Below are 64,044 nucleotides of genomic sequence, written 5' to 3' on the forward strand. Positions count from 1 at the left end.
GAGAGTAGGGCTGCTTCTCTCCCCTCAGTCCCATGCTACAGGGAGTCTGTTGCCAGCAGATCTCCCTGAAAATAAAAAAAAACTAACAAAATACTTTCTTATAGCAAGCTCAGGAGAGCTCACTAAACAGCACCCAGCTCGTCCGGGCACAGGTTCAAACTGAGGTCTGGAGGAGGGACATAGAGGGAGGAGCCAGAGCACACCAGTATCCAAATTCTTTCTTAAAGTGCCCTGTCTCCTGCGGAGCCCGTCTATTCCCCATGGTCCTTACGGAGTCCCCAGCATCCACTAGGACGTTAGAGAAATTGGTAATGACAATCCTGTACCGCAAATCTCAGGTACGCCTGATGAGGTGGATATATGAGAACATGAAGGTGAGCATCCTTTATGTCCAGAGATACCATAAAATCCCCCCCTTCCAGGCTGGCGATGACCGCTCTGAGCGATTCCATCTTGAACTTCAACCTTTTCAAGTATAGGTTCAGGGATTTTAAATTTAAAATGGGTCTGACCGAACCGTCTGGTTTCAGGACTACAAACAGGGTTGAGTAATATCCACTCCCTTGTTGAAGCAGGGGAACCTTGACCACCACCCGTTGAAGATACAATTTGTGAATTGCATTTAACACTATCTCCCTTTCTGGGGGAGAAACCGGTAGGGCCGATTTGAAAAACCGGCGAGGAGGCACCTCTTCGAATTTCAGCTTGTAACCCTGAGAAACAATATCTATTGCCCAGGGATCCACCTGTGAGTGAACCCAGATGTGGCTAAAAATTCGAAGACGTGCCCCCACTGGGGCGGACTCCCTTAGCGGAGCCCCAGCGTCATGCGGTGGATTTTGTAGAGGCCGGGGAGGACTTCTGTTCCTGGGAACTAGCTGTGTTGTGCAGCTTTTTTCCCTCTGCCCTTACCTGTGGCAAGAAAGGACGCACCTCGTACTCTCTTGTTTCTCTGTGACCGAAAGGACTGCATTTGATAATGTGGCGCTTTCTTAGGCTGTGAGGGAATATAAGGCAAAAAATTTGATTTACCAGCTGTAGCTGTGGAGACCAGGTCCGAGAGACCTTCCCCAAACAATTCCTCACACCTGTAAGGTAAAACCTCCATATGCCTCTTTGAGTCGCCATCACCTGTCCATTGCCGGGTCCATAGGACTCGTCTAGCAGAAATCGACATAGCGTTGACTCTAGAACCCAGTAGACCAATGTCTCTTTGAGCATCTCTCATACATAAGACAGCATCTTTTATATGTCTTAGGGTCAATAAAATGGTATCCTTATCCAGTGTCTCAATCTCCGCTGATAAGGTATCTGCCCACGCTGCTACAGCGCAACAAACCCAAGCCGACGCAATCGCCGGTCTGAGTAAGGTACCAGAATGTGTATAAATGGACTTCAAAGTAACCTCCTGCTTGCGATCAGCAGGATCCCTGAGGGTAGCCGTATCTTGGGATGGCAGCGCTACCTTTTTGGATAAGCGTGTCAACGCCTTGTCCACCCTGGGGGAGGATTCCCACCGTATCCTGTCCTTTGCCGGGAAAGGATACGCCATAAGAATCCTTTTGGGAATCTGCAGTTTCTTGTCTGAAGATCCCACGCTTTTTCACACAACTCGTTCAGCTCATAAGAGGGGGGAAAGGTTACCTCAGGCTTCTTTCCCTTATACATGTGTACCCTCGTGTCAGGGACAGGGGGTTCCTCTGTGATATGCAAAACATCTTTTATTGCAATAATCATATATCGAATAGTTTTAGCCAATTTTGGCTGTAACTTTGCATCATCGTAGTCGACACTGGAGTCAGAATCCGTGTCGGTATCAGTGTCTACTATTTGGGATAGTGGGCGCTTTTGAGACCCCGAAGGTCCCTGTGACATAGGGACAGACATTGGTTGACTCCCTGGCTGTTCCCTAGCTTCAGCTTTGTCTAATCTTTTGTGCAATAAATTCACATTAGCACTTAAAACATTCCACATATCCATCCAGTCAGGTGTCGGCGTTGTCGACGGAGACACCACACACATTTGCTCCACCTCCTCCCTGGGAGAGCCTTCTACCTCAGACATGTCGACACACGCGTACCGACACACCACACACTCAGGGAATCCTCTTATCTGAAGACAGTTCCCCCACAAGGCCCTTTGGAGAGACAGAGAGAGAGTATGCCAGCACACACCCAGCGCTAATAACCCAGGAAAAAACGCACACAATATGTTTACCCAGTAGCGCTGTAATCTGTATATTTGCACCAAATTATGTGCCCCCCCCCCCCTTCTTTAAAACCCTCTTTCACCGTGGATAAGCAGGGGAGAGTCCGGGGAGCTTCCTCTCAGCGCTGTGCTGTGGAGAAAATGGCGCTGGTGAGTGCTGAGGAAGAAGCCCCACCCCCTCAGCGGCGGGCTTCTGTCCCGCTAAAATATTTAAAAAACTGGCGGGGGCTCTTTATATATACAGTGCCCAGCCTGTGTATATATGTTTATTGCCAGAATTGAGGTTTATATTGCTGCCCAGGGCGCCCCCCCTGCGCCCTGCACCCTCACAGTGACTGCCGTTTGTGTGTGCTGTGTGGGAGCAATGGCGCACAGCTTTACTGCTGTGCGTTACCTCAGTGAAGATCTGAAGTCTTCTGCCGCCTCTGAAGTCTTCTTTCTTCTCATACTCACCCGGCTTCTATCTTCCGGCTCTGCGAGGAAGACGGCGGCGCGGCTCTGGGACGGACGGCGAGGGTGAGACCTGCGTACCGATCCCTCTGGAGCTAATGGTGTCCAGTAGCCTAAGAAACAGAGCCTAACATTAAAGTAGGTCTGAGTCTCTCCCCTCAGTCCCTCGATGCAGGGAGTCTGTTGCCAGCAGGCTCCCTGAAAATAAAAAACCTAACAAATATACTTTCTTTTCAGGAAACTCAGAGAGCTCCCTGTAATGCACCCAGTCTCCTCTGGGCACAGTAGTAAACTGAGGTCTGGAGGAGGGGCATAGAGGGAGGAGCCAGTGCACACCCATACCTAAAGTTCTTTCTTAAAGTGCCCATGTCTCCTGCGGAGCCCGTCTATCCCCATGGTCCTTACGGAGTCCCCAGCATCCTCTAGGACGTAAGAGAAAAGAATTTACTGTAGTATTTCTTCTATATCAAAAATTCTAATATTATTTTTCCTTTTGTTTCATATTTAATAATCTTAATATTATTATCCATAATAACGTTTAATATCTGATTCTTTGGCTGGGTTTCAATTCAGCATGATAGACACAATGTGCATGGCATGCCCGCACTCCACAGAGGTTTGGAGACAACTAGCGATTGTTGGTCCTTCCCCATAGGACCAATATGTGCGTACCGGTGCATGTCTGGTGCACATCGCATTGTATTGAATCCGCCCAGTTATACTATTATGGATTGTGAATTCTTTGGTTCTATACCCACTTTTCATCACCTGTTTTGGAATCATTGCAAAACGGTTTCTCCTCGCTGCTAGATACTTCCTACTACAAATGTGCATAAACGTGGAAACTGTCGCTGGCCACAGCCTCCGGACCAATCCAACATAGGACTTGGTAGTGCCAGAGTGGGACCTGGGTGAGCAAATGTTTCCCTTACATAACTGTTGGAACTGTGGGCCTACTTGGTGCATTCTTATGTAACTTCTGCTGCTGCCAGTGAGAGACAATTGGGTAGTGAAGCGAGCCCCTGGGTTGGGATCGTGTGACCGGTGGCCGGGATCCCGTCCGCCAGAATGCCGGCAGGGGGGGCAAGCGCAATGAAGCCCCTTGCGGGCTCGCTACGCTTGCCACACTGTGGGCTCGGACACCCACGAGTGGGAATAGTCCCTGTGTGTCGGCATTCTGACGGTCTGCATTTCAAGCATTCGGGATCCCGGCATTGGTATACTGACTGTCGGGATCCCGACCGCCGGTAACATGGCTACATCCCGGCTACTGTAAGATGTTAGCTGCGAATAGAGGAGGGTAACAAGTGTATATCTCATTAAGCCTGGTGACTGGCACAAGGAGAAAATAGGAAGGGGTAGCAAGAGTGGATCTCCTGTAGTGCAAAGAGAAATTGTCCCTCTGACACAAGCAGCAGAAAGAAAGCATATAAAATGACTCCCATTAGCGGGAATTTGGAGAGACACCAGCATCCAAAGTGTAAGTGGCACCTATTTTTTACGGGTGTGGTTCATCAAATCGACAGTGTCTAGGTCGACAATGTTTAGGTCGACCACTATAGGTCGACAGTCACTAGGTCGACATGGATGGAAGGTCGACAGGGTTTCTAGGTCGACATGTGCTAGGTCGACAGGTCTAAAGGTCGACATGAGGATTTATTTATTTTTTGTCGTTTTCTTCGTAGAGTGACCGGGATCCCAAATTAGTGCACCGCGTCCCCTCGCATGGCTCGCTTCGCTCGCCATGCTTCGGGCATGGTGCCTTCGCTCCGCTACCGCTTCGCTCGGCACACTTTACCGTTCCAATCGTAGTCCACGTGGATCGTTAAGTATGAAAAAATTCAAAAAAAGAAATAAAAATTTGAAAAACTCATGTTGACCTTTAGACCTGTCGACCTAGCACATGTCGACATAGAAACCCTGTCGACCTTCCATCCATGTCGACCTAGTGACTGTCGACCTAGACACTGTCGATCTTCAGACCGGATCCCATTTTTTACACTTTCCCACCCCTCAATTCGTAACCTGGCTACGCCACTGATAGTACTACATTTCTCATTAAAAATAGTTTAGTATCACTGCATCTCACAGTAATGCTATTTTCTCTATCGTCCTAGTGGATGCTGGGGTTCCTGAAAGGACCATGGGGAATAGCGGCTCCGCAGGAGACAGGGCACAAAAAGTAAAGCTTTAGGATCAGGTGGTGTGCACTGGCTCCTCCCCCTATGACCCTCCTCCAAGCCTCAGTTAGATTTTTGTGCCCGGCCGAGAAGGGTGCAATCTAGGTGGCTCTCCTAAAGAGCTGCTTAGAAAAGTTTAGTTTTAGGTTTTTTATTTTACAGTGAGTCCTGCTGGCAACAGGATCACTGCAACGAGGGACTTAGGGGAGAAGAAGTGAACTCACCTGCGTGCAGGATGGATTGGCTTCTTGGCTACTGGACATCAGCTCCAGAGGGACGATCACAGGTACAGCCTGGATGGTCACCGGAGCCTTGCCGCCGGCCCCCTTGCAGATGCTGAAGTAAGAAGAGGTCCAGAATCGGCGGCAGAAGACTCCTCAGTCTTCTTAAGGTAGCGCACAGCACTGCAGCTGTGCGCCATTTTCCTCTCAGCACACTTCACACGGCAGTCACTGAGGGTGCAGGGCGCTGGGAGGGGGGCGCCCTGGGAGGCAAATGAATACCTATTTTGGCTAAAAATACCTCACATATAGCCTCCGGGGGCTATATGGAGATATTTAACCCCTGCCAGAATCCGTTAAGAGCGGGAGACGAGGCCGCCGAAAAAAGGGGCGGGGCCTATCTCCTCAGCACACAGCGCCATTTTCCCTCACAGAAAGGCTGGAGGGAAGGCTCCCAGGCTCTCCCCTGCACTGCACTACAGAAACAGGGTTAAAACAGAGAGGGGGGGCACTAATTTGGCGTTAGAAATATATAAAAAAGATGCTATAAGGGAAAACACTTATATAAGGTTGTCCCTATATAATTATAGCGTTTTTGGTGTGTGCTGGCAAACTCTCCCTCTGTCTCTCCAAAGGGCTAGTAGGTCCTGTCCTCTATCAGAGCATTCCCTGTGTGTGTGCTGTGTGTCGGTACGTGTGTGTCGACATGTATGAGGACGATGTTGGTGAGGAGGCGGAGCAATTGCCTGTAATGGTGATGTCACTCTCTAGGGAGTCGACACCGGAATGGATGGCTTATTTAGGGAATTACGTGATAATGTCAACACGCGCCAAGGTCGGTTGACGACATGAGACGGCCGACAAACAATTAGTACCGGTCCAGACGTCTCAAAAACACCGTCAGGGGTTTTAAAACGCCCGTTTACTTTAGTCGGTCGACACAGACACAGACAGGGACACTGAATCCAGTGTCGACGGTGAATAAACAAACGTATTCCTTATTAGGGCCACACGTTAAGGGCAATGAAGGAGGTGTTACATATTTCTGATACTACAAGTACCACAAAAGAGGGTATTATGTGGGATGTGAAAAAACTACCGTAGTTTTTCCTGAATCAGATAAATTAAATGAAGTGTGTGATGATGCGTGGGTTCCCCCCGATAGAAAATATGGGCGGTATACCCTTTCCCGCCAGAAGTTAGGGCGCGTTGGGAAACACCCCTTAGGGTGGATAAGGCGCTCACACGCTTATCAGAACAAGTGGCGGTACCGTCTATAGATAGGGCCGTCCTCAAGGAGCCAGCTGACAGGAGGCTGGAAAAATATCATAAAAAGTATATACACACATACTGGTGTTATACTGCGACCAGCGATCGCCTCAGCCTGGATGTGCAGAGCTGGGGTGGCTTGGTCGGATTCCCTGACTAAAAATATTGATACCCTTGACAGGGACAGTATTTTATTGACTATAGAGCATTTAAAGGATGTATTTCTATATATGCGAGATGCACAGAGGGATATTTGCACTCTGGCATCAAGAGTAAGTGCGATGTCCATATCTGCCAGAAGATGTTTATGGACACGACAGTGGTCAGGTGATGCAGATTCCAAACGGCACAAAGGTGTATTGCCGTATAAAGGAAGAGGAGTTATTTGGGGTCGGTCCATCGGACCTGGTGGCCACGGCAACTGCTGGAAAATCCACCGTTTTTACCCTAAGTCACATCTCTGCAGAAAAAGACACCGTCTTTTCAGCTTCAGTCCTTTCGTCCCTATAAGAGTCATATCTGCCCAGGGATAGAGGAAAGGGAAGAAGACTGCAGCAGGCAGCCCATTCCCAGGAACAGAAGCGTTCCACCGCTTCTGACAAGCTCTCAGCATGACGCTGAGACCGTACAGGACCCCTGGATCCTACAAGTAGTATCCCAGGGGTACAGATTGGAATGTCGAGACGTTTCCCCTGCGCAGGCTCCTGAAGTCTGCTTTACCAAGGTCTCCCTCCGACAAGGAGGCAGTATGGGAAAAAATTCACGAGCTGTATTCCCAGCAGGTGATAATTAAATTACCACTCCTACAACAAGAAAAGGGGTATTATTCCACACTATATTGTGGTACTGAAGCCAGAAGGCTAGGTGAGACCTATTCTAAATCTAAAAAAATTTGAACACTTACAAAGGTTCAAATCAAGATGGAGTCACTCAGAGCAGTGATAACGAACCGGGAAGAAGGGGACTATCTGGTGTCCCGAGACATCAGGGATGCTTACCTCCATGTCCCAAATTTGCTCTTATCACTAAGGGTACCTCAGGTTCGTGGTACAGAACTGTCACTATCAGTTTCAGACGCTGCCGTTTGGATTGTCTACGGCACCCCGGGTCTTTACCAAGGTAATGGCCGAAATGATGGTTCTTCTTCGAAGAAAAGGCGTCTTAATTATCCCTTACTTGGACGATCTCCTGATAAGGGCATAGTCCAGGGAACAGTTGGAGGCCGGAGTAGCACTATCTCGGATACTGTTACAACAGCACGGGTGGATTCTAAATATTCCAAAATCGCAGCTGATCCCGACAACAAGTCTCCTGTGCTTAGGGATGATTCTGGACACAGTCCAGAAAAAGGTGTTTCTCCCGGAAGAGAAAGCCAGGGAGTTATCCGAGCTAGTCAGGAACCTCCTAAAATCAGTGCTTCATTGCACAAGGGCCATGGTAAAAAAATGGTGACTTCCTTCGAAGCAATTCCAGTCGGCAGATTTCATGCAAGAACTTTTCAGTGGGATCTGCTGGACAAATGGTCCGGATCGCATCTTCAGATGCATCAGCGGATAACCCTATATCCAAGGACAAGGGTGTCTCTCCTGTGGTGGTTACAGAGTGCTCATCTTCTAGAGGGCCGCAGATTCGGCATTCAGTTTTGGATGTTGGTGACCACGGAGGCCAGCCCGAGAGGCTGGGGAGCAGTCACACAAGGAAAAAATTTCCAGGGAGTGTGATCAAGTCTGGAGATTTTTCTCCACATAAATATAGCTAAGGGTAAAATTATAATGCTCTAAGCTTAGCAAGACCTCTGCTTCAAGGTCAGCCGGTATTGATCCAGTGGGATAAAACATCACGGCAGTCGCCCACGTAAATAGACAGGGCGGCACAAGAAGCAGGAGGGCAGTGGCAAAAACTGCAAGGACTTTTCGCTGGGCGGAAAATCATGTGATAGCACTGTCAGCAGTGTTTCATTCCGGGAATGGAAACTGGGAAGCAGACTTCCTCAGTAGGCACGACCTCCACCCGGCAGAGTGGGAACTTCATGGGGAAGTTTTCCACATAATTGTAAACCGTTGGGAATTACCAAAGGTGGATATGATGGCGTCCCGTCTGAACAAAAAACGGGACAGGTATTGCGCCAGGTTAAGAGACCCTCAGGCAATAGCTGTGGACGTTCTGGTAACACCGTGGGTGTACCAGTCGGTGTATGTGTTCCATCCTCTGCTTTTCATACCTAAGGTACTGAGAATTATAAGACGTAGAGGAGTAAGAACTATACTCATGGCTCCGGATTGGCCAAGAAGGACTTGGTACCCGGAACTTCAAGAGATGCTCACAGAGGACTTATGGCCTCTGCCGCTAAGAAGGGACTTGTTTCAGCAAGTACCATGTCTGTTCCAAGACTTACCGCAGCTGCGTTTGACGGCATGGCGGTGGAACGCCGGATCCTAAGGGAAAAGGCATTCAGGAAGAGGTCATTCCTACCCTGGTCAAAGCCAGAAAGGAGGTGACCGCACAACATTATCACCACATGTGGCGAAAATATGTTGCGTGGTGTGAGGCCAGGAAGGCCCCACGAAGAAATTTCAACTCGGTCGATTCCTGCATTTCTTGCAAACAGGAGTGTCTATGGGCCTCAAATTGGGGTCCATTAAGGTTCAAATTTCGGCCCTGTCGATTTTTCTTCCAGAAAGAATTGGCTTCAGTTCCTGAAGTCCAGAAGTTTGTCAAGGGAGTATTGCATATACAACCCCCTTTTGTGCCTCCAGTGGCACTGTGGGATCTCAACGTAGTTCTGGGATTCCTCAAAACACATTGGTTTAAAACCAGTCAAATCTGTGGATTTGAAGCATCTCACATGAAAAGTGAACATGCTCTTGGACCTGGCCTGGACCAGGCGAGTGTCAAATTGGTGGTTTTTTTTTTCTCAAAAAAGCCCATATCTGTTTGTCCATTCGGACAGGGCAGAGCTGCGGACTCGTCCCCAGTTCTCTCCCTAAGGTGGTGTCAGTGTTTCACCTGAACCAGCTTATTGGGGTGTCTTGCGCCTACTAGGGACTTGGAGGACTCCAAGTTGCTAGATGTGGTCAGGGCCCTGAAAATATAGGTTCCAGGACGGCTGGAGTCAGGAAAACTGACTTGCTGTTATCCTGTATGCACCCAACAAACTGGGTGCTCTTGCTTTTAAGCAGACTTTTGCTAGTTGGATGTGTAATACAATTCAGCTTGCACATTCTGTGGCAGGCCTGCCACAGCCAAAATATGTAAATGCCCATTCCACAAGGAAGGTGGGCTCATCTTGGGCGGCTGCCCGAGGGGTCTCGGCTTTACAACTTTGCCGAGCGGCTATTTAGTCAGGGGCAAACACGTTTGTAAAATCCTACAAATTTGATACCCTGGCTAAGGAGGACCTGGAGTTCTCTCATTCGGTGCTGCAGAGTCATCCGCACTCTCCCGCCCGTTTGGGAGCTTTGGTATAATCCCCATGGTCCTTTCAGGAACCCCAGCATCCACTAGGACGATAGAGAAAATAAGAATTTACTTACCGATAATTCTATTTCTCGTAGTCCGTAGTGGATGCTGGGCGCCCATCCCAAGTGCGGATTATCTGCATTACTTGTACATAGTTACAAAAATCGGGTTATTATTGTTGTGAGCCATCCTTTCAGAGGCTCCGCTGTTATCATACTGTTAACTGGGTTCAGATCACAGGTTGTACAGTGTGATTGGTGTGGCTGGTATGAGTCTTACCCGGGATTCATAAATCCTTCCTTATTGTGTACGCTCGTCCGGGCACAGTACCTAACTGAGGCTTGGAGGAGGGTCATAGGGGGAGGAGCCAGTGCACACCACCTGATCCTAAAGCTTTACTTTTTGTGCCCTGTCTCCTGCGGAGCCGCTATTCCCCATGGTCCTTTCAGGAACCCCAGCATCCACTACGGACTCCGAGAAATAGAATTATCGGTAAGTAAATTCTTATTATAATACTATTGTCCGGCACTTTATCACTCTTCAGCTATTCTCATGTGCAGATTGTTGACGGGAGCCGTAACCCATCGCCACCAGTGTTAAGCTATATGAGAATAGTTCTTCAACCTGGCAGGGATTTAGCAAAGATGATTTTATCTAAAACATCAGTAAGATGAGTTAGTTTACCTCTGTTTGTTTAATAGCAAATAGGTATCATTCAGCATATGTACGTATGAGGCTCTGAAAAGTAGTGTTAAGGAGGGAACATCATGAAAGATAACTCGTTTGGCGGTGGTAAAAACCCTGTCAAGTACCACAGATGTGATAACCGTATTTAGCATGGAAAAATCTGTTTGCCTAATAATTAAGCTCTTGTGGATGAGGCTGGTGATACTAGATAAGAGGACTCTTACCATTCTGCCTACAAGTCAAGGTCCCTGAAAGTAATAGGCAGTTTATTAACTCTCTCACATCCACAGTAGGACAAAGCCCTGAAAACAAAGACATTTGGGAGGTATGCCTCAATTATAAGCTAAATGAATTGAATTGCCCCCCTCTATAGTTGGCTAAAGAACCATAGTTAACTAAAGTAATATACCAGAGTAAAGCCAGAACCACAAAAACATAAATTGTGCCTGAATTGTAGAATCCGCATCACAGAAACATAGAATTTGACAACAGATAAGAACCACTTGGCCCATCCAGTATGCCCCCTTTTTATCCTTTAGGTCACAGGTTCTCAAACTCAGGACCCCACACAGTGCATGTCTTGCAGGTCTCCTTATAGAATCATAAGTGAAACAATTAGCTCCACCTGTAGACTTTTTAAAATGTGTCAGTGAGTAATTAATACACCTGTGCACTTGCTGGGTTACCTGCAAAACATGCACTGTGTGGAGGTCCTGAGGACCGAGTTTGAGAACCACTGCTTTAGGTAATCTCAACCCTTTTTGATCCTTAGGTCTTTGTATAGTTCGTTCTTAGTTCCATGTTGCTTTGCCAAAACACTCCTTTATCGTGGCATCTTCCCAAGCCTTGTCTAGAGGTATGCCTCTTTTTTTTTCTCTCTAATGTCCTAGTGGATGCTGGGGACTCCGTAAGGACCATGGGGAATAGACGGGCTCCGCAGGAGACTGGGCACTCTAAAGAAAGATTTAGAACTGTCTGGTGTGCACTGGCTCCTCCCTCTATGCCCCTCCTCCAGACCTCAGTTAGAATCTGTGCCCAGACAGAGCTGGGTGCTTTTAGTGAGCTCTCCTGAGCTTGCTAATAAGAAAGTATTTTAGTTAGGTTTTTTATTTTCAGAGAGCTTCTGCTGGCAACAGAATCTCTGCTACGTGGGACTGAGGGGAGAGAAGCAAACCTACTAACTGCGGCTAGGTTGCTGGACACCATTAGCTCCAGAGGGATCGAACACAGGACCTGAGCTTGTCGTCCGTTCCCGGAGCCGCGCCGCCGTCCCCCTCGCAGAGCCAGAAGACAGAAGCCGGCAGAAGCGGAGAAGACATCGAAATCGGCGGCAGAAGACTCCTGTCTTCACATGAGGTAGCGCACAGCACTGCAGCTGTGCGCCATTGCGCCCACACTAACCCACACACTCCGGTCACTGTAGGGTGCAGGGCGCAGGGGGGGGCGCCCTGGGCAGCAATTGATACCTCCTGGCGAAAGCTGCATATAGACAGTTGGACACTGTTATATGCATGAGCCCCCGCCATTTATTTTACACAAAATCGCGGGACAGAAGCCCGCCGCTGAGGGGGCGGGGCCTTCTTCCTCAGCACTCACCAGCGCCATTTTCCTTCCACAGCTCCGCTGAGAGGAAGCTCCCCCCTGCAGAATCACGGTAGAAGGGTAAAAAAGAGAGGGGGGGCACATAAATTTAGGCGCATTAATCATAATACAGCAGCTACTGGGTAAACACTAAGTTACTGTGTAATCCCTGGGTTATATAGCGCTGGGGTGTGTGCTGGCATACTCTCTCTCTGTCTCTCCAAAAGGCCTTGTGGGGGTCCTGTCCTCATTTAGAGCTTCCCCTGTGTGTGTGGTGTGTCGGTACGCGTGTGTCGACATGTTTGATGAACAGGGCTATGTGGAGGCAGAGCAAGTGCAGTTGACTGACGTGTCGCCGCCGACGGTGCCGACACCTGATTGGATGGATATGTGGAAGGTGTTAAATGATAATGTAAACTCCTTACATAAAAGGTTGGATAAAGCTGATACCTCGGGCCAGTCAGGGTCTCAACCCATGCCTGATCCTACAGCGCAGAGGCCCTCAGGGTCTCAAAAGCGCCCACTATCCAAAATGGTTGACACAGATGTCGACACGGATTCTGACTCCAGTGTCGACGACGATGATGCAAAATTGCAACCGAAAATGACAAAAGCTATACGCTACATGATTATAGCGATGAAGGATGTTTTACACATATCAGAGGTAAACCCTGTCCCTGACAAGAGGGTTTATATGTATGGGGAGAAAAAGCAAGAGGTGACTTTTCCCCCTTCACATGAGTTAAATGAGTTATGTGAAAGAGCGTGGGATTCCCCAGATAAGAAAGTCCTGATTTCCAAAAGGTTACTTATGGCGTACCCTTTCCCGCCAGAGGACAGGGTGCGCTGGGAATCCTCCCCTAGGGTAGATAAAGCTCTCACACGCTTATCTAAGAAGGTGGCCCTGCCGTCGCAGGATACGGCCACCCTGAAGGATCCTGCAGATAGAAAGCAGGAAAGTATCCTGAAATCTGTTTATACACATTCAGGGACTCTACTGAGGCCGGCAATTGGGTCGGCGTGGATGTGTAGTGCTGTAGCAGCCGTGGACAGATAATCTGTCTGAGGAAATGGATACCTTGGACAGGGATGCCATTATGCTGACCCTGGGGCATATAAAAGACACTGTCCTATATATGAGGGATGCCCAGAGGGACATTTGCCTACTGGGCTCTAGAATTAATGCAATGTCAATTTCTGCCAGGAGGGTCCTGTGGACTCGGCAGTGGACAGGTGATGCCGACTCCAAAAAACACATGGAGGTGTTACCTTACAAGGGTGAGGAATTGTTTGGGGACGGTCTCTCGGACCTGGTTTCCACAGCTACTACTGAGAAGTCAAACTTTTTGCCATATATTCCCTCACAACCTAAGAAAGCACCGTATTACCAAATGCAGTCGTTTCGCGCACAAAGAAGCAAGAAGGTCAGAGGTGCTTCCTTTCTTGCTAGAGGCAGGGGTAGAGGAAAAAAGCTGCACCTTACAGCTAGTTCCCAGGAACAGAAGTCCTCCCCGGCTTCCACTAAATCCACCGCATGACGCTGGGGCTCCACGGGTGGAGCCAGGAGCGGTGGGGGCGCGTCTCCGACATTTCAGCCACCAGTGGGTTAGCTCACAGGTGGATCCCTGGGCTATACAGATTGTGTCTCAGGGATACAAGCTGGAATTCGAGGTGATGCCCCCTCAACGTTACCTAAAATCGGCCCTGCCAGCTTCCCCCATAGAAAGGGAAGTAGTGGTAGCGGCAATTCACAAGCTATTTCTCCAGCAGGTGGTGGTAAAGGTTCCCCTTCTTCAACAGGGAAAGGGATACTATTCCACAATGTTTGTGGTACCGATACCTGACGGTTCGGTCAGACCTATATTAAATTTAAAGTCCCTGAACATTTATCTGAAAAGATTCAAGTTCAAAATGGAATCGCTCAGAGCGGTCATTGCAAGCCTGGAAGAGGGGGATTTTATGGTGTCTCTGGACATCAAGGATGCTTACTTGCATGTCCCCATTTATCCGCCTCATCAGGAGTACCTCAGATTTGTGGTACAGGACTGTCATTACCAATTCCAGACGTTGCCGTTTGGGCTCTCCACGGCAACGAGAATATTTACCAAGGTAATGGCAGAAATTATGGTGATCCTGAGAAAGCAAGGAGTCACAGTTATCCCATACTTGGACGATCTCCTCATAAAGGCGAGGTCAAGGGAGCAGTTGCAGATCAGCGTAGCGCACTCTCAGGAAGTGTTGCAACAGCATGGCTGGAGCTGATTCCTACGACGCGTCTGCCCTTTCTGGGCATGATTCTGGACACAGACCAGAAGAAGGTGTTTCTCCCGACGGAGAAGGCTCAAGAGCTTGTGACTCTAGTCAGAGACCTCTTAAAACCGAAACAGGTGTCGGTGCATCACTGCACACGAGTCCTGGGAAAGATGGTGGCATCGTAGGAAGCCATTCCCTTCGGCAGGTTCCATGCGAGGATCTTTCAATGGGATCTGTTGGACAAATGGTCCGGATCGCATCTTCAGATGCATCGGCTGATCACCCTGTCCCCCAGGGCCAGGGTGTCTCTTCTGTGGTGGCTACAGAGTGCCCACCTTCTCGAGGGCCGCAGGTTCGGCATACAGGATTGGGTCCTGGTGACCACGGATGCGAGCCTCCGAGGGTGGGGGGCAGTCACTCAGGGAAGAAACTTCCAAGGGTTGTGGTCAAGTCAGGAGGCTTGTCTGCACATAAATATCCTGGAACTAAGGGCCATATTCAACGCCCTGAGTCAAGCGGAGCCCCTGCTTCGCAACCAACCGGTGCTGATTCAGTCAGACAACATCACCGCGGTGGCTCATGTAAACCGCCAGGGCTGCACAAGAAGCAGAGTTGCGATGGCGGAAGCCACCAGGATTCTTCGGTGGGTGGAGAATCATGTGCAAGCACTGTCAGCAGTGTTCATTCCGGGGGTGGACAACTGGGAAGCAGACTGCCTCAGCAGGCACGACCTTCACCCGGGGGAGTGGGGACTTCATCACGAAGGCCAGGGCAAAGGAAAGTGGGTGCAGACAGGAAGGGTTGAAGTGCTCTGTGCTAAAGTGCCTTAGTGCAATGGTGGTCCGAATCCCCAGTGCATTTCCGGCACCCCTGTCCCTTCCAGTTCCAGGGGCACAAAACGCCTCGAGTTTCAGGCTGCTCCCGACCTCTCAGCCAGACCAAGCTTCATACCCACTCTGTGCCAGGGTCAACCCCCAGTACGAGAGTAGATACTAGACCAGGCCGTTCCTGCTCCACGTAAGGGGTCCTATTTCAACCCCTAAGAAGGCAGCAGATACTAAGCCCAGTTTCTCTGACGTCCTAGTGGATGCTGGGTACTCCGTAAGGACCATGGGGAATAGACGGGCTCCGCAGGAGACTGGGCACTCTAAAGAAAAGATTAGGTACTACATCTGGTGTGCACTGGCTCCTCCCTCTATGCCCCTCCTCCAGACCCCAGTTAGAATCTGTGCCCGGACAGAGCTGGATGCACTCTAGGGGCTCTCCTGAGCTTCCTAGAAAGAAAAGTATTTGTTAGGTTTTTTATTTTCAGTGAGATCTGCTGGCAACAGACTCACTGCTACGTGGGACTTAGGGGAGAGAAGCAAACCTACCTGCTTGCAGCTAGCTTGTGCTTCTAGGCTACTGGACACCATTAGCTCCAGAGGGATCGAACACAGGGCCCGACCTCGACCGTCCGTTCCCGGAGCCGCGCCGCCGTCCCCCTTGCAGAGCCAGAAGACGGAAGAAACCGGAGGAAATCGGCGGCTGAAGACTTCGCAGGGCCGCTCCCCGCCTCTCCGGCTTCCGCACACATGCCGCCCTCCTCACTCGGTTCACACAGCTCTGGAGTGGAGAGCAGGTGAGCTGGCCGTGGACAGCTACTGCCACGGCCCGCTCTTTCATCCGCTCCCCAGTCTCCGGCAAGCCGCTCCGGCCACAGCCGCTCAAGTTCCGCCGGTCCCTGCTTCCGCCGCTCCCCGGCTCCCATCCACTGAATAGTCGGAGCTCCAGGGGGGGAGCAGTGGGGGGAAGTCTACAGCTTCATGACCGCGGACAGCTCTCATAGCTGCCGCGGTCCAACGCTGCAGGACAGAGAGGGGGGGAGGAATGCCCGCAGGGAGGCCACAGTAACTAAGCTGCGTTTAGGCAGAAAACAGCTCAGGCTATATATATATATATATATATATATATATATATATATATAATATCGTGAAGATTGGTGTATCAGCTAACATTACAATCTATTCTTGCAATCAGCAAGCACATGCCGGACACCATTTTAACTTTACTTCCTGGTTCTTCCCAGGAAGTTGCTGCCATACATCACTCAGCCTCTGGAGGAACCGGGGTGGTGTTAGGAGTTTTAGTTGTTTTTGTACAGCACACATGCACTGTAATGCAGATTTAAACACACTTTACTTAAAGGGTACTAAGTCACGATACGGGTCTGTCCTTCTGTACTTACTGGTTGGTGTACATAAGCAGTAAGTCTAATGCAAAGTCAAACAAGCAGCTTCGCTGCAAAGTTGGTCAGACAGTGTGTCGGACAAATGCGACTGCACAGACGGACCCTCGCCGATCCTCTTTGGGATGCGAGCGCATGTACTGCCTGGGGGGACAAATTATGCTTATTGTCTTATAAATGACTGTTTCAGCTGGATTGTTTGCGGTCGATTCACCGCCAGCCCTCATATCAACAGGCCAGTCCGTCAGGTTCTCAACTGTTACTACGACGTTTAATTACCCGTCGGAGCGTACGCTACAGTACACGACAGTAGGGATGTTGCTTCGCCCTACTTTGGTGGGAGTTTGGGTTAACAAGGCTGGAGTGGCATGGCACTCCAGTTCACATTGCACTACAGGAAGAACACCTTACACTTCTCTCTGATTACAGCTTCTGTGGACGTCAGCCAGTTTTGTTCTCGCCTTTTAGCTTCACTAGTGGCGGCACAACGTCCACTTTGGCTACGTTCTTAACAGGCGATGTCGGATTTAGAACGAGAATAGAGGCATTACCTTGCGCTGGCTAGAGGTTTGGTCCTGTTTTGGACACCTGCTTTTCGCATACCACTAGGGGGAATATTTATTTCTCTGACGTCCTAGTGGATGCTGGGAACTCCGTAAGGACCATGAGGAATAGCGGCTCCGCAGGAGACTGGGCATAACTAAAGAAAGCTTTAGGACTACCTGGTGTGCACTGGCTCCTCCCTCTATGACCCTCCTCCAGACCTCAGTTAGAATTTTGTGCCCGGCCGAGCTGGATGCACACTAGGGGCTCACCTGAGCTCTTAGAAAAGAAAGTTATATTTAGGTTTTTTATTTTCAGTGAGATCTGCTGGCAACAGACTCACTGCTACGAGGGACTTAGGGGAGAGAAGCGGACCTACCTGCTTGCAGCTAGCTTGGGCTTCTTAGGCTACTGGACACCATTAGCTCCAGAGGGATCGAACACAGGCCCAGCCTCGGTCGTCCGGTCCTGGAGCCGCGCCGCCGTCCCCCTTGCAAAGCCAGAAGCAAGAAGATGTTCCTGAAAATCGGCGGCAGAAGACTTCGGTCTTCATTAAGGTAGCACACAGCACTGCAGCTGTGCGCCATTGCTCCCTATGCACACCACACACTCCGGTCACTGATGGGTGCAGGGCGCTGGGGGGGGGGGGCGCCCTGGGCAGCAATTAGAGTACCTTACATGGCTAATTGACACATAATACAGCTTTTAAGCTGTATATGTGCATAATCCCCCGCCATTATACAGATAAAAAAGCGGGAGAAGTCCGCCGAGAAGGGGGCGGGGCTATCTTCCTCAGCACACCGGCGCCATTTTCTCTTCACAGCTCCGCTGGAAGACAGCTCCCCAGGCTCTCCCCTGCAGTTTCCAGACATCAAGGGTAAAAAAGAGAGGGGGGGCACTAAATTTAGGCGCAAAACTATATATAAAAGCAGCTATAGGGAAAATCGCTTTTGTTAGTGTAAATCCCTGATTATATAGCGCTGTGGTGTGTGCTGGCATACTCTCTCTCTCTGTCTCCCCAAAGGACTTTGTGGGGTGCTGTCCTCAGTCAGAGCATTCCCTGTGTGTGTGTGCGGTGTGTCGGTACGGCTGTGTCGACATGTTTGATGAGGACGCTTACGTGGAGGCGGAGCAGGTGCCGATAAGTGTGATGTCGCCCCCTGCGGGGCCGACACCTGAGTGGATGGATATGTGGAAGGTATTAACCGACAGTGTCAACACCTTACATAAAAGGTTCGATGACGCAGCTTTGGGACAGCCGGCATCTCAGCCCGCGCCTGCCCAGGCATCTCAGAGGCCGTCAGGGGCTCAAAAACGCCCGCTACCTCAGATGGCAGACACAGAAGTCGACACGGAGTCTGACTCCAGTGTCGACGAGGATGAGACAAATATACAATCCACTAGGGCCATCCCTCTACCCCAGACCGTGGAGTTGAAATATCTCACGTAGAAAGTGGTCATGCTTTTGGCCTTGGCTTCGGCTAGGCGTGTGTCAGAATTGGCGGCTTTGTCATGCAAAAGCCCCTATCTCATCTTCCATATGGACAGGGCAGAATTGAGGACTCGTCCCCAATTTCTCCCTAAGGTGGTATCAGCGTTCCATTTGAACCAACCTATTGTGGTGCCTGCGGCTACTCGGGACTTGGAGGTTTCCAAGTTGCTGGATGTAGTCCGGGCCCTGAAAATCTATGTTTCCAGGACGGCTAGAGTCAGAAAAACTGACTCGCTGTTTATCCTGCATGCACCCAACAAGCTGGGTGCTCCTGCTTCAAAGCAGACTATTGCTCGCTGGATCTGTTGCACGATTCAACTTGCACATTCTGCGGCTGGACTGCCGCATCCTAAATCAGTCAAAGCCCATTCCACGAGGAAGGTGGGCTCTTCTTGGGCGGCTGCCCGAGGGGTCTCGGCTTTACAACTTTGCTGAGCTGCTACCTGGTCGGGATCAAACACCAGAACAAAAAACTGCAACAAACGAGCGCCTAATCATCAAATAACAATGAAAACCAATACGTGTTTCGTAGGATTAAATGATCACAATTTTATGTTCCTGATAGTCTGCGCTTGCCGGAATACTATGTGTAGTATAGAAAAAGAACAAGCGGCTGCGCTGAATATCAGGAACGGAACACAATGTACAGAGAGCCAACGTAAAAAATAACAATGTTTATTTGTAAAACATATAAAAAGATTAATTATCATAAATATCATAAATATCACAACAGACCACCAGTTCACGTCTAGTGAATGTTCTTTATATATACATTTTATATATACATATTATTCACCGGTCATATGATAATTAATCTTTTTATATGTTTTACAAATAAACCTTGTTATTTTTTACGTTGGCTCTCTGTACATTGTGTTCCGTTCCTGATATTCAGCGCAGCCGCTTGTTCTTTTTCGGGATCAAACATGTTTGCAAAATTCTACAAGTTTGATACCCTGGCTGAGGAGGACCTTGAGTTTGCTCATTCGGTGCTGCAGAGTCATCCGCACTCTCCCGCCCGTTTGGGAGCTTTGGTATAATCCCCATGGTCCTTACGGAGTACCCAGCATCCACTAGGACGTCAGAGAAAATAAGATTTTACTCACCGGTAAATCTATTTCTCGTAGTCCGTAGTGGATGCTGGGAGCCCGTCCCAAGTGCGGAATTCTGCAATACTTGTATATAGTTATTGCTTAACTATAGGGTTTTTTGTTCTGAGCCATCAGTTTAATGAGGCTCAGTTGTTGTTCATACTGTTAACTGGGTATAATTATCACAAGTTATACGGTGTGATTGGTGTGGCTAGTATGAGTCTTACCCTGGATTCCAAATCCTTTCCTAGTAATGTCAGCTCTTCCGGGCACAGTTTCCCTAACTGAGGTCTGGAGGAGGGGCATAGAGGGAGGAGCCAGTGCACACCAGATGTAGTACCTAATCTTTTCTTTAGAGTGCCCAGTCTCCTGCGGAGCCCGTCTATTCCCCATGGTCCTTACGGAGTACCCAGCATCCACTACGGACTACGAGAAATAGATTTACCTGTGAGTAAAATCTTATTTTTCTCTATCGTCCTAGTGGATGCTGGGGTTCCTGAAAGGACCATGGGGAATAGCGGCTCCGCAGGAGACAGGGCACAAAAAGTAAAGCTTTTCCAGATCAGGTGGTGTGCACTGGCTCCTCCCCCTATGACCCTCCTCCAGACTCCAGTTAGATTTTTGTGCCCGGCCGAGAAGGGTGCAATCTAGGTGGCTCTCCTAAAGAGCTGCTTAGAGAAAGTTTAGCTTAGGTTTTTTATTTTACAGTGAGTCCTGCTGGCAACAGGATCACTGCAACGAGGGACTGAGGGGAGAAGAAGTGAACTCACCTGCGTGCAGGATGGATTGGCTTCTTGGCTACTGGACATTAGCTCCAGAGGGACGATCACAGGTACAGCCTGGATGGTCACCGGAGCCGCGCCGCCGGCCCCCTTGCAGATGCTGAAGTTAGAAGAGGTCCAGAATCGGCGGCTGAAGACTCTGACAGTCTTCTAAAGGTAGCGCACAGCACTGCAGCTGTGCGCCATTTTCCTCTCAGCACACTTCACACGCTGTCACTGAGGGTGCAGGGCGCTGGGGGGGGGCGCCCTGGGAGGCAAATGTAAACCTATATACTGGCTAAAAATACCTCACATATAGCCCCCAGAGGCTATATGGAGATATTTAACCCCTGCCAAACTTCACTAAAGAGCGGGAGAAGAGCCCACCGTAAAAGGGGCGGGGCCTATCTCCTCAGCACACAGCGCCATTTTTTCTCTCACAGAAAGGCTGGAGAGAAGGCTCCCAGGCTCTCCCCTGCACTGCATTACAGAAACAGGGTTTAAACAGAGAGGGGGGGCACAAATTGGCGATATAAATATATATATAAAGATGCTATTAGGGAGAAACACTTATATAAGGTTGTCCCTATGTAATTATAGCGTTTTTTGGTGTGTGCTGGCAAACTCTCCCTCTGTCTCTCCAAAGGGCTAGTGGGGTCCTGTCCTCTGTCAGAGCATTCCAGGTGTGTGTGCTGTGTGTCGGTACGTGTGTGTCGACATGTATGAGGACGATGCTGGAGGAGGCGGAGAAATTGCCTGTAATGGTGATGTCACTCTCTAGGGAGTCGACACCGGAATGGATGGCTTATTTAGGGAATTACGTGAGAATGTCAACACGCTGCAAGGTCGGTTGACGACATGAGACGACCGACAAACAATTAGTAACGGTCCAGGCGTCTCAGAAACACCGTCAGGGTTTTTTTATAAAAAACGCCCATTTACCTCAGTCGGTCGACACAGACACAGACACGGACACTGAATCCAGTGTCGACGGTGAATAAACAAACGTATTCCTCATTAGGGCCACACGTTAAGGGCAATGAAGGAGCTGTTACATATTTCTGATACTACAAGTACCACAGAAAAGGGTATTATGTGGAAGTGAAAAAACTACCTGTAGTTTTTCCTGAATCAGATAAAATAAAATGAAGTGTGTGATGATACGTGGGTTTACCCCGATAGCAAATATTGGCGTTATACCTTTTCCCGCCAGAAGTTAGGGCGCGTTGGGAAGCACCCATTAGGGTGGATAAGGCGCTCACACACTTATCAAGTGGCGTTACCGTCTCCAAATACGGCCGCCCTCAAGGAGCCAGCTGATAGGCAGCTGGAAAAATATCCTAAAAAGTATATACACACAGACGGTGGTTATACTGCGACCAGCGATCGCCATCAGCCTGGAGATGCAGTGCTGGGTTGGCTTGGTCGAATTCCCTGACTAAAAATATTTTATTGATATAGAGCATTTAATAGGATGCATTCTATATATATGTATGCGAGATGCACAGAGGGATATTTGCACTCTGGCATCAAGATAAGTGCGTTGTCCATATCTCCCAGAAGATGTCATGGACACGACAGTGGTCAGGTGATACAGATCCCATACGGCACATGGAAGTATTGCCGTATAAAGGGAAGGAGTTATTTGGGGTCGGTCCGTCGGACCTGGGGGCCACGGCCACAGCTGGGAAATCCAACCTTTTTACCCCAAGTTACATCTCAGCAGAAAAAGACACTGTCTTTTCAGCCTCAATCCTTCCGTTCCCATGTGGGCAAGCGGGCAAAAGGCCAGTCATATCTGCCCAGACATAGAGGAAAGGGAAGTAGACTGCAGCAGGCAGCCCCTTCCCAGGAAAAGAAGCCCTCCACCAGTGGGGGGGTAGTCTCAAGAGTCTCAGCGCGCAGTGGGATCACTCGCAAGTTGACCCCTAGATCATACAAGTATTATCCCAGGGGTACAGATTGGAGAGTCGAGACATTTTTTCCTCGCAGGTTCCTGAAGCCTGCTGTACCAACGGCTCCCTCCGACAAGGAGGCAGTATTGGGAAAAAATTCACAAGCTGTATTTCCAGCAGGTGATAATCAAAGTACCCCTCCTACAACAAGGAAAAGGGTATTAGTCCTCCACACTATATTGTGGTACTGAAGCCAGACGGCTTGGTGAGACATAGTCTAAATCTGAAATCTTTGAACACTTACATAAAAAGGTTCAAATCAAGATGGAGTCACTCAGAGCAGTGATAGAGAACCGGAAAAAAGGGGACTATATGGTGTCCCTGGACATCAAGGATTACCTCCATGTCCAAATTTGCCCTTCTCAACAAGGGTACCTCTGGTTCGTGATACAGAACTGTCAATATCAGTTTCAGACGCTGCCGTTGAATTATCCACGGCACCCCGGGCCTTTACCAAGGTAATGGCCGAAAAGATGATTCTTAAAAGAAGAAAGGCATCTAAATTATCCCTTACTTGGACGATATCCTGAAAGGGACAAGTTTCCAGAGAACAGTTGGAGGTCGGAAAAGAACTATCTAAAGTAGTTCTACGACAGCACGAGTGGATTCTAAATATTCCAAAAATCGCAGCTGTTTTCCGATGATACGTCTGCTGTTCCTAGGAATGATTCTGGGCATAGTCCAGAAAGAGGTATTTCTCCTGGAGGGGAAAAAGCCAGGGAGTTATCCGACCTAGTCAGAAACCTCCTAAATCCAGGCCAAGTATCAGTGCATCAATGCACAGGAGTCCTGGGAAAAATGGTGGCTTCTTACGAAGCGATTCCATTCGGCAGATCTCACGCAAAAACTTTTCAGGGGGATTTGCTGGACGAATGGTCTGGATCGCATCTTCAGATGCATCAGCGGATAACCCTGTCTCCAAGGACAAGGGTGTCTCTTCTGTGGGGGCTGCAGAGTGCTCATCTTCTAGAGGGCAGCACATTCAGCATTCAGGACTGTGTTCTGGTGACCACGGATGCCAGCCTGAGAGGCTGGGGAACAGTCACACAAGGAAGAAATTTCCAAGGAAGTGTGGTCAAGTCTGGAGATTTCTCTCCACATGAATATACTGGAGCTAAGGGCAATTTACGATGCTCTGAGCCTAGGAAGACCTCTGCTTCAAAGTCAACCGGTGCTGATCCAGTAGGACATCATCATGGCAGTCGCCCACGTAAACAGACGGGGCGGCACAAGAAGCAGGAGGGCAATGACAGCAAGGATTCTTCGCTGGGCGAAAGATCATGTGATAACACTGTCAGCAGTGTTCATTCCGGGAGTGGACAACTAGGAAGATTTCCTCAGCATAAATGAATTCCACCCGGAAAAGTGGGAACTTCATCTGGAAGTTTCCACATGTTTGTAAACCGTTGGGAAAGACCAAAGGTGGTTATGATGGCGTCCCACATGAAGCGCCAGGTCTAGAGACCCTCAGGCAATAGCTGGGACGCTCTGGTAACACCGTGGGTGTACCAGTCGGTGTATGTGTTCCCTCCTCTGCCTTTCATACCCAGTGTATGGAGAATGATAGGAAGGAGAGGAGTAAGAACTATACTCGGGGTTCCGGTTTGGGCCAAGAAGAACTTGGTACCCGGAACTTCAAGAGATACTAGAAAGGATCTTGATTCAGCAAGAATCATGTCTGTTCCATGACTTACCGCAGCTGCGTTGACGCCAGGGCGGGTGAACGCCGGATCCTAAGGGAAAAAGGCATTCCGGAAGAGGTCATCCCTACCCTGGTCAGAGCCAGGAAGGAGGTGACCGCACAACATTATCACCGCTTAGGTGAAAATATGTTCCATGGTGTGAGGCCAGGAAGGCTCCACGGAAGAATTTCAACTAGGTTAATTCCTACATTTCCTGCAAGCAGGAGTGTATATGGGTCTCAAATTGGGGTCCATTAAGGTTCAAATTTCGACCGGTCGATTTTCTTCCAGAAAGAAATTGGCTTCAGTTCCTGAAGTCCAGAAGTTGTTAAGGGAGTACTGCATATACAACCCCTTTTTGATGTCTCCAGTGGCACTGGGCGATCTCAACGTAGTTTGGGATTCCTAAAATCACATTGTTTTAAACAACTCAAATCTGTGGATTTGATATATCTCACATGGAAAGTGACCATGCTGTTGGTCCTGGCCTCGGCCAGGCGAGTGTCAGAATTGGCGGCTTTATCTCACAAAGCCATATCTGATTGTCCATTCGGACAGAGCAAAGCTGTGGACTCGTCCCCAGTTTCTCCCTAAGGTGGTGTCAGCGTTTCACCTGAACCAGCTTATTGTGGTGCCTGCGGCTACTAGGGACTTGGAGGACTCCAAGTTGCTGGATGTTGTCAGGACCCTGAAAATATAGTTTCCAGGTCGGCTGGAGTCAGGAAATCTGACTTGCTGTTTATCCTGTATGCACCCAACAAGCTGGGTGCTCCTGCTTCTAAGCAGACTATTGCTCGTTGGATTTGTAGTACAATTCAGCTTGCACATTCTGTGGCAGGCTTGCCACAGCAAAAAATATGTAAATGCCCATTCCACAAGGAAGGTGGGCTCATCTTGGGCGGCTGCCCGAGGGGTCTCGGCATTACAACTCTGCCGAGCAGCTACGTGGTCGGGGGAGAACACGTTTGTACACTTTTACAAATTTGATACCCTGGCAAAAGAGGACCTGGAGTTCTCTCATTCGGTGCTGCAGAGTCATCCGCACTCTCCCGCCCGTTTGGGAGCTTTGGTATAATCCCCATGGTCCTTTCAGGAACCCCAGCATCCACTAGGACGATAGAGAAAATAAGAATTTACTTACCGATAATTCTATTTCTCGGAGTCCGTAGTGGATGCTGGGCGCCCATCCCAAGTGCGGATTATTCTGCAATACTTGTACATAGTTATTGTTACAAAAATCGGGTTATTGTTGTAGGAAGCCGTCTTTCAGAGGCTCCTTTTGTTATCATACTGTTAACTGGGTTTAGATCACAAGTTGTACGGTGTGATTGGTGTGGCTGGTATGAGTCTTACCCGGGATTCAAAATCCTCCCTTATTGTGTACGCTCGTCCGGGCACAGTACCTAACTGGAGTCTGGAGGAGGGTCATAGGGGGAGGAGCCAGTGCACACCACCTGATCTGGAAAAGCTTTACTTTTTGTGCCCTGTCTCCTGCAGAGCCGCTATTCCCCATGGTCCTTTCAGGAACCCCAGCATCCACTACGGACTCCGAGAAATAGAATTATCGGTAAGTAAATTCTTATTTTTCTCCACTCTCGACCAGAGGCATTGCCACACCCCGGCATGGTACTCCACAAGGTGTTTCTCCATTCCACACTAGGAACCTCTTACGCTCCTAGTGTAAGAACAGGTACTCCACCAAGTGTTTCCCTCGAGCAGGTACTACACTTGATCTTAGCCAAATGCCCGAGAAGCGAGGTATGCCTCATGCATTGAATAAAACACTGCTACTGCATCAACCATATTGAGGCCTGTGGTCCCGACGTTATAAACTTTTACATATACCTGTTAAAACTATGGAGCTTCAACAAATGTGACAGTGCACGTTCTGGTATGTATGGGAATTATGCAATGCTCACAAATCCCATATATATACGGTACTCTTACATTGTGCGCTTTCCTGCATACCACTACGGGCCACAATGTAGGTGCCATTGCTAGTGTTCAAGCGTCTCATCGCCAGCATCTGTGATACATTATTTTTAATTGAAATGACTACATAGCATGCCTAAAAGGTGCAAGATACCAGCTACACCAACGGTATAAGTTTCATTTGCGGGCAGCCGGAATACCGGCGAAACAGGACTATTTCCACTCGCGGGTGTCCACGCCACCCATAGAGTGGGAATAGAACCTGTGGCGAGTGCAGCAAGCCACTGCGCCCCCATCATGGCGAGCGTAGCGAGCCAGCAAAGGTCCCTTTGTGCCTGCCCCGCTGCCGACATACTTGTGGCGAGGATGCCCGTTGCTATATTGACGACTGGCATCCCGGCCCCCAGTAAATCATACTGAACCTACACCTACATAATGCATGGCCCATTAGAGACATTTGTTCCTTTTCATTTTCTCTTTCTTCATTTAATTAGTAGATGTAAAACAGCTACAGTACATAGCAATTTCTAGTCAAATTGTAGAAAACTGTTCGCAAATTATAGACAGCCGCAAATAAATATTTTCATTTTGTGGGCGATATATAGGCGAACCTATAAATAAAGGACTAAACAAATACCTATTACCACACTCAAAATGGCCGCCCGTGTTTCTACCACTGTGCACACCCCTTGTTTGTCCGAGTGCAAACTGCCTTTCAGTAACAGCGTTCCTAGCAGTACCCGGAAGTGACAGTGAAGGTGTGGAGGAATGTTGTGCTGTAAGCGGAAGTGGCGGCGGGGAGAGCAGCAGAGAGACGATGAACAACAAATTTGATGCGTGAGTTTGGGGCTCGCAGCGCTGCTATACCGCCACACACGCCACCTTGCCTTGTAGCCCTGTCATTTCGCGGACAGTTGTGTGACAGGCAGCGCCCGCAGCATCTGGTCTCCGTGTCTGCTACATGCGCCACAGAGATCATGGGTGATGTTAGGGCACTAATACAAAGTGATGCCTGTCCCACGACCTTCTATAGCTGGGACTGACGTCCAGTGTACACATGCAGAGCACACATGTAGCATTATAGCTGTGGTTCTAAATCTCGGTCCAAACAGGCCATGTTTTCCAAGTCACCTGTGGATCTATAGAATGTCAGTCTGTCATACACCTGTATTAGTCATGGTGACCAAACCACTGGATTATAGGATGCAGTGTAAATGATTGGCACATGCACTATTTATGGCTGCCCGTTGTTTTCATAAGAATAGTATTTTCATTGCTGAATAATTCCACATTAGCTATCATCTTATATTTATAGGGTGCTACAAGGTGTCGGCAGTGCAGTACAGGACTAAGCAACACAGTATGCAGATAAATTCATGTGATATCCACAGTCCATGCAATACCACCACATGTAGGGGGTGCGACAATTCACTTTTAGAAGCAGCAATAATGTAGGGAGGGGAGAAGCCAGAAAATCGGAACTCAATTAGCCTATATCCTCTGAGTGGGCAAATAGACCGGATTAGAGTTGCTGGTGGCGGGATGGGAACAGGGCGCACTGTTGTGTGCTAGGGTGATAGACAAGGGAAGAGTCATGTCAATTATGTGCCAGTGATCTGTCATTATTGTCATGTGAGCATATGCTTTTACTTTCGTTTGATCAATTAGGTTATTTCCATTGTTTTTCCATCATTTCTAATTTCTTGAAAGACTGGATACTAAGTCCTGTATTAAACTTTTTATTGCTTCTGTCCCAGTCTGAAAGATGACGACAGCGGGGATCACGATCAAAATGAGGAGAACGGCACACAGAAAGACAGTGAGAAGGAAAAAAATGACAAGGACAAGAACCAGAGTTCATGTAGGAAGAAGGTGGGATAAACCATGATTTGCTGTCCACACATTTTTCAGAGCAGGACTGTCTGTAAAGTCACTGACTTGACTTGTTTAGCTAAGTCTGTTATTTTTAGATTTTTAAAATGTAATTCCCATAAACTAATTATGGTTTCTTATAATGTGATCACACACTTCCCACAGCTACTGATAGTTCTCTGTATCTGCCTCAGCTATCTTCAGGGACAGCCAGCAAGACTTGTCGTACAGGAGTTATCACCTGGGATTTCACACCACCAGTGCTAACTTCCTGTCCTACTGCAGAAGTATAGAAATTAGGTAGTAGTTTGTTAATGGAGAAATAGGTTATGTGGATCAATATAGTAAAAATGTACAAAAAGTAGATTTTAGCATTTAAAAAGAGGGTTTCTATTTTACCCCAGTTTATTGTTGGACCACTGGCCTTAAATATCAAATTGGTCTTGCATGTAAAAAGCGTTCTACCATTCTAAATGTACAGTAATTACATAAGTTAAAACATTACACATTGTGTGCATTTATAGTTAGGTATTCATTTCTGCATTCAGCCTTAAATGGGTAACAAAAGTCATAGAAACAGTAGTTTACAAAATGAAAAATAATTGTATAAATATAACATTCTTACAAAATCTGGTATATCTGATGGTGAGCACAAAATCCGTGTAAAAAATAAAAACCTGATATTGCAATGCATACCAGTAAGCCCAGAGGATATCCCTGCAATTTATACATGTGTTCTGGATTTCACAGACTGTTGTACCAGGTCCAGCCGAGCACCCATTGCAGTACAACTACACATTCTGGTATTCCCGCAGAACTCCAGGCAGGCCAACCAGCTCCCAGAGCTATGAACAGAACATCAAGCAGATTGGTACCTTCGCCTCTGTGAGTGCCTGCTGATTTACTAGATTGGTATTTTGGGTGATTTTTGTAGGTCTGAGTAAAGGCTCCAGACAATGCAGCATAAGATGACCTGAGGTCTGAGTAAAGGCTCCAGACAATGCAGCATAAGATGACCTGACTGGTAGTGTTGGTCTAGAGCAGAGGTTCTCAAACTCGGTCCTCGGGGGCACACACAGTGCATGTTTTGCAGGTCTCCTCACAGAATCGTAAGTGAAATAATTAGCTCCACCTGTGGACCTTTTAAAATGTGTCAGTGAGTAATTAATACACCTGTGCACCTGCTGGGTTACCTGCAAAACATGCACTGTGTGTGCCCCCGAGGACCGAGTTTGAGAACCTCTGGTCTTGAGAGTAAAGGACCACTACGAAATCATTATAGAAGTCGGCTGCTAGATCATAAATCATATTAAGTTCACACAGTTCAGACTTGCGTTTATACAGATCGGCCAACTGCGCATGTGCTGTGACTGCATCGCGCGTGTGCGACCTATCCATAATACGATCGCATCTCAGCAGGATGCGATCACATGGTGATTGAAAGGTGGACGGCGGTGGCATAGCATTGGTAGGGAGTGGCGCAGGAAATGCAGACGGTTTATGGACATTTTTGGGGCGTCCGGATGATGTCGCCTGCTTTTCCTGCAACGGGTATGCAGGGGGTCTACCTCTACTTTCCGATTCTGGGATGGTATTGCAATTCAATTGCGATCGAATTGCTGGGCGGCGCTACACATTCTGGACGGCCTTTCCCTGTGCTGGGCAGCCCCCAGCATGCGATTTAATCAGTAGCAGTTTAATCTGGAGACCCACTTTGAATCATTTATTTAAATAAGCAGTATAAACAGCAGTAATGAGAAGTAATGTTAGAGGATGCCAAAGAGAATATTTTACAAGACTAGGCAGTTCTTGCATCTCCACAATCTGAATTAGTCCCAGTGTGCAGAAACTGGAGATGTACCGCCACTGTCTATCTAATAGACAAGAACCCACAGCTTTTATTAATTTAAAATTGTTTAAGATTTTAATAATGGTGTAAATTACAGTGACAAAATCGCTGCTTAAAAACATTTAACTGTGTGGTTGTGTTTTTAAAACATGGCTTCAGGTAAAATTAAAGGGAATTAGATTTGCTGTTACAGCTGTGAGATCGTACAGATGGAGCAGATTCTATTGTATACTATGAAGCTTACAATTCTGCCACTGAATGTTACAACGTGTCAAAGGCTAATACATTGTTCATAAATGGAAATGTTATAGTGATCCATAAAATGAGGAGCAGTGAAGAAGAGTGCTACAGTAAAGATAGCCACTTCTATCAATAAATGTAACAGCTGCTGCTGCCACCAATGGAGAAACACTTTGTAGAATTGAGCAAGTGTTGCTCACTAATTTACTGGGAAAGGCAGATAGCGAAAAAAGGAAGAGTCCTCCAACAGCAAGTGTTATCACAATTTATTTTATATATATTTAGTATGCTTCTTCTATTGTTTGTAAGTATGTTCTCCTTTGTATTCTCTTAGGTTTCACTGGTAATTCAGAATTTTAATATAACAAGGTAGCGTAATATCACATAAATAATGATTGAGTCCCAATAACTGATTTCACTTTGGCATTGTGCTAAATGTTCTTTTATTATGTTGATTTGCTCCTAGGAAAGCAGATTGATGGGATCGGCATGAAATGAATGATATCTGCTCTTGGTGTTACAGGTGGAGCAGTTCTGGAGGTTCTACAGCCACATGGTTCGTCCCGGGGACCTGACCGGACACAGTGACTTTCATCTATTCAAGGAAGGGATCAAACCAATGTGGGAGGTGGGGTATTTCACAACATTTGACTGCAAAATGGTATATATCTAGTACAAAAACACACACACACACACACACACACACACATTGTGTTACGTCAAATATAAATATAACATTTTATTTTATTATGGAAGTGTTAATAACACAGACCCCAAATATATCACAACACTTCATATAATAAAAAGAAAAAATCATAATCTGTCAGTGTATTAAAAAATAGCACCTGCTAAACATCTGGAGCAATCAATAGTTTTTTTTCTCATAACTGGGCAATTTGTATTGCATTGTTTGTGTATTTCTCTAGTTTGCACGCATGTTTAAATTGGGTTATCAGTAGAAGTCATGGCTAAAATATTGCTGGAAGGTGCTATACTTACCATGGTAACTTGTTCTCTTTGCATAGATTGATCAGGTAAAAATATACAGCTACCTTTATGTCTTTTAGATTAAATGAAAGCCAGGCCTAAATGAACCATGGTTACATAATTGTAATATTTTAGTTTCCTATCTTTTACGTTAACACTTGCACAGAAATAGCATATATTACAATGGTGGCTGTGCCTTTTTACACACATTGCCAGTGCTGCAACTTGGGAAATCATTATAAGACTAGCTCTGACTGACTGTTAAGATAATGTGATTCATTTTATCTGCATCAAATTAATGCAGCACAGCATTAAATGTGAATGTGTGAATCTATAATGTGGATACAGCCACCTGATATCTACATATCTCTTTCTATAATTTTTTATATATATATATATATATATATATATATATATATATATGTACATACATACACATATATATACATACATACATACATAAGAAACAGAAACATTTTAGGTCTGCTCAGGACTCTTTATTAAAAACTATATAAAACCTGTTTTGCATGGCTGATAAAAAGGTCCTCTTACTGTGTTAAATCAAACTGTATTTTGCTATTTGATATATTATAAAACATATGTTGATAAAAATGTATAAAACCTGCAACTGGTGATCTGAAGTTAAAATGAAATTTGACTCAGTCCTGAAGAAATTTGGGGGTATATTCAATTAAAGTCGGATCCATTCCGACATGTATTTGTCGGAATAGATCCGACAACCCCTAGTCAATCCCATCTAAATTCGACTTTTTCGAGTCGAATTTAGATGGGATGCAGAGGAGGAGAAGGGGGGTGAGCCGCGGGGGACAGCCGGCTGGCATACAGGGAGATCAGCGTGCTGGAGCCGGGTGGAAGCTGCCGTGAGGTCGGGCGGCTGAGTGACATCCAGCTGCAGCGCTACTGTAGCGCTGATCTCCCTGTATGCCCGCCGGCTGTCTCCCTGCGGCTCCCCCCTCGCCTCCTCTGGGTCCGCATCTCAGTCCGACATCATTTTGATGTCTGACTGAGATGGACGAAAAGGGGGCCAAAACCTGTCAGATTTGGCCCCGTTTTCGACATCAACACGTGGATCGGCCGCTATTCCGCCGATCCACGTGCTTTTCGACAAGTCGAATTTATTGACTTGTCGAAAAATGTAACAAAATATTGAATAGGTCGAATTAGGATTCGACCTTAAAAAGTCGACAACTGCCGTCTTTTCGACAGACGGCAGTTCGACTTCAATTGAATATACACCATAGCCTCTATCTGAATTTCCCGTAAATTTTCAGTGCACCTTTAAAAAGATATAGATAAATGTATTGTCACCAGTGTAGCATTCTTAATTCCGTTGTTTGAATACCATAAGGATGGCTGTCAGCCTTCTAGTCTTACCTTTGCCTGTCGTGTAGGATGATGCAAACAAGAACGGTGGGAAGTGGATAATCCGATTGCGCAAAGGACTGGCTTCTCGGTGCTGGGAAAATCTTATTCTAGCCATGTTGGGGGAACAATTCATGGTCGGGGAGGAGATCTGTGGGGCTGTTGTCTCTGTCCGTTTTCAGGTGAGAACTAACAGAAATGCAAAGGGTTCTCCTGTACCATGTAATTGGCAGTGACGTTGCTTGGTTACTCCCCCAAAAAAAACTACAGTTGTCATTAAAATAATGGCTAGTACCCATTTAGACAGGTTGTGTTATGTATGTATGTATTAATTAAAGTGTGCTTTTATGGGGACAGTAACCATTTGCTTAGTAAATTTCCAGAATATACCACATCAAATCACTGTCTTCCCATACTTCAGTTACATTGTAGATTCCGTGCTCAGTTATGTTATGCAGAGGTGCTAGAAAGTTTGTGAACCCTTCAGAATTCTGTATATTTCTGATGAAAATTGGCCTAAAAGAGAACCAACTCAACAAATGAGACAAAAAAATTAGACGTGCTCATTTTTTTATTGAGGTAAATGGTCCACTATCGCATATCTGTGAGTGTCAAAAGTACAAAATACTTAGGATTATTTCTTATTCCACTAGGGGGCTCAGGAAGGATGATGTGTGTAGCCTGGAGAGGAGAGTCTGGTCATCAAACATTTATTTTTACCCAGCAGCCTAGGACTCCGTCCCCCAGTCACCGGCAATCCAGTTTCAAGTTTGGTGCTGGCATGAGTGGGCCCGTTTTTTGTGTGGGGCTGCTTTTAAGTGGTCCCCCATTAATTTTCATTTTCTTTTTCATCCACTAGGGGTCACTGGAGTACTCTTGGGATATGGACGGGGCGTAGCCGGGAATGGCATATTTAAATTAGTAACTGGTCACCCCCTCCATACTCCCATAGAGACTTCAGTATTTTTCTGTGCCTCTAGTCGGAAGGTACAAGTGGACAGAATGTCCTTAGACTCTTCAAACAAGATTATTTTAAATTTTTTCTACCCGATCCCTTCCCAGCTTATCAATAAGCGTGGGTCCGGGATCGTTGGTGCTGCAGAAGTGCAGCAGATGGTCTGCCGGTGCTCATAAAAGGAGCCCCGCCATTGACAAAAATCAGCAGAGCTGATGGCAGCCCCAGGCTGCACAAGGAAGCAGGACGGAGCTTGGCATAGAAGCCCCGTCATGGCCTCCACGGGTGGTGCAGGTACTGAGCGGTTAGGCAGCTCTCACTGCCGCCGCTCACTTACTTTCTTTCTCTGACGTCCTAAGTGGATGCTGGGGACTCCGTCAGGACCATGGGGATTAGCGGCTCTGCAGGAGACAGGGCACAAAACTAAAGCTTTAGGATCAGGTGGTGTGTACTGGCTCCTCCCCCTATGACCCTCCTCCAAGCCTCAGTTAGGTTTTTGTGCCCGTCCGAGCAGGGTGCAATCTAGGTGGCTCTCTTAAGGAGCTGCTTAGAAAAAGTTTTTAGGTTTCTTATTTTCAGTGAGTCCTGCTGGCAACAGGCTCACTGCATCGAGGGACTTAGGGGAGAGAAGTTCAACTCACCTGCGTGCAGGATGGATTGGCTTCTTAGGCTACTAGACACCATTAGCTCCAGAGGGAGTCGGAACACAGGTCTCACCCTGGGGTTCGTCCCGGAGCCACGCCGCCGACCCCCCTTGCAGATGCTGAAGATTGAAGGTCCAGAAACCGGCGGCAGAAGGCTTTTCAGTCTTCATGAAGGTAGCGCACAGCACTGCAGCTGTGCGCCATTGTTGTCACACACTTCACACCAACGGTCACGGAGGGTGCAGGGCGTTGCTGGGGGCGCCCTGGGCAGCAATGTATAATACCTTATTCTGGCTAAAAATACATCACATATAGCCCCTGGAGGCTATATGGATGTATTTAACCCCTGCCAGGTCTCAGAAAAACGGGAGAAGAAGCCCGCCGAAAAGGGGGCGGGGCCTATTCTCCTCAGCACACAGCGCCATTTTCCCTCACAGAAAGGCTGGTGGGAAGGCTCCCAGGCTCTCCCCTGCACTGCACTACAGAAACAGGGTTAAAACAGAGAGGGGGGGCACTTATTTGGCGATATGTATATATATATTAAAATGCTATAAGGGAAAAACACTTATATAAAGGTTGTCCCTGTATAATATAGCGTTTTTGGTGTGTGCTGGCAAACTCTCCCTCTGTCTCCCCAAAGGGCTAGTGGGGTCCTGTCCTCTATCAGAGCATTCCCTGTGTGTGTGCTGTGTGTCGGTACTTGTGTGTCGACATGTATGAGGACGATGTTGGTGAGGAGGCGGAGCAATTGCCGGTAATGGTGATGTCACTCTCTAGGGAGTCGACACCGGAATGGATGGCTTATTTAAGGAATTACGTGATAATGTCAACACGCTGCAAGGTCGGTTGACGACATGAGACGGCCGGCAAACCAATTAGTACCTGTCCAGGCGTCTAAAACACCGTCAGGGGCATTAAAACGTCCTTTTACCTCAGTCGGTCGACACAGACACGGACACTGACTCCAGTGTCGACGGTGAAGAAACAAACGTATTTTCCTTTAGGGCCACACGTTACTTGTTAAGGGCAATGAAGGAGATGTTACATATTTCTGATACTACAAGTACCACAAAAAAGGGTATTATGTGGAGTGTGAAAAAACTACATGTGGTTTTTCCTGAATCAGATAAATTAAATGAAGTGTGTGATGATGCGTGGGTTTCCCCCGATAGAAAATTATTGGCGGTATACCTTTTCCCGCCAGAAGTTATGGCGCGTTGGGAAACACACCTTAGGGTGGATAAGGCGCTCACACGCTTATAAAAACAAGTGGCGTTACCGTCTCCAGATACGGACGCCCTCAAGGAGCCAACTGATAGGAGGTTGGAAAATATCCTAAAAAGTATATACACACATACTGGTGTTATACTGCGACCAGCGATCGCCTCAGCCTGGATGGGCAGCGCTGGGGTGGCTTGGTCGGATTCCCTGACTGGAAATATTGATACCCTTGACAGGGACAGTATTTTATTGACTATAGAGCATTTAAAAGATGCATTTCTATATATGCGAAACTCTGGCATCAAGAGTAAGTGCGATGTCCATATCTGCCAGACGATGTTTCTGGACACGACAGTGGTCAGGTGATGCAGATTCCAAACGGCACATGGAAGTATTGCCGTATAAAGGGGAGGAGTTATTTGGGGTCGGTCCATCGGACCTGGTGGCCACGGCAACAGCTAGAAAATCCACTTTTTTTACCCCAAGTCACATCTCAGCAGAAAAAGACATAGTCTTTTCAGCCTCAGTCCTTTCGTCCCCATAATATCTGCCCAGGGATAGAGGTAAGGGAAGAAGACTGCAGCAGGCAGCCCATTCCCAGGAACAGAAGCCTTCCACCGCTTCTGCCAAATCCTCAGCATGACGCTGGGTCCGTACAAACAGGTGCGGTGGGGGGTCGTCTCAAGAGTTTCAGCACGCAGTGGGCTCACTCGCAAGTGGACCCCTGGATCCTACAAGTAGTATCCCAGGGGTACAGATTGGAAATTCGAGACGTCTCCCCCTCGCAGGTTCCTGAAGTTTGCTTTACCAACGTCTACCTCCGACAGGGAGGCAGTATTGGAAACAATTCACAAGCTGTATTCCCAGCAGGTGATAATCAAAGTACCCCTCCTACAACAAGTAAAGGGGTATTATTCCACACTATATTGTGGTACTGAAGCCAGACGGCTCGGTGAGACCTATTCTAAATGGAGTCACTCAGAGCAGTGATAGCGAACCAGGAAGAAGGGGACTATATGGTGTCCCTGGACATCAAGGATGCTTACCTCCATGTCCAAATTTGCCCTTCTCACAAAGGGTACCTCAGGTTCGTGGTACAAAACTGTCACTATCAGTTTCAGACGCTGCCGTTTGGATTGTCCACGGCACCCCGGGTCTTTACCAAGGTAATGGCCGAAATGATGATTCTTCTTCAAAGAAAAGGCGTCTTAATTATCCCTTACTTGGACGATCTCCTGATAAGGGCAAGGTCCAGAGAACAGTTGGAGGTCGGAGTAGCACTATCTCAAGTAGTTCTACGACAGCACGGGTGGATTCTAAATATTCCAAAATCGCAGCTGTCTCCGACGACATGTCTGCTGTCCCTAGGGATGATTCTGGACACAGTCCAGAAAAAGGTGTTTCTCCCGGAGGAGAAAGCCAGGGAGTTATCCGAGCTAGTCAGGAACCTCCAAAAACCAGGAAAAGTGTCAGTGCATCATTGCACAAGGGTCCTGGGAAAAATGGTGGCTTCTTACGAAGCGATTCCATTCGGCAGATTTCACGCAAGAACTTTTCAGTGGGATCTGCTGGACAAATGGTCCGGATCGCATCTTCAGATGCATCAGCGGATAACCCTGTCTCCAAGGACAAGGGTGTCTCTTCTGTGGTGGCTGCAGAGTGCTCATCTACTAAAGTGCCACAGTTATGCATTCAGGACTGGGTCCTGGTGACCACGGATTCCAGCTTGAAAGGCTGGGGAGCAGTCACACAGGGAACAAATTTCCAGGGAGTGTGATCAAGTCTGGGGACTTCTCTCCGCATAAATATACTGAAGCTAAGAGCAATTTACAATGCTCTAAGCTTAGCAAGACCTCTGCTTCAAGGTCAGCCGGTATTGATCCAGTGGGACAACATCACGGCAGTCGCCCACGTAAACAGACAGGGCGGCACAAGAAGCAGGAGGACAATGGCAGAAACTGCAAGGATTCTTCGCTGGGCGGAAAATCATGTGATAGCACTGTCAGCAGTTTTCATTCCGGGAGTGGACAACTGGGAAGCAGACTTCCTCAGCACGACCTCCACCCGGGAGAGTGGGGACTTCATCGAGAAGTTGTTTCCACATGATTGTGCACCGTTGGGAAAGACCAAAGGTGGACATGATGGCGTCCCGCCTGAACAAAAAACTGGACAGGTATTGCGCCAGGTCAAGAGACCCTCAGGAAATAGCTGTGGACGTTCTGGTAACACCATGGGTGTACCAGTCGGTGTATGTGTTCCCTCCTCTGCTTCTCATACCAAAGTTACTGAGAATTATAAGACGTAGAGGAGTAAGAACTATACTCGTGGCTCCGGATGGGCCAAGAAGGACTTGGTACCCGGAACTTCATGAGATGCTCACAGAGGACTCAGGGCCTCTGCCGATAAGAAGGGACTTGCTTCAGCAAGTACCATGTCTGTTCCAAGACTTACCGCGGGTGCGTTTGACGGCATGGCGGTTGAACGCCGGATCCTAAGGGAAAAAAGGCATTCCGGAAGAGGTCATTCCTACCCTGGTCAAAGCCAGGAAGGAGGTGACCGCACAACATTATCACCACATGTGGCGAAAATATGTTGCGTGGTGTGAGGCCAGGAAGGCCCCACGAAGAAATTTCAACTCGGTCGATTCCTGCATTTCCTGCAAACAGGAGTGTCTATGGGCCTCAAATCGGGGTCCATTAAGGTTCAAATTTCGGCCCTGTCGATTTTCTTCCAGAAAGAATTGGCTTCAGTTCCTGAAGTCCAGAAATTTGACAAGGGAGTATTGCATATACAACCCCCTTTTGTGCCTCCAGTGGCACTGTGGGATCTCAACGTAGTCCTGGGATTCCTCAAATCACGTTGGTTTAAACCGCTCAAATCTGTGGATTTGAAATATCTCACATGGAAAGTGACCATGATGTTGGCCCTGGCCTCGGCCAGGCGAGTGTCAGAATTGGCGGCTTTGTCTCACAAAAGCCCATATCTGATTGTCCATTCGGACAGGGCAGAGCTGCGGACTCGTCCCCAGTTTCTCCCTAAGGTGGTGTCAGCGTTTCATCTGAACCAGCTTATTGTGGTACCTGCGGCTACTAGAGACTTGGAGGACTCCAAGTTGCTAGATGTTGTCAGGGCCCTGAAAATATAGATTTCCAGGACGGCTGGAGTCAGGAAAACTGACTTGCTGTTATCCTGTATGCACCCAAAAAACTGGGTGCTCTTGCTTCTAAGCAGACGATTGCTAGTTGAATGTGTAGTACAATTCAGCTTGCACATTCTGTGGCAGGACTGCCACAGCCAAAATATATAAATGCCCATTCCACAAGGAAGGTGGGCTCATCTTGGGCGACTGCCCGAGGGGTCTCGGCTTTACAACTTTGCCGAGCTGCTACTTGGTCAGGGGCACACCCTGGCTGAGGAGGACCTGGAGTTCTCTCACTCGGTGCTGCAGAGTCATCCGCACTCTCCCGCCCGTTTGGGAGCTTTGGTATAATCCCCATGGTCCTGACGGAGTCCCCAGCATCCACTTAGGACGTCAGAGAAAATAAGATTTTACTTACCGATAAATCTATTTCTCGTAGTCCGTAGTGGATGCTGGGCGCCCATCCCAAGTGCGGATTGTCTGCAATACTTGTACATAGTTATTGTTACAAAAAAATCGGGTTGTTATTGTTGTGAGCCGTCTGTTCAGAGGCTCCTACGTTTGTCATACTGTTAACTGGGTTTAGATCACAAGTTATACGGTGTGATTGGTGTGGCTGGTATGAGTCTTACCCGGTATTCAATATCCTTCCTTATTGTGTACGCTCGTCCGGGCACAGTATCCTAACTGAGGCTTGGAGGAGGGTCATAGGGGGAGGAGCCAGTACACACCACCTGATCCTAAAGCTTTAGTTTTGTGCCCTGTCTCCTGCGGAGCCGCTAATCCCCATGGTCCTGACGGAGTCCCCAGCATCCACTACGGACTACGAGAAATAGATTTATCGGTAAGTAAAATCTTATTATTACTATGCAGGGCGGTCAGCTCACGCTGCCGCCCACTATGTGGGGACTGTATTGTATTTATACAATGTTTTATGTTATATGTGTTTTTCATACAACCCCTGCTGCCTGCCAGCCGCCGCTCCCTACCCGCCGGCCAGTGTGAGAATCCGGCGCTGCTGTGCGCTTGCAGGGGGAGCCAGCAAGCAGTCCCCGGCACTGCCGCAGGTCCGCTCCCCGCCTCTCCGGCGTCCGCACACATGCCGCCCTCCTCACTCGGTTCACACGGCTCTGGAGTGGAGAGCTGGCCGCGGACAGCTACTGCCACGGCCCGCTCTTTCATCCGCTCCCCAGTCTCCGGCAAGCCGCTCCGGCCACAGCCGCTCAAGTTCCGCCGGTCCCTGCTTCCGCCGCTCCCAGACTCCCATCCGCTGAATAGTCTGAACTCCAGGGGGGGAGCAGTGGGGGGAAGTCTGCAGCTTCATGACCGCGGACAGCTCTCATAGCTGCCGCGGTCCAACGCTGCAGGACAGAGAGGGGGGGAGGAATGCCCGCAGGGAGGCCCCAATAACTAAGCTGCGTTTAGGCAGAAAACAGCTCAGGCTATTAAGCCTGTGAGGGGGTCGCAATAATATGACTGCTGGGCAATATAAGATATATGTATATAATATATATATATATATCTATCTGGATGTGTGTATACGGGTGTGTGTATGTATATGTGTGTGTGTGTATATATATATATATATATATATATATATATATATATATATATATATTCGTGAAGATTGGTGTATCAGCTAACATTACAATCTATTCTTGCAATCAACAAGCACATGGCGGACACCATTTTAACTTTACTTCCTGGTTCTTCCCAGGAAGTTGCTGCCATACATCACTCAGCCTCTGGAGGAACCGGGGTGGTGTTAGGAGTTTTAGTTGTTTTTGTACAGCACACATGCACTGTAATGCAGATTTAAACACACTTTACTTACAGGGTACTAAGTCACGATACGGGTCTATCCTTCTGTACTTACTGGTTGGTGTACATAAGCAGTAAGTCTAATGCAAAGTCAAACAAGCAGCTTCGCTGCAAAGTTGGTCAGACAGTGTGTCGGACAAATGCGACTGCACAGACGGACCCTCGCCGATCCTCTTTGGGATTCGAGCGCATGTACTGCCTGGGGGGACAAATTATGCTTATTGTCTTATAAATGACTGTTTCAGCTGGATTGTTTGCGGTCGATTCACCGCCAGCCCTCATATCAACAGGCCAGTCCGTCAGGTTCTCAACTGTTACTACGACGTTTAATTACCCGTCGGAGCGTACGCTACAGTACACGACAGTAGGGATGTTGCTTCGCCCTGCTTTGGTGGGAGTTTAGGTTAACAAGGCTGGAGTGGCATGGCACTCCAGTTCACATTGCACTACAGGAAGAACACCTTACACTTCTCTCTGATTACAGCTTCTGTGGATGTCAGCCAGTTTTGTTCTCGCCTTTTAGCTTCACTAGTGGCGGCACAACGTCCACTTTGGCTACGTTCTTAACAGGCGATGTCGGATTTCGAACGAGAATAGAGGCATTACCTTGCGCTGGCTAGAGGTTTGGTCCTGTTTTGGACACCTGCTTTTCGCATACCACTAGGGGGAATATCTATTTCTCTGACGTCCTAGTGGATGCTGGGGACTCCGAAAGGACCATGGGGAATAGCGGCTCCGCAGGAGACTGGGCACAAAAGTAAAAGCTTTAAGACTACCTGGTGTGCACTGGCTCCTCCCCCTATGACCCTCCTCCAAGCCTCAGTTAGATTTTTGTGCCCGAACGAGAAGGGTGCAGTCTAGGTGGCTCTCCTGAGCTGCTTAGAAAAAAGTTTAGTTTTAGGTTTTTTATTTTCAGTGAGACCTGCTGGCAACAGGCTCACTGCATCGAGGGACTAAGGGGAGAAGAAGCGAACTCACCTGCGTGCAGAGTGGATTGGGCTTCTTAGGCTACTGGACATTAGCTCCAGAGGGACGATCACAGGCCCAGCCATGGATGGGTCCCACAGCCGCGCCGCCGTCCCCCTTACAGAGCCAGAAGAGCAGAAGAGGTCCGGAAAAATCGGCGGCAGAAGACGTCCTGTCTTCAATAAGGTAGCGCACAGCACCGCAGCTGTGCGCCATTGCTCTCAGCACACTTCACACTCCGGTCACTGAGGGTGCAGGGCGCTGGGTGGGGGCGCCCTGAGACGCAATATAAACACCTTAGGGGGCAAAAAATGCATCACATATAGCTCCTGGGCTATATGGATGCATTTAACTCATGCCTGTTTTTCCATAAAAAAGCGGGAGAACGGCCGCCGAGAAGGGGGCGGAGCCTATCTCCTCAGCACACTGGCGCCATTTTTCCTCACAGCTCCGTTGGAGGGAAGCTCCCTGACTCTCCCCTGCAGTCCTGCACTACAGAAACAGGGTAAAACAAGAGAGGGGGGGCACTAATTTGGCAGATAAATCTATACAGCAGCTATATAAGGGAAAAACACTTATATAAGGTTATCCCTGTATATATATAGCGCTCTGGTGTGTGCTGGCAAACTCTCCCTCTGTCTCCCCAAAGGGCTAGTGGGGTCCTGTCCTCTATCAGAGCATTCCCTGTGTGTGTGCTGTGTGTCGGTACGTTGTGTCGACATGTATGAGGAGGAAAATGGTATGGAGGCGGAGCAATTGCCTGTATTAGTGATGTCACCCCCTAGGGAGTCGACACCTGACTGGATGGTCTTATGGAAGGAATTACGTGATAGTGTCAGCACTTTACAAAAGACTGACGACATGAGACAGCCGGCAAATCAGTTAATACCTGTACAGGCGTCTCAAACACCGTCATGGGCTCTAAAGCGCCCGTTACCTCAGGTGGTCGACACAGACACGGACACTGACTCCAGTGTCGACGGTGAGGAAACAAACGTATTTTCCAGTAGGGCCACACGTTACATGATCACGGCAATGAAGGAGGTTTTGAACATTTCTGATACTACAAGTACCACAAAAAAGGGTATTATGTGGGGTGTGAAAAAACTACCCGTAGTTTTTCCTGAATCAGATGAATTAAATGAGGTGTGTGATGAAGCGTGGGTTTCCCCCGATAAAAAACTGCTAATTTCTAAAAAATTATTGGCATTATACCTTTTCCCGCCAGAGGTTAGGGCGCGTTGGGAAACACCCCCTAGGGTAGATAAGGCGCTCACACGCTTATCAAAACAAGTGGCGTTACCGTCTCCTGATACGGCCGCCCTCAAGGAACCAGCTGATAGGAAGCTGGAAAATATCCTAAAAAGTATATACACACATACTGGTATTATACTGCGACCAGCAATCGCCTCAGCCTGGATGTGCAGTGCTGGGGTGGCTTGGTCGGATTCCCTGACTGAAAATATTGATACCCTGGACAGGGACAATATATTATTGACTATAGAGCATTTAAAGGATGCATTTCTATATATGAGAGATGCACAGAGGGATATTTGCACTCTGGCATCAAGAGTAAGTGCGCTGTCCATTTCTGCCAGAAGAGGGTTATGGACGCGACAGTGGTCAGGTGATGCGGATTCCAAACGGCATATGGAAGTATTGCCGTATAAAGGGGAGGAGTTATTTGGGGTCGGTCTATCGGACCTGGTGGCCACGGCAACGGCTGGGAAATCCACCTTTTTACCCCAGGTCACCTCTCAGCAGAAAAAGACACCGTCTTTTCAGGCTCAGTCCTTTCGTCCCCATAAGGGCAAGCGGGCAAAAGGCCACTCGTATCTGCCCCGGGGCAGAGGAAGGGGAAAAAGACTGCAGCAGACAGCCTCTTCCCAGGAACAGAAGCCCTCCCCCGCTTCTGCCAAGTCCTCAGCATGACGCTGGGGCCTTACAAGCGGACTCAGGCACGGTGGGGGCCCGTCTCAAGAATTTCAGCGCGCAGTGGGCTCACTCGCAAGTGGACCCCTGGATCCTGCAGGTAGTATCTCAGGGGTACAAATTGGAATTCGAGACGTCTCCCCCTCGCCGGTTCCTGAAGTCTGCTTTACCAACGTCTCCCCCCGACAGGGAGGCGGTATTGGAAGCCATTCACAAGCTGTATTCCCAGCAGGTGATAATCAAGGTACCCCTCCTACAACAGGGAAAGGGGTATTATTCCACGCTGTTTGTGGTACCGAAGCCGGACGGCTCGGTGAGACCTATTTTAAATCTGAAATCCTTGAACACTTACATACAAAGGTTCAAATTCAAGATGGAATCACTCAGAGCAGTGATAGCGAACCTGGAAGAAGGGGACTATATGGTGTCTCTGGACATCAAGGATGCTTACCTCCATGTCCCAATTTGCCCTTCTCACCAAGGGTACCTCAGGTTTGTGGTACAGAACTGTCACTATCAGTTTCAGACGCTGCCGTTTGGATTGTCCACGGCACCCCGGGTCTTTACCAAGGTAATGGCCGAAATGATGATTCTTCTTCGAAGAAAAGGCGTCTTAATTATCCCTTACTTGGACGATCTCCTGATAAGGGCAAGGTCCAGAGAACAGTTACAGGTCGGAGTAGCACTATCTCAAGTAGTACTACGACAGCACGGATGGATTCTAAATATTCCAAAATCGCAGCTGATTCCGACGACACGTCTCCTGTTCCTAGGGATGATTCTGGACACAGTCCAGAAAAAGGTGTTTCTCCCGGAGGAGAAAGCCAGGGAGTTATCCGACCTAGTCAGGAACCTCCTAAAACCAGGCCAAGTGTCAGTGCATCAATGCACAAGGGTCCTGGGAAAAATGGTGGCTTCTTACGAAGCGATTCCATTCGGCAGATTCCACGCAAGAACTTTTCAGTGGGATCTGCTGGACAAATGGTCCAGATCGCATCTTCAAATGCATCAGCGGATAACCCTGTCTCCAAGGACAAGGGTGTCTCTCCTGTGGTGGTTGCAGAGTGCTCATCTTCTAGAGGGCCGCAGATTCGGCATTCAGGACTGGGTCCTGGTGACCACGGATGCCAGCCTGAGAGGCTGGGGAGCAGTCACACAGGGAAGAAATTTCCAGGGCTTGTGGTCAAGCATGGAAACGTCACTTCACATAAATATCCTGGAACTAAGGGCCATTTACAATGCCCTAAGTCAGGCAAGGCCTCTGCTTCAAGGTCAGCCGGTGCTGATCCAGTCGGACAACATCACGGCAGTCGCCCACGTAAACAGACAGGGCGGCACAAGAAGCTGGAGGGCAATGACGGAAGTTGCAAGGATTCTTCGCTGGGCGGAAAATCATGTGATAGCACTGTCAGCAGTGTTCATTCCGGGAGTGGACAACTGGGAAGCAGACTTCCTCAGCAGACACGATCTCCACCCGGGGGAGCGGGGACTTCACCCAGAAGTCTTCCACATGATTGTGAACCGTTGGGAAAAACCAAAGGTGGACATGATGGCGTCCCGCCTCAACAAAAAACTGGACAGATATTGCGCCAGGTCAAGGGACCCTCAGGCAATAGCTGTGGACGCTCTGGTAACACCGTGGGTGTACCAGTCAGTGTATGTGTTCCCTCCTCTGCCTCTCATACCCAAGGTACTGAGAATCATAAGAAGGAGAGGAGTAAGGACTATACTCGTGGCTCCGGATTGGCCAAGAAGGACTTGGTACCCGGAACTTCAAGAGATGCTCACGGAAGACCCGTGGCCTCTACCTCTAAGAAAGGACCTGCTCCAGCAGGACCATGTCTGTTCCAAGACTTACCGCGGCTGCGTTTGACGGCATGGCGGTTGAACGCCGGATCCTGAAGGAAAAAGGCATTCCGGATGAAGTCATCCCTACCCTGATCAAAGCCAGGAAGGATGTAACTGTGCAACATTATCACCGTATTTGGCGTAAATATGTTGCGTGGTGTGAGGCCAGGAAGGCCCCTACAGAGGAATTTCAACTGGGTCGTTTCCTGCATTTCCTGCAAACAGGACTGTCTATGGGCCTAAAATTAGGGTCCATTAAGGTTCAAATTTCGGCCCTGTCAATATTCTTCCAAAAAGAACTAGCTTCAGTTCCTGAAGTTCAGACGTTTGTCAAGGGGGTACTGCATATACAGCCTCCTTTTGTGCCTCCAGTGGCACCTTGGGATCTCAATGTAGTTTTGGGGTTCCTAAAATCACATTGGTTTGAACCACTCACCACTGTGGACTTAAAATATCTCACATGGAAAGTGGTAATGCTGTTAGCCCTGGCCTCAGCCAGGCGTGTCTCAGAATTGGCGGCTTTATCCTATAAAAGCCCTTACCTAATTTTTCATACGGACAGGGCAGAATTGAGGACTCGTCCTCAATTTCTCCCTAAGGTGGTTTCAGCATTTCACTTAAACCAGCCTATTGTGGTGCCTGCGGCTACTAGGGACTTGGAGGATTCCAAGTTGCTGGACGTAGTCAGGGCCCTGAAAATATGTTTCCAGGACGGCTGGAGTCAGAAAATCTGACTCGCTGTTTATCCTGTATGCACCCAACAAGCTGGGTGCTCCTGCTTCTAAGCAGACTATTGCTCGTTGGATTTGTAGTACAATTCAGCTTGCACATTCTGTGGCAGGCCTGCCACAGCCAAAATCTGTAAAAGCCCATTCCACACGGAAAGTGGGCTCATCTTGGGCGGCTGCCCGAGGGGTCTCGGCTTTACAACTTTGCCGAGCAGCTACTTGGTCAGGGGCAAACACGTTTGCTAAATTCTACAAATTTGATACCCTGGCTGAGGAGGACCTGGAGTTCTCTCATTCGGTGCTGCAGAGTCATCCGCACTCTCCCGCCCGTTTGGGAGCTTTGGTATAATCCCCATGGTCCTTTCGGAGTCCCCAGCATCCACTAGGACGTCAGAGAAAATAAGAATTTACTTACCGATAATTCTATTTCTCATAGTCCGTAGTGGATGCTGGGCGCCCATCCCAAGTGCGGATTGGCTGCAATACTTGTACATAGTTATTGTTACAAAAAATCGGGTTATTATTGTTGTGAGCCATCTTTTCAGAGGCTCCTCTGTTATCATGCTGTTAACTGGGTTCAGATCACAAGTTGTACGGTGTGATTGGTGTGGCTGGTATGAGTCTTACCCGGGATTCAAAATCCTTCCTTATTGTGTACGCTCGTCCGGGCACAGTATCCTAACTGAGGCTTGGAGGAGGGTCATAGGGGGAGGAGCCAGTGCACACCAGGTAGTCTTAAAGCTTTTACTTTTGTGCCCAGTCTCCTGCGGAGCCGCTATTCCCCATGGTCCTTTCGGAGTCCCCAGCATCCACTACGGACTATGAGAAATAGAATTATCGGTAAGTAAATTCTTATTTTTCCTACCATTGTCTACGCAAATTCCTGAATAGAACTACTCATGATATTGTCTTTACGCCTCGGTCCATTTGCCGCCGTGCTACAGTACATGTGCTAGACTACGGTTATGATACTGCCACCTACTTCGAGAGGTCTCTATCCAAGTTTCAGTGGCCTTTACATCTACGCCACTGACACGCAATGCCATAATGGCGTTCCAGCATCTCCGATCGTCAGTTGTGGACATCCACAGTTAGGTGGATCCGCAGAGTTGGATTCACAGATTATGAAAATACAGTCGACGGTTTCCCATCATTGCCATTGGCAAGACAGGTCTGCCTAGGTCAGAGGACAAGACGGCGGTGCTACAGAGACACAGACTATAGTAGTCTCAGTAGTTTGATACCGCAGTCAACACCCGAGTCGCGGTTATATTTCGGTTTGGGATAGTACCAAAACTGGATGACTCTGTCAGTCCGATAGTGACCCTGCAGACAGTACGTTGCTTGCTACAGATTCATCATGGAATGCTTGCAGTCGGTGACTGCAGATTGGGATCCGCAGTAATACCGGATTACGATGGATCTCGTATTTACACGAATCAGGCCTACTTACGGTTTTCTGTAAAAATTAATTCTTACTTTCAAATGCTACCGTTTGGCTTCTTATCGGCGCCTCGGATAGTCACAAGTAAAAGCTGTCATAATAGCTCATCTCAGATCCCTGAGAAGGATAACCGTTCCGTACTTTGGAGATCTGCTCAACAACGCCCCGTCTCAACGCTTATTCCTGCAACGTGCATTACTAACGTACAATGGCGTAGTTCAGCACGGTTGGATTGTCAACCTCAAGAAATCAACCCTCATTCCGTTACAAATGATTCATGCATAGGAATGATTCCATGGATAAACGGATTTCCCTGCCTGAACACAACACAAAGTGTTCGTCATCGCGTACAGTTAGTACGCAATCCACGGACTATCTTGGTGCATTTGGACGACTACTAGGAAGGAGGGTGGCGTCTTTTGACGCACTCCCGTTTCCAGGAGTTCACTCAGGTCATTTTCACCTGAATGGTGTTGCACGCATCTACAAATTCATCAAATAGTGCGGTTGGCTCCAAGGGCCAGAGTATCACTACTCTGGTGGCTCCAAGTACACAATCTCACCGCAGGGAGAATGTTCGGCGTCTGGAATTGGATAATTCTTACAACGGACGCGAGTCTCAGAGATTGGGGAGCTGTGGTCCAAAATTGTCAACTTCAGAGTCTCTGGTCAGATCACGGAAGATTGCTGTCAATTAAATGACCTGTAACTCGGGGCAATTTCCAACGCGCTGCAACAAGCAGTGCACATGCTCCGGTCTCAGACTGTCCAGGTGCAGTCAGACAACGCCACGGCGGTCGCATACAAAACAAGGAGGAATTCGAGGTAGCATGGCATGTGGGAAGTATCTCGAATCCTCAATTGGGCTAAGTGTCACCAGGTGATATTGTCGGCAGTGTTTGTTTTGGAGTGGACAGCTGGGAGGCAGATTGTCCCAGCTGTCAGGATTTTCATCCAGGAAACTGGACATTGAATTCAGAAGCGTTCCAGATGTTGGTCCAGCAGTGGAATTACCCACAGGGGGATCTAATGGCATCTCGCAAAAATAACCAAAAAACATTCCAGTATGTGTACAGAGCACGAGCTCCAAAGGCAGTGGATGCTTTTACAATCGCGTGGCCGTACAGCTTTGTATCGGTTTCCGCTGCTTCCTCTGTTGCTAAAGCGGACCAAACGAGAGTCCACGACGGTCATACTAGTGGTGCCTTATTGGCCTCGGAGGGCATGGTTCTCAGATTTCCGCAAACTACTCGCAGCCGATCCTTGACCGCTTCTGCCACGCCCGGACCTGTTACAACAGGGTCCGTTACTTTACCCCGATTTATCGCGCCTGCGTTTGACAGGGTGGCTGTTGAAACCGCCCTCTTAAGAAGGGAGGGCGTTCCAGAATCTGTTCTACCAACCATGTTACGTGCTAGGAAGCCAGTTACGGCAGCTCGTTATCACAGGATTTAGCGTGCCTGTATAGGTTGGTGGGAAGCTCGGACGTTTCCGACATCATCTTTCAAGTTATCCCGTCTTTTAATATTTTTACAGACTGGATTAGGTGGAGGACTACATTTCTACACTCAAGGTGCAGGTCTTTGCCTTGTCAATTTACTTTCAAAGGCGTTTGGTTCCTTTGCCGACTGTACACACCTTCCTGCAAGGTGTCCTCAGAGTACGATCTCCATTTATACCACCTACTATGCATGGGACTTGAATCTGGGTTTACATTTATTTTTTTCTTACAATTTTCATATTTTGAACCCTTACAAGTGGATGTTACGTTTTTCACTTGGAAAACTGTTTCTCTTAGCCTTAGCCAGGCGTGTTTTAACATTGGGTGCCTTCTCCTGCAAGTCACCGTATCTGGTGTTTTATGATCATAGAGCGGAACTTCGCACAAATTCCGTTTTCTTACCAAAGATGTTATACATCACTTAATCAATCGTAGTTCCTGTGTTATCAGTAGGTTCAGGAACTTCAGTTACTTGAGATGTGGTACGCGCTCTGCGCGTTTATGTAGCCCAAACATCAACTGTACGTAACACAGACACACAGTTTGTTCTCTGTAATGTAGTTAACTTAGCTTTGCCAGCTTCCAAGCAGACCTTATACCATACGTCAGGCTTAGCTTCATCATAGGCTACAATCGCCTTCATCAGTGTCAGACCATTCCACACGTTCTTGAGAACGTCATGGGCAGGCTACAACCGCCTGCATCAGTATCAGACCATTTCACACGTTCCTTGTGAACGTCATACGCAGCAGGTCGTGGACCTACTGAGAAACAACTTAGACGAGCTGCTACAGGGTCATCGGTGCATGACCATCAGTGCACACGTTGTGCGCTTTTGCAAGTTTGCTACGTTTTTACGGCATCAGCATATAGCTTTGGCCGTCTAGTGTTACAGGTGCCAAACAGCTCTCCCGCCCAAGGGGGAAACTTTGGTACGTCCCAAGAGTACTCCAGTGACCCCTAGTGGATGAAAAAGAAAATAGGATTTTGGTACTTACCAGGTAAATCCTTTTCTTTGAATCCATAGGGGGCACTGGACGCCCGCCCAGAGCAGTTTTACCTGTCTTGTGGTAAGCTCAGTGGATCTTATGAGAACACATTATCACCAATGGATACGATGTTACGGTAATATCTATTATGGTGTAAACTGTTAAGTTGTCAGTTACGTTATGTGTCAACTTTAGTGTTGACCGTTCTATTATAATGTTATATGTAATTCTCTATGGTTCATCCTCTCTATCGCTCCTGTTCGGCTCAGTAAAAATACTGAAGTCTCTATGGGAGTATGGAGGGGGTGACCAGTTACTAATTTAAATGTGCCATTCCCGGCTACGCCCCTTCCATATCCCAAGAGTACTCCAGTGCCCCCTATGGATTCAAAGAAAAGGATTTACGTGGTAAGTGCCAAAATCCTATTTTTTGTTTATTTTTCGTAGTGGGGTATCCAGTTGCAATTTTGGTTGATCAAAATGGCCTGTAATTGAATACTGCGATAACCGGCCAATCAAAACGGCATCAGGGCTAATTGGATACCCCCCTTAGTGTTACAGAGAGGACAGTGAAAGGAATAGGAATTATTGTATGGTCGTAGATAAACGATAACGATGCATGCCTCAGATCACTTGGAACGGACCTGTGTTTTGCCTTATTACACAGACTTCATACTTTTTCCCCTCAATTTTGCAACTTTTTTCTAAGTTTTTGTCTCCTTGCTTGTAGTTTACTTGGTACTTAAGTTTCTCAAAAATATTTTTTTACTTGCGCATCATGTACTGTAGCATATAGTTCTATTGTGGGCGGCTGGTAAAAATGTCCCTACGGCCTCTCATTTCATATTGCTGCATCCAGTTGGCAATGAGAAAATGTTGTAAGAAATATTTTTTTCACCATTGAATTCTATTTTTTTCTGTCAGCCACTAGGGGACACTGGCACTAAGTCAAGACGCTGGGGTATTGATGGTGGCTTACAGGGAGCTGGCACTTTAAATAATCTACAAATGAATTCTAACTATATTATACTATTTCCCAATAACAAACAATGTATGGGCTCGGCCATGGAAGAAACATAAAAATAATGTTTGACTACTTCGAAATAGTTTTACACAGTTAAAGTAAGCTCTACAACATGTATGTGTTTTAATTGTCAGTGGATAGTTGACTTAATTTTTTTTTTTTTTTATATATATACTTACAACCTGAGATGAAAAGGTACCTTTTATATTTGTATCTTAGATACCGTGGGCAGTCTTAATGAACAGACCGGTATTTTCTCTAACGTCCTAGAGGATGCTGGGGACTCCGTAAGGACCATGGGGATAGACGGGCTCCGCAGGAGACATGGGCACTTTAAGAAAGACTTTAAGTCTGGGTGTGCACTGACTCCTCCCTCTATGCCCCTCCTCTAGACCTCAGTTTGATACTGTGCCCAGAGGAGATGGGTGCACTTCAGGGAGCTCTCCTGAGCTTCCTGACAGAAAGTATATTTGTTAGGTTTTTTATTTTCAGGGAGCCTGCTGGCAACAGACTCCCTGCATCGAGGGACTGAGGGTAGAGAAGCAGACCTACTTCTGTGAGTTTCAAGGCTCTGCTTCTTAGGCTACTGGACACCATTAGCTCCAGAGGGATCGGTACGCAGGTCTCACCCTCGCCGTCCGTCCCAGAGCCGCGCCGCCGTCCCCCTCGCAGAGCCGGAAGATAGAAGCCGGGTGAGTATGAGAAGAAAAGACTTCAGAGGCGGCAGAAGACTGCGTGATTTTCACTGAGGTAACGCACAGCACTGCAGCTGTGCGCCATTGCTCCCATACACCTCACACACGGCAGTCACTGTAAGGGTGCAGGGCGCAAGGGGGGCGCCCTGGGCAGCATGTAGACCTCTTTTGGCAAAAATAAGTATATGTACAGCTGGGCACTGTACATATATGAGAGCCCCCGCCAAATTTTGAGATTTTCAGCGGGACAGAAGCCCGCCGCCGAGGGGGCGGGGCTTCTCCCTCAGCACTAACAGCGCCATTTTTTCTCCACAGCACCGCTGAGAGGAAGCTCCCCGGACTCTCCCCTGCTTATACCACGGTAGACAGAGGGTTTTAAAGAAGAGGGGGGCACAAAATTGGCGCATATTGTATATGTAAACAGCGCTATCTGGGTAAACATAATATTATTGTGTTTTTGTCCTGGGTCATACAGCGCTGGGGTGTGTGCTGGCATACTCTCTCTCTGTCTCTCCAAAGGGCCTGGTGGGGAAACTGTCTTCAGATAAGAGGTTCCCTGTGTGTGTGGTGTGTCGGTACGCGTGTGTCGACATGTCTGAGGTAGAATGCTCACCTAGAGAGGAGGGGGAGCGTATGAATGTGAGGTCTCCGTCGGCGGTGCCGACACCTGACTGGGTGGATATGTGGAATATTTTAAGTGCTAGTGTGAACTTATTGCACAAGAGATTAGACAAAGCTGAGGCTAAGGAACAGTCAGGGAGTGAACCCGTGTCTGTCCCTATGTCGCCGGGACCTTCAAGGTCTCAGAAGCGCCCACTATCCCAAATAGCAGACACTGATACCGACACGGATTCGGACTCCAGTGTCGACTACGATGATGTAAAGTTACAGCCGAAAGTGGCAAAATGCATTCGATATATGATTATTGCAATAAAAGAAGTGTTGCATATCACAGAGGAACCCCCTGTCCCTGACACGAGGGTACACATGTATAAGGGAAAAAAGCCCGAGGTAACTTTTCCCTCCTCACATGAGTTGAACGAATTATGTGAAAAAACTTGGGAATCTCCAGACAAAAAACTGCAGATTCCCAAAAGGATTCTTATGGCGTATCCTTTCCCGCCAACGGACAGGGTACGGTGGGAATCATCCCCTAAGGTGGACAAAGCGTTGACACGCTTGTCAAAAAAGATAGCACTGCCATCACAAGATGCGGCTACCCTCCAGGATCCTGCAGACCGCAAGCAGGAGATTACCTTGAAATCCATTGACACATTATATATGAGGGATGCTCAAAGAGACATTAGTTTACTGGGTTCCAGAATAAACGCTATGTCAACCTCTGCTAGACGAGTCCTCTGGACCCGGCAGTAGACAGGTGATGTCGACTCAAAAAGACATATGGAGGTTTTACCTTACAAGGGGGAGGAATTGTTTGGGGAAGGTCTCTCGGACCTGGTCTCCACAGCTACGGCAGGTAAATCGACTTTTTTTGCCTTATGTTCCCTCACAACCTAAGAAAGCGCCACATTATCAAATGCAGTCCTTTCGTTCAAATAAAAGCAAAAGAGTGCGTGGATCGTCCTTTCTTGCCAGAGGTAAGGGCAGAGGTAAAAAGCTGCACAGCTAGTTCCCAGGAACAGAAATACTCCCTGGCCTCTGCAAAATCCACCGCATGACACTGGGGCTCCGCTGGGGGAGTCCGCCCCAGTGGGGGCACGTCTTCGACTTTTCAGCCACATCTGAGTTCACTCACAGGTGGATCCCTGGGCAATAGAAATTGTTTCTCAGGGATACAAGCTGGAATTCGAAGAGGTGCCTCCTCGCCGATTTTTCCAATCGGCTCTACCGACTTCTCCACTGGAAAGGGAGATAGTGTTAAATGCTATTCACAAATTGTGTCTTCAACTAGTGGTGGTCGAAGTTCCCCTACTTCAGAGAGGGAAGGGATACTACTCCACCCTGTTTGTAGTGCCGAAACCGGACGGTTCAGTCAGACCCATATTGAATTTAAAATCCCTGAACCTAAACTTAAAACGGTTCAAGTTCAAAATGGAATCGCTCAGAGCGGTCATCGCCAGCCTGGAAGGGGGGGATTTTATGGTATCCCTGGACATAAAGGATGCATACCTTCATGTTCCCATATATCCACCTCATCAGGCGTACCTGAGATTTGCGGTACAGGATTGTCATTACCAATTTCAGACGTTGCCGTTTGAGCTTTCCACGGCCCGAGGATTTTCACAAAGGTAATGGCGGAAATGATGGTGCTCCTGCGCAAGCAGGGTGTCACAGTTATCCCGTACTTGGACGATCTCCTCATAAAAGCGAGATCACGAGAGAAGTTACTGAACAGTGTGTCACTTTCAGTGAAGGTGTTACAGCAACACGGCTGGATTCTCAATATCCCAAAGTCGCAGCTGGTTCCTACGACTCGTCTGAGCTTCTTGGGCATGGTTCTGGACACAGCCCAGAAAAAGGTTTTTCTCCCGATAGAAAAGGCTCAGAAACTCATGATTCTAGTCAAGAACCTATTGAAGCCAAAACAAGTGTCTGTGCATCATTGCACTCAAGTCCTGGAAAAATGGTGGCAACATACGAGGCCATTCCCTTCGGCAGGTTCCATTCAAGGACCTTCCAATGGGACCTATTGGACAAGTGGTCCGGATCACATCTACAAATTCATCAGCGGATCACCCTGTCCCCCAGGGCCAGGGTATCTCTCCTGTGGTGGCTGCAGAGTGCTCACCTTTTGGAAGGACGCAGGTTCGGCATTCAGGATTGGATCCTGGTGACCACGGACGCGAGCCTCAGAGGGTGGGGAGCAGTCACAAGGGGAAGAAACTTCCAAGGACTCTGGACAAGTCAAGAGACTTGTCTTCACATCAACATCCTGGAACTGAGGGCCATATACAACGCCCTACGGCAGGCGGAGAACTTACTTCGCGACCAACCAGTTCTGATCCAGTCAGACAACATCACCGCAGTAGCTCATGTAAACTGCCAAGGCGGCACAAGGAACAGGGTGGCAATGGCGGAAGCCACCATGATTCTTCGCTGGGCGGAAAATCATGTAAGCGCGCTGTCAGTTGTGTTCATTTCGGGAGTGGACAACTGGGAAGCAGACTTCCTCAGCAGACACGACCTGCATCCAGGGGAGTGGGGACTTCATCGGGAAGTCTTCGCACAGATTGCAAGTCAGTGGGGACTGCCCCAGATAGACATGATGGCATTCCGTCTCAACAAAAAGCTACAGAGGAATTGCGCCAGATCAAAAGATCCTCAGGCGGTAGCAGTAGACGCCCTAGTGACACCGTGGGTGTTCCAGTCGGTTTATGTGTTTCCTCCTCTTCCTCTCATACCCAAGGTATTGAGAATAATAAGAAAAAGAGGAGTGAGAACAGTTCTCATTGTTTCAGATTGGCCAAGAAGGACCTGGTATCCGGATCTGCTGGAAATGCTCACAGAAGATCCGTGGCCTCTTCCTCTACGACAGGACCTGTTACAACAGGGGCCATGTCTGTTCCAAGACTTACCGCTGCTGCGTTTGACGGCATGGAGGTTGAACGCCGGATCCTAGCGGAAAAAGGAATTCCGGATGAGGTAATTCCTACGCTGATAAAGGCTAGGAAGGACGTGACATCTAAACATTATCAACGAATATGGCGTAAATATGTTTCTTGGTGTGAGGCCAGGAATGCTCCTACGGAAGAATTCCATCTAGGCCGTTTTCTTCACTTCCTACAATCTGGAGTGAATTTGGGCCTAAAATTAGGCTCCATTAAAGTTCAGATTTTGGCCTTATCCATTTTCTTTCAAAAGGAATTGGCCTCTTTACCTGAAGTACAGACTTTTGTGAAGGGAGTACTGCATATTCAGCCTCCTTTTGTACCTCCGGTGGCGCCTTGGGACCTTAACGTGGTGTTAAGTTTCCTTAAGTCACATTGGTTTGAACCACTTAAATCAGTGGAGTTGAAATATCTCACTTGGAAGGTTGTCGTGTTGTTAGCCTTGGCTTCGGCTAGGCGGGTTTCGGAATTGGCGGCTTTATCACATAAAAGCCCCTATCTGGTTTTCCATATGTATAGAGCGGAATTGCGAACCCGTCCTCAATTCCTACCTAAGGTGGTCTCATCCTTTCATATGAACCAACCTATTGTCGTGCCTGTGGCTACACGTGACTTGGAGGATTCCGAGTCCCTGGATGTGGTCAGGGCTTTGAAATTTACGTGGCCAGAACGGCTAGGATCAGGGAAACAGAAGCACTGTTTGTCCTGTATGCAGCCAACAAGGTTGGCGGACCTGCTTCAAAGCAGACTATTGCTCGCTGGATCTGTAACACGATTCAGCAGGCGCATTCTACGGCAGGTTTGCCGTTACCGAAATCGGTTAAGGCCCATTCCACTAGGAAGGTGGGCTCGTCTCGGCACTACAGCTGTGCCGAGCTGCTACTTGGTCGGGGTCAAACACCTTTGCAAAGTTCTTTAAGTTTGAAACCCTGGCTGAGGAGGACCTCCTGTTTGCTCAATCGGTGCTGCAGAGTCATCCGCACTCTCCCGCCCGTTTGGGAGCTTTGATATAATCCCCATGGTCCTTACGGAGTCCCGAGCATCCTCTAGGACATTAGAGAAAATAAGATTTTAAACCTACCGGTAAATCTTTTTCTCGTAGTCCGTAGAGGATGCTGGGCGCCCGTCCCAAGTGCGGACTACTTCTGCGAGACTTGTATATAGTTTTGCTTACATAAGGGTTATGTTATAGTTCCATCAGGTTGGACTGATGCTACGTTATTTTTTCATACTGTTAACTGTTTACTTGATACACAAGTTATACGGTGTGATTGGTGTGGCTGGTATGAATCTTGCCCTTGGATTAACAAAAATCCTTTCCTCGTACTGCCCATCTCCTCTGGGCACAGTTTCTCTAACTGAGGTCTAGAGGAGGGGCATAGAGGGAGGAGCCAGTGCACACCTAGACCTAAAGTCTTTCTTAAAGTGCCCATGTCTCCTGCGGAGCCCGTCTATCCCCATGGTCCTTACGGAGTCCCCAGCATCCTCTACGGACTACGAGAAAAAGATTAACCGGTAGGTTTAAAATCTTATTTATTCAGTTATCTTTGCTGCTAAGATCTCTTGACCTGTTGTTTTTTAGGAAGACATAATCTCGATCTGGAATAAAACTGCAAGTGATCAGGCAACCACTGCTCGCATCCGAGATACTTTACGGCGAGTCCTGAATCTGCCACCCAACACTGTTATGGAATATAAAACGCACACGGACAGTATCAAGTATGTATACATTATCTTGCTTCTTTAAAACGCCTTTTGATTAGAAAGTGATAGTTTTTGTATGCCTGGATGAATAATACCCCTTTCACATCGCACAAATAACCCGGTATCGACACGGCATATTGCCGTGTCGACACGGGTCAGTGTGCGATGTGAAAGCACTTTCTGAGAATTAGCGGGTCGCCTGACCCGGTAATTCAACCCGGTATAAAAGAAGGATTATACCCGGGTTGAATACCGGGTCAGGTGCAGTGTGAATGGGAGCCGTGTCGATGCGACACGGTTCCCATTCACAGCATAGGGAGAGGCGGCGCAGGAGATGAGCTCATCTCCCAGCGCCGCCTCCACCCCCGCCCCTGCTGCTGCTGCGCCCCCCGCTGCTATGGCAACCGACCCGGTATATTGCCGGGTTGGAAAGCCAGCAGAAGGGAGCAAATGCCGGATCCCACCCGGTAAGGACACGTTTCTTTTACCGGGTGGGATCCGGCATTAGCGATGTGAAAGCGGTATAATAGGTGGCAGCTGTTCATGCTGAGGAAAAAGAATTTGAGACCGATTGTGGCTTGGAAGTGCTTTGTAATTGCAGGAGATGCATACTAAAATGAAATATGTCAAAGTGAAACTTTGCCCTATCTTTGCAGAGTCACTGCTATTCATGAAATTAAAAAGGGCAAATTTACTAAAGATCGTGTTTTGTTTGAGCTTAAACACACTGGGCATCGCTGGGATACGTGAGCATTTTTCAAGATCAAACACTGAAATTTACTAAGAATCATTTTTGCCGATGGTCTGTACAATCATATTTAGCACTGTGCGAGCTCAGTCATGTTGTGCGGCTTGTGAGCAGTGTGTTAACAGGAGCCTGCAAGGATCACTGTGATCTGTGCAGTGCTTCTTTGTGTGTCAGTGTAAAGAAAAAAAAAATGGGGGTCCCCCCCCACCCCCCCCCCCCCCAGTATAACCAGCTTTGGGTTTAGTGAGACGTCCCTGGTACTAAAATAACGGGGGGAATTGTTTAGGGCTCCCCTGTATTTAAAGAAACCGCATCGGGCTCCACTGGCATTGGGTAATGCCACAGCCAGGGGCATATTGGCTGTGGCAAAGCATTAAACCTCTCCCCCTTCAAACTAGTCAGCCAGTGATTTCTTGGGAAGTGCGCCCCCCCCCCCCCTCCCCCACCACCTTCCAATAAAGAGTTGTTTTTAAAACGAGCATTGATTTAAATAATTAAATACAAAGTCCAATGCTGTACATGTGTGGAAAGAATTAGTGGATAGTTTGAAGGAATTAAGGCCCAGATTTATCAAGCTATGATGATGATGACATTGTGAACCGGGAAAGTTAGGGTTAGATACTAGGGGAAGTTAGGGCTAGGCTACTGGGGGGAGGACGAATACAAGGGCTAGGCACAGGAGGGAGGTTAGATTTGAGGTGTTAGGGTAAGGCACTAGGGGAAGTGTTAGAGATAGGGATTAGGGTTAGGCTAGGTAAAGAATACTCTCTGGAATTGCTATTCAATCAGATGTTCTGCGCCGGAAGTCAAATGACAATAGGGCCTGAAAGACTTCGCTGGAGCCACCTAAACCACCGGGAGCAGGTAAGTCATCGCTGAGCCACCAGAGACAAAACGTCGACATTCCAACATGTTGACATTTAATCAGTGATGAATGTCAACATAGTCAGTGTCAGGACATTATGGGCCAGATGTAGTGAGCCTTAAGAAGTTTAAAAATTTCACAAAGTACCAACCAATCAGCTCCTGTCATTTTTTAAACGCAGCCTGTTGCATGGCAGTTAGGAGCTGATTGGCTTGATAAATCTGGGCCCACTCTAAATCTGGACAAACCAAGCTTGAAGACATTTTTGGACCGCTATAATCTCCAAGCATTGGGACCTGCACATTTTGTCGCTTACTTGATGGACCCAAGTAACTGTGGTAGTTTCCTAACTGCAGAAGAAAAGTTAGAAGCTCCTGCCAAAGAAAAATATCCACATTCAAATACCCTTCTACCAAAACTAGTCAATGTCCAAGAAAAAGCAACCCCTTTTAATGACCTCTTGTGTGACCACAATGTTGTGTCACCAATAGATTGGTGGAAAATGCACATTGGTTCAGAAACTGTAGCTGGTAATGAAAATATCATGGTAGCAGTAGAGCAATTTCTAACAGCTGCAGCTGTCGGCTTCAGTATAAAGAATATTTTCAACATTTGGCTTTGTGCAGTCAAAAGTGAGAAACAGCTTGGGTACTGACAAAGCTGCAAACTTGTGTTTCTTTTTAAGGTGTGCAAAAAACCTAATGTGTAGGCTTATTCCGATTTACAAATCAGGCAAGGCAAATGCCAACTAGTGTAACTTTTAACATCATTGCTGGTTCTTTCCTTTTGCAGTTTGTGTGATTTGTGGGTAGTTTGCCGTGATTCATGGTTACATTCTCAAGCCATTTAAATAAAATATATTTAAAGTTACAGTATTTTAAAAGAACCTTGTATTATTTTTACTTTCAATATTTGTTTAATTGATAATTTTTCTAAAAATCTAATTTAAATGAAAAAATAATAAATTATCTTTTATTTTTGATTCACACCCTGTCCCCCTCTCCAGTCTACCCCAGGCATGGGCTGAGGCTATCCCCCGCAGCCTTGGGTGGTGGGTGCGGAATTGATAGCATTGAACATTAGATTTAAAGTAATATTGTCCGTTACAGTGGGCCTCCAGGTCCCAGCAAGCCTCCCCTACATGCCAGCACTAGGAGAACCTCATGTGCCAGCAATAATTAAGGGCATGCTGGCACCAATAGTCCCCTGTAAGGGAAATATTAAAATAACCACAGTACACACACCCGTAGGTTGTAGTCTTATAATACACGCTTGCACTCGCGGTACATTCCTTATCCCTTGCGCTGTCTTGTCCAGTAGGCATCCCAGGGGTGAGATTATTAAAAAGAATGCATGACCCAGTCCACCGGACGTAGCCGCACTATATATGTACATACAGCATGGCTCCACATAATGCATGTGTACATACAGTATTCAAAGAACTCGCACCCTCTTACTACAACATCACTTCACTTTGTTTTGGTTGCCCAGGGCCTGGGAAGAATTTCCCAGCCTTGTGAACAACAGCAGCCACTCAGTACATTTTCCCACTCCGTGCACCCAGCTGTAGTGCCTTATTTCAATTCTTCCCAAAAGTTACTTTTGTTTCCGGATCATCATTGGCAGGATGCCATTTTTGGTACATCTATGACTGTTTCTAAAAAGAGTAACAGAAGGTTGTGGTTGCTTGGTATGCATGGACAGCTGACCAATATGAGCTTTTTCTTGATGCACAAAATTCCATGAGTTTATTGGTTTTGCTTATACATTTAATAAATTATAAATATATTTATTTATGGCTTATTTCTTCTCCTTTCATTACAGGGACAAAACGAGTTTCCGAAATACAAAGATTGCGTTGTGAATGCCGTTCATTGCCTCTGTGCTGTTTAAATCCATCACTCCCACCATCAGACAGTGTACTGCTTGTGCTGTAATGACACCACTAACCCATCTGCTTCCAGAAAGTTCAGCAATTCATGGCAAAAAGGCATGCCTGGCCTCTGTCAGCAACGTGGGTGAATAAGGCCTTGTTGTCACTGCTACGCCAGTTTTCGCTACATGAGCTGCTCAGTACTGCTACTTTCCTGGGAGAGATCAGCACCAAAACTTTATTTTTCATTCAGATTTTTTTGTCATTTTATTTTTTTTAAGGCCAGTAGGTGGTTAACATTGAACTTTTGTTTTTTTAAATGATTGTCCTTATTGTTGTGTAGATTGTGGCCACTCCAGTGCCGATGGAGTTAAATGCTTTCATTTCATGACAAGCAATCTGCTCCTGAACTTTGCCTTGTAATGTACAGTATATTCAGCACTTTTTTCAGTTTCCTTTCATGTTTTGAATGGAATGAATGAATTTGAATGTTTGTGTTTGATAAGTAATAATCACCTTACCAGACCCTTTACTGAGACATATCAGTATTATTCTAGTATACATAGGATAACTTTAATTTAGCTGCCTGTATATGAAATTGTCAACTACTGCTGCAGCTCGTCATTAAACTGTTGGGTCGTTCTTCCTGTGAATGGTTTTTTTTTTTTTTTTTAATCATTTGTGTCAAGAGAATGCATTTTTTTTATTCATAAGGGCCAATTCAAGTCTGAGTGGTGTGCTGAACACAGTAATGTCTGGCTGCGCACATTATTGAGTTTATTATGGGGATATTACTGTAGCTCATTTTACTGCCTATGCTTTGTTCCTGGACCTACCTATGACACTTGTCTATTGCCTGCACTGACCTTGTGTTTGGAACTGGCCATACCTGCCATCTGCCTTCCATCACTGAGCACGATCCTGAATCTGCCTGTGCCATATAATTGCCACCCTATACCTACTGCTTCCATGATTTTGTCTGTGACTAGTTTCACTTCTGTTCACACTCATACTGTCAACATTTCTACATCACAGTGTTAACATGGTGAATGTCAAAATCACAAACATTTTGGACATGTTCAACATTGACATCACAACCATGCTGACATTCTCATGTCACTCTAATGAAGGTTGACACTGAATGTCGACATAATATACCACACTCTGGATATTCTAGCGAACAAGTCTTGCACCAAATATATTAAGACTTGTAATCAATGATCAAGAACATGGTCTTGTCTGCAGTAAAACCGAGGGGCACAGCATATATGAATATTCATACACTGCATATTCATACACTGCATATTCATATATGCTGTGCCCCTTATATCCAGAGTGTGGTATATTATGTCGACATTCAGTGTCAACCTTCATTAGGGTGACATGAGAATGTCAACATGGTTGTGCTGTCAATGTTGAACATGTCCAAAATGTTTGTGATTTTGACATTCACCATGTCAACACTGCAAAGTAGAAATGTTGACAGTATGTTTTTCATGTAAAGCTATCCCCAATCGTAACTCTAATCCTAATGGGAAGTCAGTATTCTGTCCATGTCGACATTTTGCAGGTGTTGGCATTAGTGATATCATATTAATTATGTTGACATCATCAATGTTGTCTTCTGTCGACCCAATATCCAAAATAAGAAGCCAGATCCCAACATGTACCTCCAATGACCATTGAGGAACATACATCTATTATAACAGATCACTTTTCTGGGGGCATCATATTTTAGGAAATTTTATGACAATTGTAAATTGTTGGCAATCAAACATGAGCCTAGTATAGGGAGAAGACTCAAGAACGTCCTCAGGAACATGGCCTTGTCTGCAGTAGGACCAAGGGGCACAGCATCTACTCTCCCACCATTCCTTGTGCCCCAGGGGGTCCAAAGTGGGCTCCTGGCTGTAGTAGGCTATAGAAATTATCTATGCTTGATGGGAGCTATAAGGGATATATGAGAGGGGGGGGGGGGCATATAAATGGCATGCGTGGAGAGCTGAAGGTATGTGTCCCATGTGCCACAGCTGGGGCACATGATGAAGTCAGGGCATGTGGGGGAGCCTCTGATGGACATGTTGAGAAACTTTTGGCCATAGGTAAATCATGAAGACAAAATGCCAAATCTGTATTGCCGAGATCTGAGAAAGCGTGGGGAACCACTGTGCTGGGCGATTACACAGACTATGATGTAGTCAAAATCACAACATTTTTGAATACCTTCCGTGTTCTACATTTTGTAATTATAATGTTGGATGGCGCTGTTCTGGTCTTTGGGTGGATGGTGTATATTATACAATAGCACAAGTAATACAAAGCTACAGAAACAGGTTTTATTACAGAATAATGTGCCTTTGTTTTAGTGAACATATATAAAATCATATTCCAACAGGCAGTAGATAATATATCTTGATTGATCACCAATACACATAATTAATTCCACGTGTTGTTAGTATACTTTAATGAAGAGCTTCATTTACTCTTATTCAATATTCTATTAATGTATGATTAGACAGTCTTCCCTCTTGGCGGGTATGCTGTATTTACTAAAGGTAATTTTTCATCAAATTACATAAATCTCAAATTGTTGAAAATCAATCTAAACTGATGTTGTATTCCAGTGGCTGTAACACACATTTACTAACAGATGATTTTTGGTATTCATTTTTAAATGTTAGTAAATGTGTGTTACAGCCCCTGGAATACAACATCAATTTCATTGATTGGTTGAAATAGATATACATCAATTTGAAACAATCTTTAGTAAATGTACCCCTTAGTGTCTTATCTAATGACACTATGTTCTTGCCTATGCAGACCTGCGCACAGGTATTGTTACTACTGTTTCATTTTCCTTTACATTAATTACAACAGTGACGTTTCTCTTTTCATGTGGCTCTTCTGAGTTCTTCCCCTTCCTCCATGTCCTTTTCAGCTCATCTCAAAGAACATGTAATTCTGCAATGAAAAATTGGACCAAATATTTGAATCTTGCACCTTCAGAATGACTCCGATGCTGATTTTCATATTTGGTTAAAAAAAAAAGCAGCTGTTTTTGAACAACAGTGCATAAATCTTACCAACAAAAATGTTGCCGCCAAGAGAAGGGCCTTGTCACTGGGACTGAGTGCTGCCGAAACTGGAAAAACAAGCCTGACATTACATGTGGTATGCTTATTTATATTAGACCTCTGGAGGAAGGATTTTTCATGCTTGGTAGATGACAAACGTCACTTCATTTTAAATTCAATTGAAATAATAAAGAAAGAAAAAATGCTGTATGTTGCTGCTTACGATATTCTAGAATCTAGATCCTCCTAGAGAATCAGTCTAGAAAATGTAAGAACACCAACTTGGCTATTTTGTTCCAGTAAGTCCTTCCTAACTAGCATAACAATGGGGTTCTGTAATTTATGGACCCACGCAAACCGTTCCCAGATGCCTTGCCAAAAGCACATTCTCAAATATTACCCTATTAGGGCACAATAATTTTTCCAAGTTCAACCAAGAGTATCTGGATAATATTGCCATTATGTTGGTGGGCAGAATCTGCAAACACTGAGGCAGCTGTATTAACTTGGAGAAGGGATAAGGAAGTGATGATAAGCGCAAGGTGATAACGCTCCAGCCAATCATTACGGATTTGAAAAATTACAGGAGCTGATTGGCTGGTGCGTTATCACCTTGCACTAATCACTGCTTTATCACATCTCCAAGCTTAATACATCTGCCCCACTGGGGCTTATTCTGATGTGGCTGAAGGTGCATCTCATCACAAAGTACCGATTATCAGTACTTAGCACAGGTAATGAACCTGTACTACAATATAGCATCACACTGTCAGTGATTGACAGTCTGATGTCAGGGGGCAGTGGTAGCCTCCAGTTCCTAAAACGAAGGGGAGTCTGGATCTCTGTTAAAGGATAGAGATTTCCTGGCCACTCTGTTGCATCTGCGGAGAACAGCTTGCATGACCCCATGGGTCACACTGCCAGCCAGTGGTGTTGCAGATGATCCGATGCTGCATCCTGGGATGCAACACGGATCACTAAT

The 64,044-nt window shown here is 47.3% G+C and overlaps 2 protein-coding genes across 4 annotated transcripts in view; one reads left to right on the forward strand and one right to left on the reverse strand.

Moving 5' to 3' along the window:
* The first annotated feature begins 26,722 nt into the window (after positions 1-26,722).
* EIF4E2 (eukaryotic translation initiation factor 4E family member 2) lies at positions 26,723-60,630 on the forward strand. Of its 2 annotated transcripts, none has more exons than XM_063916531.1 (7): positions 26,723-26,828; positions 27,749-27,863; positions 28,614-28,748; positions 30,476-30,580; positions 32,352-32,504; positions 56,381-56,517; positions 59,940-60,630. In XM_063916531.1, the coding sequence occupies exons 1-7, from the start codon at positions 26,809-26,811 to the stop codon at positions 59,977-59,979; spliced, it is 705 nt and encodes a 234-aa protein (XP_063772601.1). In that variant the 5' UTR covers positions 26,723-26,808; the 3' UTR covers positions 59,980-60,630. The 2 variants fall into 2 exon arrangements, with proteins under 2 accessions (XP_063772601.1, XP_063772602.1); XM_063916532.1 differs by lacking the exon at positions 26,723-26,828 and adding an exon at positions 26,879-26,972.
* A 2,025-nt stretch (positions 60,631-62,655) lies between these two features.
* LOC134909544 (phospholipid scramblase family member 5-like) overlaps positions 62,656-64,044 on the reverse strand; it is a 61,681-nt gene continuing 60,292 nt past the window's right edge. The window contains exons 6-7 of one of the 2 annotated variants that reach the window (XM_063916535.1): positions 63,072-63,130; positions 62,656-62,949 (exon numbers count right to left, since the gene is read on the reverse strand). In XM_063916535.1, coding sequence (XP_063772605.1) covers positions 62,923-62,949; positions 63,072-63,130 — 86 coding nt within the window. In that variant the 3' untranslated portion in view covers positions 62,656-62,922. Of the gene's footprint in view, positions 62,950-63,004; positions 63,131-64,044 lie in introns of those variants that run through there. The other variant, XM_063916534.1, reaches the window with a different exon arrangement.

The sequence above is a fragment of the Pseudophryne corroboree genome, chromosome 4, assembly GCF_028390025.1.
Source record: "Pseudophryne corroboree isolate aPseCor3 chromosome 4, aPseCor3.hap2, whole genome shotgun sequence".
NCBI classification, from domain to species: Eukaryota; Metazoa; Chordata; class Amphibia; order Anura; family Myobatrachidae; genus Pseudophryne; species Pseudophryne corroboree.

Coding starts and splice junctions, on each gene's coding strand:
- EIF4E2 (XM_063916531.1), top strand. CDS start 26,809: ATGAACAACAAATTTGATGC. Junction 26,829..27,748: donor ATGAACAACAAATTTGATGC/GTGAGTTTGGGG, acceptor CTTCTGTCCCAG/TCTGAAAGATGACGACAGCG. Junction 27,864..28,613: donor AGAGTTCATGTAGGAAGAAG/GTGGGATAAACC, acceptor TGGATTTCACAG/ACTGTTGTACCAGGTCCAGC.